This window comes from Phoenix dactylifera, chromosome 16 (genome assembly GCF_051530095.1).
Source record: "Phoenix dactylifera cultivar Ajwa chromosome 16, Ajwa_hap1_PhDact_Kaust_v1.1, whole genome shotgun sequence".
Classification (NCBI taxonomy): domain Eukaryota; kingdom Viridiplantae; phylum Streptophyta; class Magnoliopsida; order Arecales; family Arecaceae; genus Phoenix; species Phoenix dactylifera.
Window position 1 is genome coordinate 4374543 of NC_143205.1, and position 63358 is coordinate 4437900.

General features: G+C 39.2%; 2 long non-coding RNA genes across 2 annotated transcripts; one reads left to right on the plus strand and one right to left on the minus strand.

Annotated features, from left to right (window-relative positions):
* Positions 1-27116: 27116 nt before the first annotated feature.
* On the plus strand, positions 27117-28117 carry LOC103696225 (uncharacterized). The gene is made up of 2 exons (XR_602370.6): positions 27117-27462; positions 27603-28117. It is a non-coding gene; the product is annotated as an uncharacterized LOC103696225 (long non-coding RNA).
* A 28303-nt stretch (positions 28118-56420) lies between these two features.
* LOC120105790 (uncharacterized) lies at positions 56421-58640 on the minus strand. The gene is made up of 2 exons (XR_016398745.1): positions 58078-58640; positions 56421-56878 (listed from the first exon to the last, which is right to left on the minus strand). It is a non-coding gene; the product is annotated as an uncharacterized LOC120105790 (long non-coding RNA).
* Positions 58641-63358: the final 4718 nt, after the last annotated feature.

The window sequence follows — 63358 nt, forward strand, 5'->3', positions numbered from 1 at the left end:
TGTCAGCCAAATTGGCTTCTAGGGCATACATCTAACAATCTCCCACTTGCACTAAAGCCAATTGGTCATATATCTTAGGCCCATCTTCTTAAAGTGGGCTTCAGTCTTTTGCTGACTCAGCTGCTTAGTGAACGGGTCTGCCACGTTATCCGCGGAGTCTACTCTCTGCACCTCTACATCATAGTCGCGTATGAAATGGAAGCGCCGCTCTATGTGCTTGGACTTCTGATGAGACCATGGCTCCATAGCTAGTGCTATGGTGCCAATGTTATCGCAGTAAAGTGTTATGGCATCTAATGACATTACACCTAACTCTGCAATTAACTTTTAATCAGAAGGTTTCCACTGCACCCTTAGATACGGCTTAACATTCAGCTTCTAAGGTAGAATCTATAATGATCGGTTGTTTGGAACTCTTCCAATTTACTGAACCACAATTGCACATATTCTGATGTAGACTTTCTATCATCAATATGTGTGCATCCTTCTACCTTCAACTCTGATCTTCTCCCAAAGACCAAGAACATGTCCTTAGTTCTTCTCAAGTACTTAAGACTGTTCTTCACAGCTATCCAGTGCTTCTTGCCTGGATCCGACTGATATCTGCTTGTGACACTCACAGCAAGAGCTATATCAGGTTGTGCACACAGTATGGCATACATGAGGCTTCCTATTGCCGATGCATAGGGAATCTTGCTCATGTGTTGAATCTCTTCAGATGTGTTGGGGCACATCTTCTTGGAGAGATGAATTCCATGTCTTAGGGGTAAGAGACCCCTCTTGGAGTTTTCCATGCTGAACCTCTTCAGCACCTCCTCTATGTACATCTTCTGTGAAAGGCCAAGCATCCTTTTAGATCTATCTCTATAGACCTTTATTCCCAAAATATAGGATGCTTCCCCAAGGTCTTTCATGGAGAATTCTTTTTGACAACCAGACCTTGACCGAGGTTAGCATGGGAATATCATTCCCAATCAGGAGAATGTCATCTACGTACAGTACGAGAAAAACGACAGCACTCCCACTAACCTTTTTGAAAACACACGGTTCCTCTTCGTTTTTGATGAAATCAAACGTTTTGATTGCGTCATCGAAACGAGTGTTCCAACTCCGAGATGCTTGCTTTAGTCCATAGATGGACCTTTGCAGCTTGCAGACCTTGTGATTTCCATCACTGGAAGTGAAACCCAAAGGTTGTTCCATATAGATATCTTCATCAAGATATCCATTCAGGAAAGCAGTTTTCACATCCATCTGCCAGATTTCATAATCATGAAATGCTGCAATGGCAAGCAATGTTCGGATGGATTTTAGCATGGCTACAGGTGAAAAGGTCTCCTGATAGTCAATGCCTTCGCGCTGACTATACCCTTTCGCCACAAGCCTTGCCTTATAGGTCTCTACCTCTCCATCCGAACCTATCTTCCTCTTGTAGATCCATTTGCATCCAATAGGTACAATACCTTCTGGTGGATCTACTAAGGTCCAGACTTGGTTGGAATGCATGGAGTCTAACTCTGACTTCATAGCTTCCAGCCATTTCTCGGAATCGATATCAGATATCGTCTCGTCGTAGGTTTTGGGATCTTGTGTATGATCCCTATCTCCCACTAGGAACATTTCCTTGGTATCCTCTTCAAGTATACCTAAGTATCTATCGGGAGGATGGGAGACCCTACTAGATCTACGAGGTGGTTGAGGGACATCGTGTACTGGCTCTGTATGAATGGGTTCAATAGGATCCATGACTCGTTGCTTTTCAGAGACTTTCTCTTCAAGCTCAATTTTCCTCCCACTACCTCTATCAAGGATAAACTGATTTTCCAAGAAGATGGCATGACGGCTCACAAACACATTGTGATCCTCTGAGATGTAGAAATTGTATCCTAATGACTCTTTAGGATATCCTATAAAACAAGCACTTATGGTCCTAGCCTCTAACTTGTCTGCCTGTAGTCTTTTGACGTGGGCCGGACATCCCCAAATCTTGAGATGACCCAGACTTGGTTTCTTACCATGCCATATCTCATACGGTGTGGTAGGAACGGATTTAGAGGGAACTCTATTCAATAAATAAATCGCCGTGAGTAAGGCATCTCCCCAAAGGAACATAGGTAAATCAGTGAAGCTCATCATGGACCTGACCATATCCAATAGGGTCCGATTCCTCCTCTCTGACACCCCGTTGAGTTGAGGTGTACCCGGAGGTGTCCATTGTGAGACTATGCCGTTTTCTTTGAGATAGTCCCGGAATTCCCCACTAAGGTATTCTCCTCCTCGATCTGATCGAAGAGCCTTAAGAGGTTTTCCAGTTTGTTTTTCTACTTCATTCTTGAACTCTTTGAACTTTTCAAAAGATTCAGACTTGTGTCTCATAAGATACACATACCCATACCGTGAATAATCATCGGTAAAGGTAATGAAGTAAGAATAACGTCCCCTGGCTAGCACATCGAATGGGCCACATACATCTGTATGTACTAGGGTAAGTATTTCAGTGGTCCTCTCCCCATGTCCTACAAAGGGCAGTCTAGCCATTTTTTCTTGAAGACAGGACTCGCAAACTGGATATGACTCGGAAGTCAATGAGCCTAAAAGCCCATCTTTATCCATTTTGTTCATTCTGTCTTCTCCAATATGGCCAAGCCTGAGGTGCCACAAATATCTTTGGTTTATCTCATCTTTGGATCTTTTGGATCCTTTGGCACTCACATCTTGCTCGGTAACATTCACAGATACATCCATATGTAAATGATAGAGACTGTCAATCATGAAACCACGTGCGACTATTTTATTTCTCAAATAAATAGAACAGCAGTCTTTGTCAAATGTAAAAACATGACCTTCCTGTGCTAGACATGAAACAGAAATCAAATTTCTGCTAGCAACAGGTACATAATAGCAGTCTCTAAGTATTAAACTAAATCCAGACGGTAGTCGCAGATGGTAGGTGCCCACAGCCACAGCAGCAACTTTTGCCCCGTTGCCAACCCGAAGGGTTACCGCACCTTCCGCCAGCCTTCTACTTTCCTTTAGACCCTGCATGGTAGTGCACAGATGAGCACTAGAACCAGAATCTATAACCCAACTAGAAGTAGAAGAAACCGTTAGATTAGTTTCAATTATGAGCAAGTCTATACCTTCTGAAGGTGTGTCACCTTTCTTGTTCTTCAGGCTCTCGAGGTATGAAGGATAGTTTCTCTTCCAGTGGCCTTCGACATTGCAGTGGAAACATTTTCCTTTGTCGTTAGCCTTTTTCTTTTGAACTTCCTTCTTTGGCTTCTTGTCTTTCTTCTGCTTCTTAGCAGGCTTCTTTTTCTTCCAAGTAGACTTTCTCTTGGAACCAGAAGTCAACTCAGCAGCAAGGACATTGCCCCTTGAACCTTTCAAGGCTCCCTCAGCAGTTACCAACATGTTGATTAGTTCAGTCTTAGTGCATTCAATCTTATTCATGTGGTAGTTTACTATAAACTGACCAAATGAATCAGGAAGTGACTGTAGGATCAAATCCACTTGTAATTCCTTGTGCATGTCCATACCGAGCTTCTCAAGCTCCTCTAGGTCCTTGATCATGGTCAGACCGTGATCATGGACAGACTGCCCCTCGCGCATCTTCGCTTTGAAAAGCCTCTTGGACACTTCAAAACGAGCTGTGCGACTCTGCTCACCATACAACTCTTGCAGGTGTGCCAGTATGTCCCTAGCAGTCTTTATATTTTCATGCTGGCATTGGAGTTCATTAGACATGGATGCCATCATATAGCATTTTACTCTAATGTCATCATCCAACCACTTTTTATGCATTTCACGCTGAACATCAGTAGAACGTGCTGGTAGTGTGGGGATATCTGAATCGAGTATGTAGCCTATCTTCTCACAGTCCAAAACTATTTTGAGATTTCTAAGCCAGTCTTTGTAATTGGTTCCGGTCAGTCGGTTGGTCTCAAGAATACGGGTCAAAGGGTTTGAAGCTGACATTGTATCTGCAGAGAGTAAAGATTCTAGTTAGACTTTTGTACTTGATCCTAATCTGTTCTAAGGTCTTTTAGAACAAATGTAACTCCCACTATTTTCTCGAATCCCTCACACTCCCCTGGTAGGGAAACGAAAATCCCACACGACTAGGGTTTCTAGTGGGTACTGCGGTCCCACCAATTTACATGCCACCTCACCTAACAGTTATTGGTGACACATAGATGGATGAGTGTACAACTCTTGTACAATGCTTCTCAAGCATGTTGCAGTGTAACTTGGTCTCTAAGCCATGAAGACCTCACCTAACAGTTATTGGTCCCATTTCTTAGTTAAGTCAGACCCACCGTATAACCGTAGGAATAAAGTCGTCATTGGGTCCTCACCTAACAGTTATTGGTGCCCAACCCCACCTTTACCCTACAACATCTCATGTCTATAGAGAGGTCCAGCCCCCCGATGCAACTTGACCACTGTGTCCAGCCGAGACAAATCAACATCAGAAAGGCCTTAGCAGCTCTACTACAGTGGAAGACCTATTGACTTAATATTGGTTAATCAGGTCTTAGTGTTTGCAACTTGAGCCCTTCATAAGAGGTAATCGAACAATTGGCCAGGTAAGCAGGTGGGAGGCTCCCCTTACTCAGAGAGTAAGGTCCTAATTAAGTAACCACCTTTCATGCTTTCCTAGACACCAATTAGATCAATTAATCTAATATGACTTGCTCATGTCGGTTCACTCTCGACTTGATTGAGGAGGTTTTGATTTAGGTCTCAATTGGGTTTGCTACATCACATGTAAACCTATCTACCCGACTCGCATTTACATCACATGCAAACGGCACATCACAGGCAGTTATAATCGCAGCATCAAATTAAAGCTAAACTTTAACTAGGTGATGATCATGGATTCTAATTAGGTCGTATTACAAGCACATGCACATCAATCGATCAAGTGGTCTTCAACTCTTGAATTGGTTCCAAGCCTCCTTGATTCGATCCTTGATCAACTCTTGATCCCATCGCCATCAACCGCTTAGATCACCTTTCATCTCATGCCTTTGCTTCAACTTGATCGTTGATGTACATCACATCACAGAAATACAACCAGATATAAAATAAAAATAAAAATAATTTACATCTCCTTTTAGGAGGCACGCAGGCCTCTCAAAATATCAAACAAGATGCATGCAAGCATCTGAAAAATTACATGACATCGCAGATCACATCGCAGGTCATTACATTTGATACCAAAAGGGTTTGAATCCTATGATCATCACCGTATGCAACAATTATAATTTTCAGATCTGAAAACTAACTGATTGTATCATGACATAGGTCGCTGATCATGCTAATCATGATTCTAAACTTTGTAATCCCATTAACAATGCATTTAGAATCATCTTTTTATCACATAAAAATCAGCATGCAAAAAATCAGCACCCCTGAAAAATCTGCATGCAGAATTTTTCAGCATGCATGATCATTCAATTTTCAGATCTATTATGCCTTTAGATATTTAATTCTTACCTTAATCTACGAAGCCTAGGCTCTGATACCACTGTTGGGAACCCGCCCATGCCGCTGATATTTCAAAAATTAAATCAGATGGCAGCGGAATCGGCATGCACGGGTTCGACGTTCATCGCATGAACGTTGTTTCGAGACCTTTCGTAATTAGGTAAGAATTAAAACTTTTAAAACTAATAGGAAGATCAAATCTTCACCTTGCACGGGTAGATGATCACCGCAAATCTGAATTCGTAGTTTTTGGAAGAGGGTTCGCTTGAAGCCGTTCAAACGTCCGGCCTCTACGGGTATCCACACGAAGTAGAGGACCGATCAAATCTTTCTTGTCTTCCCGGGGTGCTAGCTCCCTTGCAAAGACTTCTTTTGATGGCTGATCTCCTCTCTTTCAATCAACCCTTGATTGTGCTTGAGAGGAGGAAGAAGAAGGATGAAGATGAGGAAGAAGAAAGAACCCCACGCAGCCTTCTTTTGTTCCTTGCGTTGGATGAAGGAAGGGAAGGGGAGGAGGCCGCCAACACTTGGAGATCCTTTTCCCTTGCTTGCGGCTGAACTAAGAGAGGAGAGGGGCTGGTGGCGGCAGCAAGAGGGGGAAGAGAGCACACACCTAGGGCGCCGGCCCTAGGTCCCTTTTTATAAGCATCAAGGGCTCCTACAAGTTAGGAGCCCTTGACAACCTTCTTTCTTTGGAGCGCCGGCCCCTTCTCTCTTCTTGTCGCCCTAACCAATTGGAGAGGGGCTGATGCCCCTCTTACTTGGTTAGCCTAATCCTCTTCCAAAGAGGATTAGGTGCCTCTCTCATGGTTTAATCCTAATCTAATTAGGATTAGCCAATTTTGGGTTCAATCTATGCTAGTCCTAATCCAATTAGGACTTGAATGAACCATGACTCAATTGAACTCTTCAATCCTAATCCAATTAGGAGTCATGTTGATTCATTAGATTAATAATTAATTTAGACTTAAGGAATCCTAATCCAATTAGGATGTATTTAATTTTAGTCCTAATCCAATTAGGACTCTATTTGAATCCGAAGTCCTAATCCAATTAGGATTTCTAGGAATCCTACTCCAAGTAGGAATCCAATTTTAATTCAAAATTCCTAATCTCATTAGGATTGTAGGAATCCTATTCCAAGTAGGAATCCCAGTCCTACTCCAACTAGGATTCCCAGTCCTAATCCAATTAGGACTCTAGGAATCCTACCCGAAGTAGGACTCTTGTTTCAAGTCCAATTAATTAATTTCCTTTCCTTCTTCAACTTCTTATCAATCAAATTGATTTCTTGTGATTCCTAATCACGATTTCAACCATCGGATCGGTCAATACTTCTAGTGTGTGTGACTCCATAGGTTCTATTCTGACTGGTAGTGAGATATATTGTGATCTCTATCTCAATATCATTGAAAACTCCTTTCAATGGGTTGGAACGATTCCAACTCAACTCATTAGGGTTTATCGATCATCAAGATAATCCCTATGAGTCCCACCATCCACCAGTGACACCTAGCAGCATGTAGTGGCTACCCAGCAGAATGGAATGATGAACCTCTAGGTGCAGTTAACATGTGATACAGTCCTACTATCGTGGATCCCTACAGGACGGAGGTCATGGACAACTCGTCAAACCCCATCGTCTGTCATATGTCAAGATTTATTCGACTCGAGTTCGATAGTGGAAAACTCTTTCTCCACTTTATATTACTGCCCTGGCCAAGGTCTTAGAACTCAGTCTAACAAATCACATAGGATCACTCCTCTTCTATCAAGGTCGATAGATTCCTTATAGGTGCATACCCTACTCCTACAGTGAACTTACTGCAGCCAATCTACACTGCATGGACCCATATGGCTAGAGACCATGTATGTGTGCAGTCAAACTACAATAACCTCACTGTGAGTAGCCGAAGCACCGCAGGTCAAAGGACCAGTCACACTACTGCAACATCAAGCAAGTCACTGACGAGTGGATAGACATCCAAGTGACTTCTTGTCTTGGTCACGCTCAGTACCCTTGTTCTCTAACAAGCACCTGCACTATCACTTCAGTGTCCCTACACTGTGGACTCAAGTCTCATCCATCCAGAAGGAAAGTGATCCGTGCACTGATCGGATCGATCACCGTCCTCGTGATGATCCATTGATCAGGAGCATTTAGAAATTAATCACCAATGATACATGGCTCAAATTCTCAACTCTTGAGAATATGTATCATCATCTTATTAATTCCTTGGACGATTCATAGACACATAAATAATATGAATGAAAAGATGCCTTTTATTTATTCAATAATAAATAGTCAAGTACAAAATTATGTCCCTAGAATCAACAATGTGTCAGCCAAATTGGCTTCTAGGGCATACATCTAACAGTGGTCACACACCTGTGGCACCACCACCATCTATAAGATTCTAACTTTTCAGTGGCATCAAAAGTCATCATTAAAAGGCCTGAATATTGCTATTAAAGCTATCACTGCAACCATAATGGTTGTGAGTAAAATGAACATTACTAATAGCTGTAGTGGCAACGTATGCCTCATTGCCAAGGTCATATACATGTGATGATCGAATGTGATCACTAATAATCAAACAAGTAGTGACAATAACTATCGCCACTATAAGTCCTACTTTTTATGATGACACAACATGCCACTAATGGACTAACTTATCAGTGATAATAGTTTTTATCACTAAATATGGTACTAATTGTGACAACCTATTGGTGCAACCATTAGTCAATCATAACTATTGACGATTTGTATCGAGGGATTAAAGGGTTTGTGGCAACTTTTTTGTGGCGACTACCTAAAATCATCACTAATGCTGCTCTTTTTGTGTCGACTATTCAAAATTGTCACTAATGCTAATATTTTTTTTATGGCGACAATTCTTTTCAGCATAAAATACATAGTATTAGGGGTGACCGCACATAGAGTCGCATAAAGGCTGCCACTAATGTCTCATACTTGTTGGCCGGTAAAAGAATTTTGGTGTCAAAATTACTTTTAGCGGTGAATAGCGAGATCACCACTAATAGTAACACTTTTAGTGATAGCTTAATTCATTGTCACTAATAGTTATCGTAATAGTGATACTAACGGATACTTCGTTGCTAATACTATACTTAATAGGTGACAATAATAGCATAGTAACTACTATTGTACTTATTAATGGTGGCAAAATTCTACCCTCACAAATACCGTGAGCATTTGTGGTGATACATATATCCATCATCACTAATTCAAGAATACTGGTGGTGGATTCATTTGTCGCCACTAAAATAATGCTTAGAAGGATTTTTTCCCTATTCTTAAATGCAGAATGAATTAATGTGAAAGCGTTAGTATTAAGGATTATTTCTTTAGGTGGTATGTAATTTCTTTTTGATTATGAAAATTTGATAGAAATAAACTTTTTTTTTCACAATGGTAATTACTATTTTATATTAACATAAAATATTTATAAATTATAAGTACCTTTTAAATTTTTGAATAGTTTTTTTAAGATAGATTATATTTTTTCTTGTATTAATAATGAGATAAAATTTGCGATAGAAAATGGATAGTGAATTCTAAATTCTAAGTCAGCAAAGTTTCAAGTAAAACGTACTCTTAAGGGCACAATAGTAATTTTTATTGTTAAGAGTATGTAGCATACCATGGTATACATTCAAAATTGCTTGAAGTATATTTCATTGATTGTATGGATGAATCTAACCTTAAGATGCAGCAAAGTGTGGAATGAATCGACCCCAAAAAAGGTGGAGTCGACCCCGGCACATCATAGAACCATCAGGCACACCTCTGCGAAAATGGTACGGATGAACAGTAGTGGAGTCGACCCCAAGCATGCTTAAGTCGACCCCATCTTCAAGCCTCAAGAAAACAAATCTCTGAAATTTACTGAGAGGGTCGACCCCAACCTTCCTTGAGCCGACCCCAGATGGAGCCGACCCCGGAAATGCTTGAGTCGACCCCAACTGAACATGAGTCGACCCCAAGGCTGTGTCGTTCAAAACTGTGTCTCTGGAATCCCTGAGAGGGTCGACCCCAATGGAACTTAAGTCGACCCCAATGGAACTTAAGTCGACCCTACTATATCTTGAGTCGACCCCAGTGAAAAACAGCTGAAATATAAGGTTCTGTGTTTCCTGAGAGGGCCGACCCCAATGTAGCAGAAGTCGACCCCAGTGAAAGTTGGGTCGACCCCAATAAAAGTTGAGTCGACCCCAAGTATGATGAACAGTGGTTTGAGTTGACCCCAAAAAAGTTTGGGTCGACCCCGGCACGGGCAGAAGTATTATGACTAGTTCTGCAGAAGTACTTTTTGACCTTCCAACAGCAAGTAACGGCTAGTTTTTGAAATCTAACCAATGGAAGGTGTCCAATGGATGAGGAAAACTATTTAAAAAGATACTATTCATCAAAGAGGACATCCTTTTGCAAAATATCAAAGCTTATACAAGAAAGACAAGAGCCCTAATTTTCTTCATCCAAGTGCTTCATTCAAAGAGCCAAAAGCAAGTGATCGAGTAGATTCTAAGAAACATTAAGAGCTTCATCAACTCTTGAAGAGTGAAGCAATCTTGACAAAGAAGAGAGAAGTCTCATCAAAGTGATAACTATATTCTAAACTCTTCTTTGTAGCTCATAGTTGTTATATTTGCTCATCTAGGAGTTTCAACTTTCTTCTTGTTTTTAATCACCTTGTAAAGGTTTGTTGGTGAGCCTGTAAAACCAACGGTGTAGGTTTGTTGGTGAACCCGTAAAACCAACTGTGAAGGTTTGTTGGTGAGCCCGTAAAATCAATTTAGATAAACCAATTCACCCCCCCTCTTGGCTTGTCACCTTGGGCAACATCCCCGTCCCGGACCAAGAAACCGTAGTATCTGTCCGGCTGACGTGGTACTCTACCCGATCGCCTTAATGGTGCATCTAATATGGGTTCTGGATCTGATCTAATCAAATCCGACTCAACTGGTTCAGTAGATAGTGTCGAATTTTCTATATGTTGAACTTCTCTAAGCTCAACATTAGAGCTTTTTGTTCCTTCACCAAGGAATTCCTTCTCTAAGAAAATTGCTCTATTGCTTACGAACAACTTTTATTCTTCAGCAAAGTAGAAGTAATATTCTTTAGTTTCTTTAGGGTAACCAACAAAGAAACATTTGTCAGACTTGGGTTCAAGTTTGTCTGTCTTCAAACGTTTGACGTACGCCGGACACCCCCAAACCCTAAGATGAGAGAGCATCGGCTTACATCCAGTCCACATCTCTGTTGGGAACCCGCCCATGCCGCTGATATTTCAAAAATTTTTCAGATGGCAGCGGAATCGGCATGCACGGGTTCGACGTTCATCGCATGAACGTTGTTTCGAGACCTTTCGTAATTAGGTAAGAATTAAAACTTTTAAAACTATTAGGAAGATCAAATCTTCACCTTGCGCGGGTAGATGATCACCGCAAATCTGAATTCGTGGTTTTGGAAGAGGGTTCGCTTGAAGCCGTTCAAACGTCCGGCCTCTACGGGTATCCACACGAAGCAGGATCCGATCCAAGCTCTCTATCTCACCGGGGTGCTAGCTCCCTTGCAAAGATAGCTTTGATGGCTGATGTCCTCTCTTTCAATCAACTCTTGATTGCACTAGAGAGGAGGAAGAAGAAGGATCTTGAAGAAGAAGAAGAAGATCAAATCCCTTCGCAGCCTTCTTCTCTTCACACGCGCTGAAGCCAAGGAAGAAGACCAAGAGGAGGGAGACGCCTCCTCTTCTTTTCCTTTGCTGATGGCGGCTGAACCAAGGGTGGAGAGGGAGAGGGTGGCCACGGCTTGGAGGAAGAGGGCTCTTCTACCTTGGGGCCGGCCCTAGTCCTCCTTTTATAAGGAGTGGAGCTCCTAACAATTAGGAGCTCCAAGACAATCTTCCAAAGAGGGAAGGGGGGCGCCGGCCCCTCTCTTCATGCCGCACACAAGGAGAGGAGGAGGGGCGTGATCCCTCCTTCTTGTGTTGCCCTAATCCTCTTCCAAAGAGGATTGGGTACCTCTCTTATGGTTAAGTCCTAATCTAATTAGGATTGACCATATTGGGTTCAATCTACGCTAGTCCTAATCCAATTAGGACTTGAATGAACCATGACTCAATTGAACTCTTCCTAATCCAATTAGGAGTCATGTTGATTCATTAGATTATTAATTAATTTAGACTTAAGGAATCCTAATCCAATTAGGATTTGTTTAATTTTAGTCCTAATCCAATTAGGACTCCATTTGAATCCGAAGTCCTAATCCAATTAGGATTTCTAGGAATCCTACTCCAAGTAGGAATCCAATTCAAAATTCCTAATCTCATTAGGATTGTAGGAATCCTATTCCAAATAGGAATCCCAGTCCTACTCCAACTAGGATTCCTAGTCCTAATCCAATTAGGACTCTAGGAATCCTACCCGAAGTAGGATTTGTGTTTAAGTCCAATTAATTAATTCCCTTTGTTCCTTCTTCAACTTCTTATCAATCAAATTGATTTCTTGTGATTCCTAATCACGATTTCAACCATCGGATCGGTTAATACTTCTAGTGTGTGTGACTCCATAGGTTCTATTCTGACTGGTAGTGAGATATATTGTGATCTCTATCACTATATCATTGAAAACTCCTTTCAATGGGTTGGAACGATTCCAACTCAACTCATTAGGGTTTATCGATCATCAAGATAATCCCTATGAGTCCCACCATCCACCAGTGACACCTAGCAGCATGTAGTGGCTACCCAGCAGAATGGAATGATGAACCTCTAGGTGCAGTTAACATGTGATACAGTCCTACTATCGTGGATCCCTACAGGACGGAGATCATGGACAACTCGTCAAACCCCATCGTCTGTCATATGTCAAGATTTGTTCGACTTGAGTTCGATAGTGGAAAACTCTTTTTCACTTTATATTACTGCCCTGGCCAAGGTCTTAGAACTCAGTCTAACAAATCACATAGGATCACTCCTTTTCTATCAAGGTCGATAGATTCCTTATAGGTGCATACCCTACTCCTACAGTGAACCTACTGCAGCCAATCTACACTGCATGGACCCATATGGCTAGAGACCATGTATGTGTGCAGTCAAACTACAATAACCTTACTGTGAGTAGCCGAAGCACCGCAGGTCAAAGGACCAGTCACACTACTGCAACATCAAGCAAGTCACTGACGAGTGGATAGACATCCAAGTGACTTCTTGTCTTGGTCACGCTCAGTACCCTTGTTTTCTAACAAGCACCTGCACTATCACTTCAGTGTCCCTACACTGTGGACTCAAGTCTCGTCCATCCAGAAGGAAAGTGATCTGTGCACTGATCGGATCGATCACCGTCCTCGTGATGATCCATTGATCAGGAGCATTTAGAAATTAATCACCAATGATACATGGCTCAAATTCTCAACTCTTGAGAATATGTATCATCATCTTATTAATTTCTTGGACGATTCATAGACACATAAACAATATGAATGAAAAGATGCCTTTTATTTATTCAATAATAAATAGTCAAGTACAAAATTATGTCCCTAGAATCAACAATGTGTCAGCCAAATTGGCTTCTAGGGCATACATCTAACAATCTCCCACTTGCACTAAAGCCAATTGGTCATATATCTTAGGCCCATCTTCTCAAGGTGGGCTTCAGTCTTTTGCTGACTCAGCTGCTTAGTGAACGGGTCTGCCACGTTATCCGCGGAGTCTACTTTCTGCACCTCTACATATTTCTTCTCCACATAGTCGCGTATGAGGTGAAAGCGCCGCTCTATATGCTTAGACTTCTGATGAGACCTTGGCTCCTTAGCAAGGGCTATGGCGCCATTATTATCGCAGTAGAGTGTTATGGCATCTGATGTCATCACATCCAACTCTGCAATGAATTTCTTGAACCAGAAGCCTTCCTTAGCAGCTTCAGAGGCGGCGATGTATTCAGCTTCCATAGTAGAATCAGCAATGATCGGTTGTTTAGAACTCTTCCAATTCACCGCACCACCATTGCACAAGAACACGTATCCAGATGTTGACTTCCTGTCATCGACATCAGTCATGAAGTCTGAATCTGTGTACCCTTCTACCTTTAACTCTGATGATCCTCCAAAAACCAAGAATAAATCTTTAGTTCTTCTCAAGTACTTAAGAATATTCTTCACAGCTATCCAGTGTTCTTCACCTGGATTCGACTGATATCTGCTTGTGACACTCACAGCAAGAGCTATATCAGGTCGTGTACATAGCATGGCATACATGAGGCTTCCTATTGCCGATGCATAAGGAATCTTGCTCATGCGTTGAATCTCTTCAGATGTGTTGGGGCACATCTTCTTGGAGAGATGAATTCCATGCCTTAGGGGTAAGAGACCCCTCTTGGAGTTTTCCATGCTGAACCTCTTCAGCACCTCCTTATGTACATTTTCTGTGACAGGCCAAGCATCCTTTTAGATCTATCTCTATAGACCTTTATTCCCAAAATATAGGATGCTTCCCCAAGGTCTTTCATGGAGAATTCTTTTGACAACCAGACCTTAACCGAGGTTAGCATGGGAATATCATTCCCTATTAGGAGAATGTCATCTACGTACAGTACGAGAAAAACGACAGCACTCCCACTAACCTTTTTGTAAACATACGGTTCCTCTTCGTTTTTGATGAAATCAAACGTTTTGATTGCGTCATCGAAACGAGTGTTCCAACTCCGAGATGCTTGCTTTAGTCCATAGATGGACCTTTGCAGCTTGCAGACCTTGTGATCTCCATCACTGGAAGTGAAACCCAAAGGCTGTTCCATATAGATATCTTCATCAAGATATCCATTCAAGAAAGCAGTTTTCACATCCATCTGCCAAATTTCATAATCATGAAATGCTGCAATGGCAAGCAATGTTCGGATGGATTTTAGCATGGCAACAGGTGAAAAGGTCTCCTGATAGTCAATGCCTTCGCGCTGACTATACCCTTTCGCCACAAGCCTTGCCTTATAGGTCTCTACCTCTCCATCCGAACCTATCTTCCTTTTGTAGATCCATTTGCATCCAATAGGTACAATACCTTCTGGTGGATCTACTAAGGTCCAGACTTGGTTGGAACGCATGGAGTCTAACTCTGACTTCATAGCTTCCAGCCATTTCTCGGAATCGACATCAGATATCGCCTCGTTGTAGGTTTTGGGATCCTGTATGTGATCCCTATCTCCCACCAGGAACATTTCCTCGGTATCCTCTTCTAGTATACCTAAGTATCTATCGGGAGGATGGGAGACCCTACTAGATCTACGAGGTGGTCGAGGGACATCGTGTACTGGCTCTGTATGAATGGGTTCAATAGGATCCATGACTCGTTGCTTTTCAGAGACTTTCTCTTCAAGCTCAATTTTCCTCCCACTGCCTCTATCAAGGATAAACTGATTTTCCAAGAAGATGGCATGACGGCTCACAAACACATTGTGATCCTCTGAGACGTAAAAATTGTATCCTAATGACTCTTTAGGATATCCTATAAAACGAGCACTTATGGTCCTAGCCTCTAACTTGTCCGCCTGTAGTCTCTTGACATGGGCTGGACATCCCCAAATCTTGAGATGACCCAGACTTGGTTTCTTACCATGCCATATCTCATACGGTGTGGTAGGAACGGATTTAGAGGGAACTCTATTCAATAAATAAATCGCTGTGAGTAAGGCATCTCCCCAAAGGAACATAGGTAAATCAGTGAAGCTCATCATGGACCTGACCATGTCCAACAGGGTCCGATTCCTCCTCTCTGACACCCCGTTGAGTTGAGGTGTACCCGGAGGTGTCCATTGTGAGACTATGCCGTTTTCTTTGAGATAGTCCCGGAATTCCCCACTAAGGTATTCTCCTCCTCGATCTGATCGAAGAGCCTTAAGAGGTTTTCCAGTTTGTTTTTCTACTTCATTCTTGAACTCTTTGAACTTTTCAAAGGATTCAGACTTGTGTCTCATAAGATACACATACCCATACCGTGAATAATCATCGGTAAAGGTAATGAAGTAAGAATAACGTCCCCTGGCTAGCACATCGAATGGGCCACATACATCTGTATGTATTAGGGTAAGTATTTCAGTGGTCCTCTCCCCATGTCCTACAAAGGGCAGTCTAGCCATTTTTCCTTGAAGACAGGACTCGCAAACTGGATATGACTCGGAAGTCAATGAGCCGAGAAGCCCATCTTTATCCATTTTGTTCATCCTATCCTCTCCAATATGGCCAAGTCTGAGGTGCCACAAATATCTTTGGTTTATCTCATCTCTGGATCTTTTGGATCCTTTGGCACTCATATCTTGCTCGGTAACATTCACAGATACATCCATATGTAAATGATAGAGACTGTCGATCATGAAACCACGTGCGACTATTTTATTTCTTAAATAAATAGAACAGCAGTCTTTGTCAAATGTAAAAACATGACCTTCCTGTGCTAGACATGAAACAGAAATCAAATTTCTGCTAGCAACAGGTACATAATAGCAGTCTCTAAGTATTAAACTAAATCCAGACGGTAGTCGCAGATGGTAGGTGCCCACAGCCACAGCAGCAACTTTTGCCCCGTTGCCAACCCTAAGGGTTACCGCACCTTCCGCCAGCCTTCTACTTTTCTTTAGACCCTGCATGGTAGTGCACAGATGAGCACTAGAACCAGAATCTATAACCCAACTAGAAGTAGAAGAAACCGTTAGATTAGTTTCAATTATGAGCAAGTCTATACCTTCTAAAGGTGTGTCACCTTTCTTGTTCTTCAGGCTCTCGAGGTATGAAGGACAGTTTCTCTTCCAGTGGCCTTCGACATTGCAGTGGAAACATTTTTCTTTGTCGTTAGCCTTTTTCTTTTGAACTTCCTTCTTTGGCTTCTTGTCTTTCTTCTGCTTCTTAGCAGGCTTCTTTTTCTTCCAAGTAGACTTTCTCTTGGAACCAGAAGTCAACTCAGCAGCAAGGACATTGCCCCTTGAACCTTTCAAGGCTCCCTCAGCAGTTACCAACATGTTGATTAGTTCAGTCTTAGTGCATTCAATCTTATTCATGTGGTAGTTTACTATAAACTGACCAAATGAATCAGGAAGTGACTGTAGGATCAAATCCACTTGTAATTTCTTGTGCATGTCCATACCGAGCTTCTCAAGCTCCTCTAGGTCCTTGATCATGGTCAGACCGTGATCATGGACAGACTGCCCCTCGCGTATCTTCGCTTTGAAAAGCCTCTTGGACACTTCAAAACGAGCTGTGCGACTCTGCTCACCATACAACTCTTGCAGGTGTGCCAGTATGTCCCTAGCAGTCTTTATATTTTCATGCTGGCATTGGAGTTCATTAGACATGGATGCCATCATATAGCATTTTACTCTAATATCATCATCCAACCACTTTTTATGCATTTCACGCTGAACATCAGTAGGACGTGCTGGTAGTGTGGGGATATCTGAATCGAGTATGTAGCCTATCTTCTCACAGTCCAAAACTATTTTGAGATTTCTAAGCCAGTCTTTGTAATTGGTTCCGGTCAGTCGGTTGGTCTCAAGAATACGGGTCAAAGGGTTTGAAGCTGACATTGTATCTGCAGAGAGTAAAGATTCTAGTTAGACTTTTGTACTTGATCCTAATCTGTTCTAAGGTCTTTTAGAACAAATGTAACTCCCACTATTTTCTCGAATTCCTCACACTCTTCTGGTAGGAAAACGGAAATCCCACACGACTAGGGTTTCTAGTGGGTACTGCGGTCCCACCGATTTACATGCCACCTCACCAACAGTTATTGGTGACACATAGATGGATGAGTGTACAACTCTTGTACAATGCTTCTCAAGCATGTTGCAGTGTAACTTGGTCTCTAAGCCATGAAGACCTCACCTAACAGTTATTGGTCCCATTTCTTAGTTAAGTCAGACCCACCGTATAACCGTAGGAATAAAGTCGTCATTGGGTCCTCACCTAACAGTTATTGGTGCCCAACCCCACCTTTATCCTACAACATCTCATGTCTATAGAGAGGTCCAGCCTCCCGATGCAACTTGACCACTGTGTCCAGCCGAGACAAATCAACATCAGAAAGGCCTTAGCAGCTCTACTACAGTGGAAGACCTATTGACTTAATATTGGTTAATCAGGTCTTAGTGTTTGCAACTTGAGCCCTTCATAAGAGATAATCGAACAATTGGCCAGGTAAGCAGGTGGGAGGCTCCCCTTACTCAGAGAGTAAGGTCCTAATTAAGTAACCACCTTTCATGCTTTCCTAGACACCAATTAGATCAATTAATCTAATATGACTTGCTCATGTCGGTTCACTCTCGACTTGATTGAGGAGGTTTTGATTTAGGTCTCAATTGGGTTTGCTACATCACATGTAAACCTATCTACCCGACTCGCATTTACATCACATGCAAACGGCACATCACAGGCAGTTATAATCGCAGCATCAAATTAAAGCTAAACTTTAACTAGGTGATGATCATGGATTCTAATTAGGTCGTATTACAAGCACATGCACATCAATCGATCAAGTGGTCTTCAACTCTTGAATTGGTTCCAAGCCTCCTTGATTCGATCCTTGATCAACTCTTGATCCCATCGCCATCAACCGCTTAGATCACCTTTCATCTCATGCCTTTGCTTCAACTTGATCGTTGATGTACATCACATCACAGAAATACAACCAGATGTAAAATAAAAATAAAAATAATTTACATCTCCTTTTAGGAGGCACGCAGGCCTCTCAAAACATCAAACAAGATGCATGCAAGCATCTGAAAAATTACATGACATCGCAGATCACATCGCAGGTCATTACATTTGATACCAAAAGGGTTTGAATCCTATGATCATCACCGCATGCAACAATTATAATTTTCAGATCTGAAAACTAACTGATTGTATCATGACATAGGTCGCTGATCATGCTAATCATGATTCTAAACTTTGTAATCCCATTAACAATGCATTTAGAATCATCTTTTTATCACATAAAAATCAGCATGCAAAAAATCAGCACCCCTGAAAAATCTGCATGCAGAATTTTTCAGCATGCATGATCATTCAATTTTCAGATCTAATATGCCTTTAGATATTTAATTCTTACCTTAATCTACGAAGCCTAGGCTCTGATACCACTGTTGGGAACCCGCCCATGCCGCTGATATTTCAAAAATTTTTCAGATGGCAGCGGAATCGGCATGCACGGGTTCGACGTTCATCGCATGAACGTTGTTTCGAGACCTTTCGTAATTAGGTAAGAATTAAAACTTTTAAAACTATTAGGAAGATCAAATCTTCACCTTGCGCGGGTAGATGATCACCGCAAATCTGAATTCGTGGTTTTGGAAGAGGGTTCGCTTGAAGCCGTTCAAACGTCCGGCCTCTACGGGTATCCACACGAAGCAGGATCCGATCCAAGCTCTCTATCTCACCGGGGTGCTAGCTCCCTTGCAAAGATAGCTTTGATGGCTGATGTCCTCTCTTTCAATCAACTCTTGATTGCACTAGAGAGGAGGAAGAAGAAGGATCTTGAAGAAGAAGAAGAAGATCAAATCCCTTCGCAGCCTTCTTCTCTTCACACGCGCTGAAGCCAAGGAAGAAGACCAAGAGGAGGGAGACGCCTCCTCTTCTTTTCCTTTGCTGATGGCGGCTGAACCAAGGGTGGAGAGGGAGAGGGTGGCCACGGCTTGGAGGAAGAGGGCTCTTCTACCTTGGGGCCGGCCCTAGTCCTCCTTTTATAAGGAGTGGAGCTCCTAACAATTAGGAGCTCCAAGACAATCTTCCAAAGAGGGAAGGGGGGCGCCGGCCCCTCTCTTCATGCCGCACACAAGGAGAGGAGGAGGGGCGTGATCCCTCCTTCTTGTGTTGCCCTAATCCTCTTCCAAAGAGGATTGGGTGCCTCTCTTATGGTTAAGTCCTAATCTAATTAGGATTGACCATATTGGGTTCAATCTACGCTAGTCCTAATCCAATTAGGACTTGAATGAACCATGACTCAATTGAACTCTTCAATCCTAATCCAATTAGGAGTCATGTTGATTCATTAGATTATTAATTAATTTAGACTTAAGGAATCCTAATCCAATTAGGATTTGTTTAATTTTAGTCCTAATCCAATTAGGACTCCATTTGAATCCGAAGTCCTAATCCAATTAGGATTTCTAGGAATCCTACTCCAAGTAGGAATCCAATTCAAAATTCCTAATCTCATTAGGATTGTAGGAATTCTATTCCAAATAGGAATCCCAGTCCTACTCCAACTAGGATTCCTAGTCCTAATCCAATTAGGACTCTAGGAATCCTACCCGAAGTAGGATTTGTGTTTAAGTCCAATTAATTAATTCCCTTTGTTCCTTCTTCAACTTCTTATCAATCAAATTGATTTCTTGTGATTCCTAATCACGATTTCAACCATCGGATCGGTCAATACTTCTAGTGTGTGTGACCCCATAGGTTCTATTCTGACTGGTAGTGAGATATATTGTGATCTCTATCACTATATCATTGAAAACTCCTTTCAATGGGTTGGAACGATTCCAACTCAACTCATTAGGGTTTATCGATCATCAAGATAATCCCTATGAGTCCCACCATCCACCAGTGACACCTAGCAGCATGTAGTGGCTACCCAGCAGAATGGAATGATGAACCTCTAGGTGCAGTTAACATGTGATACAGTCCTACTATCGTGGATCCCTACAGGACGGAGGTCATGGACAACTCGTCAAACCCCATCGTCTGTCATATGTCAAGATTTGTTCGACTTGAGTTCGATAGTGGAAAACTCTTTTTCACTTTATATTACTGCCCTGGCCAAGGTCTTAGAACTCAGTCTAACAAATCACATAGGATCACTCCTTTTCTATCAAGGTCGATAGATTCCTTATAGGTGCATACCCTACTCCTACAGTGAACCTACTGCAGCCAATCTACACTGCATGGACCCATATGGCTAGAGACCATGTATGTGTGCAGTCAAACTACAATAACCTCACTGTGAGTAGCCGAAGCACCGCAGGTCAAAGGACCAGTCACACTACTGCAACATCAAGCAAGTCACTGACGAGTGGATAGACATCCAAGTGACTTCTTGTCTTGGTCATGCTCAGTACCCTTGTTCTCTAACAAGCACCTGCACTATCACTTCAGTGTCCCTACACTGTGGACTCAAGTCTCGTCCATCCAGAAGGAAAGTGATCTGTGCACTGATCGAATCGATCACCGTCCTCGTGATGATCCATTAATCAGGAGCATTTAGAAATTAATCACCAATGATACATGGCTCAAATTCTCAACTCTTGAGAATATGTATCATCATCTTATTAATTTCTTGGACGATTCATAGACACATAAACAATATGAATGAAAAGATGCCTTTTATTTATTCAATAATAAATAGTCAAGTACAAAATTATGTCCCTAGAATCAACAATGTGTCAGCCAAATTGGCTTCTAGGGCATACATCTAACAATCTCATGTGGTGTTTTATTTACAGACTTGCTTGGAACCTTATTTAGAATGTAGCAGGCTGACTCAAGAGCATATCTCCAAAAGAATATGGGCAGATCAGCAAACCCCATTATGGATCGAACCATGTCTAACAGAGTCCGATTTCTCCTTTCTGATACACCGTTATACTGTGGTGTACTAGAAGAAGTCCATTGGGAGAGAATCTCATTCTCTCCTAGATATGTTAAAAACTCATTAGAAAGGTATTCACCCCCTCGATCTAATCGAAGAGTTTTAATACTCTTTTCAGTTTGTTTTTCTACTTCATTACGATACAATTTGAACATTTCAAATGCTTCAGATTTATGTCTCATTAAATAGACATAACTATACCTCGAAAGGTCGTCTGTAAACGTAATGAAATATGAATACCCATCCCTAGCATTTGTGCTCATTAGCTCACATACATCAGAATGTACAAGGGTCAATAAGTCACCTTTTACCTTTTCCGGTAAAAGGTGATTTTGTCATCTTACCAAGAAGACATGACTCACAGGTTGTCAATGATTCACAACATTTAACAATGAGGATTTCCTCTTTGCTTAACCTATTGATCCTATTCTTGTTAATATGACCTAGCCTATGATGCCAAAAGTAGACATCCATGACATTATCTATTCTAGGGTGCTTACTTGACGTGTACATTACATTAACAGGATGTGATAACAAGTAGATGCCATTGCTCAATCGTCCATTCATTGCAGTAACACCATTCATAATGATATCACAAGAATATTTCTTTATTGAAATTCATAATCGTTCATGGCCAAAAGGCCTACGAAAATTACATTCAATAAGAACGTAGGACAATAGTGACAATCACTCAAGACAACTACATGAGAATTGAAAATAAGTTTGAGATTTTCTAAAGCTAGAACTGGAACAGATCTTTCATCTTCAACATTCAGGAATCTTTCGCTGTTTTCAAATCTCTCATTGACATGAAGTCCTTGCAACGAATTGCATATATTAAACGGACTTCCAGTATCTAAAACCCAGGTCGAATTATCACATATAGAGAAATTACAAGGTGTTATTATATAAATACCTTGATCAGCAACTGATTGCCCTTTTCTTTTGCTTGGCCTGTTCGGGTCAAGTGAGGTAAGGTACTGAGGATAATTCCTCTTCCAATGCCCCTGCTTCTTACAATAGAAGCATTCTACCTGACTTGGTCATCCTTAATTTTTTTGGTTTGACTATTCTGAGTTTTCAGCTTTGTATACCAATTATTGAAGTTGGGACCAGTCAACTTATCATTATCCAATAATGAGCGAAGTGACAAACTTGTGGCCATTTCTCCATAAAAAAAATTTGGCTATTAGTATATGAATTGACTAAACACAGTAGACTTGGACTTTAGTCTAAAGATACTCCCACTATTTTATACAAATTGGTAGCCTCTACCTCCAATTCAAAAAATTACTCTTAATTCTTTAGTGGGCACTAGAACCCAATAGATCGTATATAGGCCCGAGTGTAGCTCGGCCAACCCGTATGCACCTATTGGTAGGTTCTAAACCAGTTGCTTCACCAAGCAACTTCTAGGGATAATTTTGTCCTAGGTTCTTCGGCAGGCGTGTGGTGCCTCCACCGAATATTCTAGTCAGGTCCAACCATTAAATGATAGGGTTAAGTCTAATCAACTAATAGACGACCAAGCCCGAGTATGGCTCGGCTCACCTGACCGCCTATTGAAGGTACACTTAACTCATCATATATTGAATGACAATTGCAATGCTTGATAAGTACCAGGCGTGTCGCGCCTCCAATAATTATTAAAATATTGGATCCATTATCATCCAACTTAATGGAAGGCTATGACCTAGTTATCCCCATAACCATTTCATTTTAAGGACCTAATAATTTTAGAGGATTTCATAATTAGGATAGATGAGAAGATCCGGTTAGTCTAATTTCTTCCATTGACTTCACCAAATCAAATTAGACTCAAACCGATTAAGGAGGCACCTAAATCAGTCAAACTGATTTTTCTTATAGGCATGGGCTAACTCGAATCATTAAGTGATCCAATCAAAATGTGATTGACCATGTCGGCCAGGTAAGTGAGATCGGTGGAAGGGATATGCCATTAACTCGACAAAGACGAATCAGTGCGAGTAGCTTCCAATTAAAAACCACCGGTCAAAACTGCCAAACTTACTTTAGACATCGACTGGTTAATCAATTTCGATTTGATTACTCAAATGACTCGGGCTACACCTCTGAGCCTAAATCAAGTTCCATCTTGGTCTAATCAAAGACATGGACTTGATCCATCTACAACTATTGTAAATTGACCTAGAATTTCTTTGACCTAATATAGTTACTACTTAATTAGATTTGATCAATTAATTCTATTTGTCCATGTATGATTCTAACCTTAAGTCTAACCCAATCCTAGGAACTTGATTTGAGCTAACCCAAATACCTCAAGAATTATGCAATGTCATTTAGTTGAGTCACAATTCTATTTCATAACACTTAATTCTCAATTAAGTATAGACTTATGAAAGTTTTGATCATTGCATATTTCTTTTTAATTACATATTAATTACAATCTTCCAGTTCTTAAATCTCATTTTCAGATCTGAGCATTTGTAATTAATCATATGTAATCAGATTTAATTCATGATTAAATCCTTATGATTCATGTTCATGTATCGCACATACATAACTTCATGAATTAATTCAAAATAACATACATCTTATGTATTTTTTTTATTTTTTATTTTCAGATCTGATTTGTTCTTTAAAATCAGAGATCAATTGAATCATTAATTTTATTTAGATCTAATCTAAATATTATTATGATTTCAGATTTGTTTATGTTACAAATCTTAACACAAACATGCATCATATGCATTCAAAATTTCAGATCTAGTTAATCATGCATAATCAGCAATTAAATCAATCATAAAAAACACTTTAGATCTAATCTAAGCATGTTCATGATTTCATATTTAATTGCAAGAATTAAAAAATAAAAGTTTAAATACGAACTTGGCTCTGATACCACTGAAAGTGATTCCTAGGTTCTTCGGTGTTTAGCATGCTGAATTTTTTTTTTTAAACCATGGCTGAACCTGATCGGTGTTGGAAACCCTGGTGGTCGCATGCATATATTTTTAAAAATTTTACAGCGGAAGCATGAATTAAACTATTTAATTCTTATACATGCTAGAGATCATATCTCTACAACAAAAATAGATCCAGGACTTTAAACATTTATCCTAAACAAGTAGGCATGATTCTATGTCTAATATGTAGTCATGCAGAATTTCAGCAACCTAGTTGATTTCTAATTTTAATTTTTAATGAGATCAGATCTCATACCTTTTTGCTTTGAGAACTTTGATGATGCCTTGATCACCTTGTATAACCGCACATGTGTCCGACCTCTACGGATAGTCCACGCGAAGCTCTAGGAAGATCCACAACTGCAGAAGTGCTAGCTCGTGCAGAGGTGCTGCAGTGGCTGAATTTTTTTTCCTCTAAGCACTCAACTTTTGATTCTTCTTCGAGAGAATGAAGGATGGAGATGAAGGATAAGAAGGAGGAGAGAAGGTGGCTGGCTCTCAAATTTTTTTCAGAATTTAGAACCCTTTCTAAAGACCATCTCTACAAATCCTAAGTGTGGGGGTCCTTTTATAGCCAAAAAGCCCTCCACGCCTCACACCTCTTTTGGCCAATAAATTTGGCTGATAAAATTCCCAAAAAATTCTGGCGAATCGGCAGCTAAGAGATGAACAAATTCTCTTTTAATCTTGTGCCAATAATCCCTAAAAATTAGGGGGTTATTGCACCCCAAACTTCAGCTGCATGCCACCCTGCTTGATGCGTCATGCAGTCCCTACAAATTAGGGATTTGATTCTTATCTTTTTAGGAAGATTTGAGGCATCATATTTTTCTAGAAAATAGCCCCACGCCTCCTCTTTCCTCATGCTAAAAATCGATCAAAAATAAAGAGGATAGGCACCACTACTTTTAGGGATAAGGATGAGGTGTCTTTCTTCTCCAAGAAAGAAATCTAGGGTCCTAAATTTTAGGAATTCTTCTCTATAATAAATTTTGATTATTTGAACTCTTAATCCTTATCAAATAAGGACTCTTAATTGACTTGAGTCAATCTTAATCCAATTGGGTCAAGTCCGATCAATTAGGTTATGCCCAATCGGCTCGGGTCGAACCCGATCGAATTAGGTCAAACCCTAATTTAGCCCAAATTGAATCTAATTCAATTTGGCTTAATTAAAGTCCAATAATTCAATCAAATTGAATTTATTAGTAATCCAATTACTAATTAATCCTCCAATAATTCAATAATTATTTTAATACAACTTTTGCTAAGGATAATTTGTCAATCGAATTGACCAAATTATCTCTAAATGATTCTTAATCATCAATCAGCCATTTGATCAACCTAGAAACTTCTATACGTGTGACCCCATAGGTTCGAACCTAAGCCGGTAGCACAAGAACAACTTCTTGTACTAATCGAAATGATCATCTACCAATGGTACCCGACGTCCGGATAGGCCAAATGATTGCAAAGCAACATTCAAGAACCCTTGGACTATGGTTACCGTATAATTTATCCCTATGACTCCTAAATGCCAGGATGACTTCAGTGTTCTGTCAACTCTGTAATAAGTGCATCCATGATGTGATTCAACTTTAAAAATCCTGTGACTCCTCATAAGGATTATCCTGGCCAAGGTTTTGCTAAATTAAACACAAGACATTATCTCCTATTTACAGGAGGGGTCAATTCCATCTTGACTCACAACTGACTATGCAAGTACTTGACTGCACCCAGTAACCTTCCGTCACTGAATTAAAAATTCAGGTAGTCCGGTACCAAAGTATAATGAGTTGCTTGCTAGTCACAGGTTGCGGTCTCAGGTCAGAGGGTCAAACTTATACCCATATCCACTCGGAACATCTCTTGACAGTAGAGCATTCCAGAATTGGTCACGTTCAGTGAAATGTACTCCTACACTTCACCTGTGTGGCATACCAGTATCTCCACACTTCTTGGTTAAGAGGACAACCAACGTATATGTCACACAATGACCTAATCTCGATAATGCCGTCATCCTTGTAACAACATATCATTTGGTCGCGAACTTGTTTAAGGACTCGAAGATAAATCCTCATTTATCATTAATAAGTCCTAAGGACTTCATCATATAAGAGTTCATTTGAAGATGTAAAATGATGAATAATGCCTAAAAATACTTTATTGATTTGTCAATTTATTTACAAAATTCAATCATCAACATGTTGACGATTGACATTTAGAATACAATTCCCAACACTTGTTGAAGCATTGGCTCAGGTTTGCTATGGAGTTTCAAACTTTAGGTTCTTCTTGGAATGCTTTGATTAGTTTTTCTAAACTAAATGCTTCTTAAGCCTTAATTAGACTTGGTTGGATTGGCTAGCTTGAAATGTTACTTATCAACTGCAAAGAACTATATGACATATTCTAGCCCATGCTATGAAGCAACTTGAAGGAAACTGCATCTATTTAGAATTAAATTAAAAAAATAATAAAAAATGTTGTGATTTAATAACACATCAAGCTTTCTTAGTAGCTTCGGCGGAGGATAAACTAGAAAGCAAAGAAAGGATCCAGACTGCCTAGTAGCTTCAAGGGTTGAAAAGAGATTTGTCAAGATGGAAGGATCCAGACTGCTTCACTTGATGCTATGCTTTATAATGTTTTTTACTGTGTTGGTAAGATTGTTGCTAGCAAATATGGTTTATCTTATTGCAGCTAGCAATTTCATCCTCTAGCAGTTATTTTTGAAGCTGGTATTTTGTAACCTCATTAGGCCTACTTCAAATCCCTTTATCTGCTTTTAGTGCCTTTGCTCTGCTGATTAACTTTCCTCTAAATCAGTTGGAGGTTTCATTTGACTATGTTTCATTATTTCGTAGAACCAGTATAACTAGTGATATACCTTTTTGTCCTCTGCATCCTTCTTTTCTCCAACATTTTTTCTCATTCTTAATAAATTCAGGTCGCCTAACCCTTTTCTTTTTTTTCGTCAAAAAGAAAAAAACAATTTGATTCCCCACGAGACTCTGGCTGAGGGAAGTCCTGTTGAGGCTGGCAACGAGCGAATCGTCCCTAATCGGCGATTCTACGATCCTCCGTAATAGTGATCTTTCTCTCGAATCCAACAAAAAAAAAAAAAAAACAATTGCACATGATGCCTCACGTGCACTTCTCCCCATTAGCGATCCTCCACCACCTCACGTGCACCTCCTTCTCTCCTACATGAGCAAGGATGTCTAGTTGCCGGCTGCCTCATCCCGATCCTCCACCGCTTGATGCCCGCGCGAACCATCTTATATCCCATCCATCAGCACCATTAAATGCCGAAGATTGCGAGGATCGAGCTAGATCAGCGCTTGTGGACGCCGAAGCAGCTTCTTGTGAGTTCCTTTTTCTCTCTCCATCGAAACTTTTTTGTGACTTCTTTGCTGGATCTCGTAGGATCGGCTAGAGAATAGCCGCCTGATTTCATTGGTGAACACTCCATAACTAGGCTTTTGATGTCACCTGACTCTTCCAGTTCTAGGGTTTCTACTCCCGTGATAGAGCGAGCTAGGGGGATCTTTGGACATTGCCGAGGGATTTTTGAAGAGTTGATCTAGAGGTTGCTAGATTTGTGCTGTACTTCGATCTTCTTGAAGTAAGTGACATGACTCTTTTTTGGATTCCATCATGTAAATTTTACCCACCATGTTAGTGTAATGCCGGGCATGAGGCTTCATGATTTCATCGACAATAAAGCTTGAGATCATGGGTGAAAGATCTGAATTTTCTTTTGTTTTTTGGTAATTGTTTTGATTCATGCAATTCTTAATATCACTGTAGCAAATTGTAGAAGTACATGGAAAATGATGCTCCTGGCCAAATTCCTTTTTCTTTCTTCTTAAATCGCTATGGATCTCTGATCTGATGATCTCTAAATAGAAATACAAGGATCAATACAGTGTTTTCTCTATATTTCTATTGTTTTTCTTCATACTGTGTTGAGGTCATTGGACATTGCAAGATATTTTTGTGCATCTAATTGGTGGAAGATCCCTTTGCCCTTCTCTCTCTCTCTGTCTACACAGTCTATTGTATGTTTTCTTGCTACTGTAAATGCATGATATCTTGATTTCCTAGAAAACTTAGCTAGTATGATTTTTTAGCAATTCTTGATTTCTTTCTTTCATATTCGCTCCCTTGTTAATGTCAGTTTGTTATAATTCTTATGTTAGAATGTATTTAAAATGGTAGTACATGTACATCCAAGCTATGGTACTTTGTTTGGATTTGTAGTTGGTAGAGTCTAAAGGTAGATGAAGGAGAAAGGGTTGGTTTCTGTTTCATTTTTTTAGAAAGTTCTTCTTTTATTTTAGTTGATTTGTGAGTTAATCTTTGAAAAGAATAATGCATAATAGATAGATAAGTTTATGATCTGTTGAGACTTAAAGCAATCACTCTGCCACTGTCTGATGCTTGTTGCGACATCTACTTGGATCAAGATAACTGATATTGTCCAAAGGCCGAGTTTCCTTGAACCACTGGAGTTGTTATATAATTATATTCAATTAAGTCCTTGATAGGGATGTTTTTTTAGTTTACTGTTCTTTCTTCATGGCCAGTGAACTCTCTTTAGTCAGAGATATTGTCATGCATTGGTTTGTAGTTTATGGAATTGTGAATACAATTGATAATACTCTGGTTGTTTGAGAAATTACCTGAGAAATTCTATTATGATAGTCAAAGCCCTTTCTTGGAAGCCAAAAAATTAAGATGGCCCTGAGTCAATGCTAATTGTGTGTGTGCGTTTGTGTGTGTGTATATATATATATATATATATATATATATATATATATATATATATATATATATATATATATATATATATGTAAAGAAACAAGAAATGATCCTAAAATGGTACTTGAAGACTAAAGTTTATAGAAGCATTGGTCAAATACTGGATGGCTGAAACTAGACTAGTATTGATCGGCTTCCACTGAAATTGACTGCAATCCGAACATAGTAGTTAGTTTTGGCTTGGGCTCAGCTGATGCTAGTCCATTTTAACCAAAAATATAAACCTAGCTTGAAGTATTAAAATAGTTTGATGTAAATACTATTGACACCAAAGGTTGTATTAGGTTATTATTCTTATTTGTCTCACTACAACAAAAATGATTACTAGCGGTATTTTTAAGTGCCGCAATAAGCAAAAAAGAATGCCGCAAACACCTTTATTGGCATTTTTGCGACATTTTCTTATATACCATCTTAAGATGGTGTCAGCAATTAATTGTCAGCAGTTTCGAAAAATACCGATAAGAATCTCTATTTTAGCGGCATATGTAAGTATGCTTGTAGTTTCGATCTCAACATTTTATTCAAATATTAAGTGCCGCTATAAGGAAAAAAGAATGCTGCAAATATCTTTATTGGCATTTTTGCAGCATTTTCTTATGTACCATCTTAAGATATTGTCAACAATTAATTGTCAACATTTTCAAAAAATACTGATAAAAATTTCTATTTTAGCAGTTTTCAATCTCAACATTTTATTCAAATATTTAGATGCAATTATATATACCACTAAAAAATTCTCAAAAATAAACTCTATAAGATAGAATTTGAACCAAAAGAGGATTCAAACTAGTGATCCCATGTCCTCTTAACAACCAACCCAAATTTGCACTATTGTTATGCAAAAATAGTTTATTTATCAATATATATTCATGCCATTAAATAATTATTTTTTAAAAACCTTTTCTTTTTCACAAAATGAAAAATGAACTTACTTTATTCTATTTTTATGATATTTTCAATTTTTACTATTGAAAATATTTAAAAAATAATTTTTGTGTGTCACCATGTTTATATATATATTTTTTTATAAACTCTATACGAATAGTTAATTCATGATTATTTTTATTTATGCTATACTAGAAAGTAATAACAATTTTTTATGCAAAAAATGTTAATATTATTATATTAAATTTTTATCTTAAATAATTTTTGATTTTTAATATTTTAATATGAGCTCGATCGAACCGGTGACCTATGTATAGTAATGCTAAGAAGATATATTAACTTGTAAATATTTTTACTGCAAAGGATTCCAATCATGAGAGATTCGATGACCACCATAATATGTTCGATAACATCTTTGATGATCTCGGTGTGACCAAACTCAAGCTTTGTATAAAAATTAACAATTTAAGGTTTAGCAACAATCTTCCAAAATCTCACAAATTATGATATTATTTACTAGCATCTTATATAAATGCCATAATAGTAGTTTTAGTTTCTAGTACTTCAAGTTATATGCCATAGAATACATATTTATAGTGGCGTTTACAATAAAGAATCATTAATAAGAAATAGTAATTGGAATATAGCAGTATTTATACTATAATGTAGCAGAAAAAGGGTTTTTAATTGTATATAATAAGAAAAATGCCACAACCAATTTGCCACCAAGTCATTTTTGTCGTAGTGGAGTAAGAGAAAAAGAGAGTGTAACCCAGATGTCGAATCTGAAGAACCCTTGAGCATCTTTGCAAAGCATAGCTCCTCCTCCACAACTTCTTAGCGATATAGTACAATACTCTTGAAACCTCCCATCACCTAAAGATTGGAGTGAAATACAATTGACTAAACCCTTCTCTTCTCTATTGTGCTGTGTGTTTAGAGGGGAGGAGCGGAGGGCTGTCTATAGAGGTCCCAAAGGGTAGATAAACTCACCTTATTTGCCAATCAAATTTGAAAATTAAGTGCAATTGAAGCACGTCGGATAAGGAGACTAGTGCTAAAACACTAGTGGGGTCCAAACACTAAAACCTAAATCCAACCTTTGGTGTCTAAAAGCTGAAATGTCGTTATACCATTCCATGAGATCATGGATGGCTCCAAGCATGCCAGAATTTCAAATATGAATCCAACATGAGATGCCAAAGGAATGGTGGATGAAGCTTCAAAAATCCAACTTCTAGTATCCAATCGCGTGCCATTTTTCTCTTCAAAGTGGTATTAGAGCAAGATCATGGCTACCAGAGTGCTTCCCATTCCTCGTCTTACCAATACCAATTATAAGAATTGGAGCATCCAAATGAAGGTGTTGCTTGGATCTCAAGATATTTGGGACATAGTCGAAAGAGGCTATGTAGAAGCCGGAGATAGAGATATTCTTACGGTGCAACAATGAGACTTTGAAGAAAGACAAGAAGGCTCTCTACTTCATCTACCAAGGCCTAGATGAGGCCGCTTTTGAGAAGGTTGCTAGTGCTACCAATTCTAAGCAAGCATGGGAGATTTTACAAAATTCTTACAAAGGTGTAGAAAAGGTAAAGAAGGTTTGCCTCCAAAGCTTAAGAGGCGAGTTTGAAGCTTTGCAAATGAAGGAGTTCGAAGTTGTGTCGGACTATTTCACATGGTTGTTGACCGTTGTGAACCAATTGAGGAGGAACGGCGAGACACTTGATGATAATCGGATCGTGAAAAAAATCTTACAATCCTTGGACCACAAATTTGATTATGTTGTGGTCAGCCATTGAAGAGTCCAAAGACTTGGACACTATGACGGTGGATGAGCTTATGGGTTCATTTCAAGCCCATGAGCAAAGAATACTAAAGAGAAGATAAGAGCCATTGGAGCAAGTTCTACAAAGCAAGCTCTCCGTTAATAACAAAAAGGAGTCAAGAGGCGAAAGTAGCCAAAGAGGCCGTGGTCGTGGCCGGGGACGTGGTTGTGGTAGAGGTCGAGGTGGATCTTATGGTCGTGGTAGAGGCCGTGGTGACCACAACAATATTGAGGAAGGCAACCAGAATCGTGGAGGAAGAGGACAAAGAGGTAGAGGCCGAAGGTATGACAAGAGTCAAGTTCAATGTTACAATTGCACCAAGTTTGGGCATTATTCTTTTGAGTGCTACTCTAATCAATCTAGTCAAGTTCATGAGAAAGCCAATTATGCCAAAAAGGAAGATGATGGAGATGACGTGCTTCTACTAGCACGAAAAGGAGGAGATGCTATCAATTAAAATATGTGGTACTTGTCTCCGGTGCAAGTAACCACATGTCGGGGCACAAAGAAATTTTCATAGAGCTTGATGAATCGGTGAATGGCCATGTCTCATTTGGAGATGCTTCCAAGGTAAAGATGAAGGGCATTGGTAAGATACTTATTCAACTCAAAGATAGAAGCCAACAGTTTATTTCCAATGTCTATTATATGCCTGATACAAAAACGAACATTCTTAATATTGGGCAACTCTTGGAGAGAGGATTTGATATGCAACTAAAGGAAGGAAGCTTCTATCTAAGGAAACAAAATAAATTGATTGCTCATGTTCCTATGTAAAATAACCGCATGTTTGTATTAAACATAAATCATATTGTTGCTAAATGTCTAAGTGCATGTATGAAGGATGTATCTTGGCTTTGGCATTTGCGGTTCGGACATGTAAACTTCGGTGCTCTAAAGCTTCTTTCAAGTAAGAGAATGGTGAAGGGGTTGCCTTATATTGATATCCCTAATAATATATGTGAGGGGTGTGTTCTTGGCAAACACCCAAGGAGGAGCTTTCCAAAGAAGTCTTACAACAAAGCAAAAACACCACTTCAACTTATCCACACCGATATTTGCGGACCAATCACTCCAAGCTCAATTGGAGGTCGTCGCTATTTTCTAATTTTTATTGATGATTTCAACAGAAAAATATGGGTGTATCTCTTGAAGGAGAAGTCAGAAGCATTTCAAGCTTTCAAGGAGTTTAAAACTTTGGTGGAGAATCAAAGTGGATATACCATCAAGACGTTGCGGTCAGATCATGGAGGAGAATTTACATCCAAGGAGTTTGAAGCTTTTTGCAAAACTTATGGCATTTGGAGACCTTTGACCGCTCCATACTCACCTCAACAAAATGGCGTCGCGGAAAGAAAAAATCGGACTATACTTGCCATGGTCCGAAGCATGCTTAAAATAAAAGAGATGCTGAAGGAGTTTTGGGGCGAGGCCGTCAATTGTGCGGTCTACTTGCTTAATAGATGCCCCACAAAGAACTTGGAAGAAGTAATACCTCAAGAAGTATGGAGTGGTTACAAGCCTGATATCTCTCATTTGAAGGTGTTTAGGTGCATAGCTTATGCATATATTTCGGATCAAAGGAGAAGCAAGTTAGTTGCTAAAAGCTTACCATGCATCTTCATCGGGTACAATGCAAGATCTAAAGCCTATAAACTCTATGAACCAAAGGAGAAGAAAGTCATTGTAAGCCGAGATGTGGAGTTCCAAGAAGACGGCATTTGGAATTAGAGCACTAACATGGTGATGATACAAGATGAAGAGCAGATCAAGGAGCAAACTAGAGAGCCAACACCACCTTCATCTCCTACTTCATCGGTTGAAGATGTTTCAACACCACTCAAGACAAGAAGCATTCAAGATTTATATGAGGTGACAACTCTCCTAAATCTTATTTGTTTTTTTGCTAATGAAGAAATAATTTCTTTTGAAGACGCTATCAAAGATAAGAAGTGAAGGAAAGCCATAAATGAAGAGATAGAAGCCATAGAAAAGAATGAGACATGAGAGCTCACTTCTCTACCAAGTGGGCTTGAACCAATTGGAGTAAAGTGGGTTTACAAAGTCAAAAGGAATTCGCAAGGTGAAGTGGAGAAATACAAAGCACGACTTGTGGCTAAAGGCTACAAGCAAAAGGCCGGGATTGACTACGAGGAGGTTTTTGCTCCCGTTGCTCGAATGAAGATCATTCGCTTGGTAATTTCTTTGGCAGCTCAAAACAAATGGAAGATTTTTCAACTTGATGTCAAATCAGCCTTTCTTAATGGCTACTTGAATGAAGAAGTGTACATTGAGCAACCCAAAGGTTATGTCAGAAGTGGACAAGAAGACAAAATGTTGAAATTAAAAAAGGCGCTCTACGGTTTGAAGCAAGCACCTAGAGCTTGGAATTCAATAATTGATGCTTATTTCAAGGCAAATGGGTTTGTTCAATGCCCCTATGAACAAGCTCTCTATATCAAAGAAAAGGATGGGAACAAATTACTTGTCTCATTGTATGTTGATGATCTTATCTTCACCGGCAATTCTATACAATTAATCAAAGAATTCAAACAAGCAATGGCAAAGGAGTTCGAAATGACTGACATGGGACTTATGTCCTATTTTCTTGGTTTAGAAGTAAATCAATTAGAAGATGGGATTTTTCTTTCCGAAGAGCACTATGCAAAGGAAGTGATTAAAAGGTTCAAGATGGAAGATTGCAATCCTATTAACACACCAGTAGATTGTGGTGTAAAATTGTCCAAGAATGATGAAGGCAAGGTGATTGATCCTACACTCTACAAAAGCTTGGTAGGGTGCTTGAGATACCTGACATGTACAAGACCAGACATACTATATGGCATTGGTTTGGTGAGTCGGTTCATGGAGGAACCAAAATCATCTCATTGGAAGGCGACAAAGAGGATCCTACGTTATGTTTAAGGTATTCTAAGCCTTGGCTTATTCTATTTTTATTCTAATAATTTTCAACTTGAAGGCTATTCTGATAGTGATTGGGGTGGAGACTTGGATGACCGAAAAAGTACTTCCGGATTTGTATTTTTCATGGGTAATACGGCATTCTCATGGATGTCTAAGAAGCAAGCGATTGTTACTCTCTCAACTTGTGAAGCAGAATATGTTGCGGCATCTTCATGTGTTAGTCATGCAATATGGCTAAGGAGTTTTAAGTTGTAAACAACTGCTTAATTCACAATTTAGCATAAGAATAGGCAACTAGTCATGTTTTAAATTCAATATCCACAGTTTTTTTAAAAGAAAAAATTCTCCGCTGCATATGTAGTTTATATTGATGCACCCTTACAAATGTTTCCCTTGATATTCAAGCTATCCATCTTTTATCAAACATAAAATGGCGGCTTCATGGATGCTGGATGCATTTAAACTGGTGAGCCTGAAGAGAGATAGAGAGTTGGCCATATTTGTGTTTCTTGATGCTTTAATAAAGTAAAAATGAAAACAGATTCTGACTTGAATCCGATCTGAATCCAATTTGGATTTGAATTATTTGGGCGAGGACTGACTTATATGTAGATCCGACCCAAACACCTGTTGGATGTAAAAATTTTGGTGGTGCATCCGACTTGACTTGACCCAATCTTCTATTAAGTGGGATCTGGGTCCAATATTCAGACTCAAATAAGAAATCAGATCAAGTCGAGATCACTCATGCCTTGGTCCGCCTCTACTCATTTGCACCGCTAGATATGATCATATTTGGAAATTGCATATTTATGTATGTTCATTTAGAAAATAATATAAATATAAAAGTTACAAGAAATTTACTCATAGTAGCAAGTACCATATACAGATTTTTGATTAGCATGCTCTAGAACATTATTGTGTAACCAACGATAGCATAAAATGAAGATAAACTTTATGACTTATAGGTAGGAAGGTAGCATAAAATGAAGTATCATATTTTCCAATGCATTTGGTTTATGACGGAAATTAGAATCGAAATGGCCGATTAGAATAGTTTTGGAAAATCAATTAAATAAGTGGTATTTCTAGAAAATCAACTTTAAAATTAACCTGACAAATGGGAGTTAAATAATGGGGAAGGGCCATAATAAATTATTTTCCAAAGTATGGCCTGGATGACACTTCTTCAGAAAAATGTAGATTTCTGAAAAGATTTCAAGCCCTCAAAGAATGTGCCTAAATTGTTTTTGAAGTTAAAAGCCCTTGTTGACAATCATGTTGGGATTTGTATCCTAAGTGTCAATCGTCAGTATATTGATGATTGAATTTTGTAAATGAATTGACAAATTAATAAAGTATTATTTGGCATTATTCATCATTTCATTGTACATCTTCAAATGAACTCTTATATGATGAAGTCCTTAGGATTTATTTTATGATAAAGGAGGATTTATCTTCAAGTCCTTAAACCTGTTTGCGATCAAATGATATGCTGTTACTAGGACGATAGCATTATCGAGATTAGGACGTTGTGTGACGTATACGTTGGTTTTCTTCTTAACCAAGGAGTATGGAGACACTGATATGTCACACAGGTGAAGTGTAGGAGTACATTTTACTGAACGTGACAAATTTGGAACGCTCTACTGTCAAGAGATGTTCCGAGTGGATATGGGTATAAGTATCCCTCAGATCTGAGATCACCACAGTGATTAGCAAGTAACTCACTGTACTTTGGTACCGGACTAGCAGAATTTCTAATTTTGGGATGGAAGGTTACTGGGTGCAGTCAAGTACTTGCGAAATCGGTGCGTGAGTCAAGATGGAATTGACCCCTCTTGGAAATAGAAGATAATATTTTGTGTTCAATTTAGCAAAACCTTGGCCAGGATAATCCTTGTGATGAGTCACAGGATTTCTAAAGTTGATCACATAGTAGATGTACTGATTAGAGAGTTGACAGAACTCTGAGGACATCCTAGCATTAGGAGTCAAAGGGATAAATTGTACAATAATCATAGTCCAGGATTTCAGAATATTTGCTTCGCATATATTCGGCCTATCTGGACGTCGGGTGCCATTGCTAGATGGTCACATCGATTAGTGCAGGAAGTCGTTCTTGTACTACCGGCTTAGGTTTGAACCTATGAGGTCACACGCATAGAAGTTTCCTGATTGATCACGATGGCAGATGGATAATTGAAAATCATTCAGGGATAATTTGGTCAATTCAATTGGCAAATTATCTTATAAAATAATTAAAGTAATTATTAGAGGATTAATTAGTAATTAGATTACTAATAAACTCAATTTGATTGAGTAAATGGACTAAGGATGAGCCAAATTGAATTGGATTCAATTTTGGGTTCAATCAGGGTTTTGATCCAAGTTGGGGTCGACTCAAGCTTGGCTGGGGTCGACTCTCTCTCAGAGAATCCAGAGATCAACCTCTTCTGTTTTCGTAGGTGGGGTCGACTCGAGTTTCTTTGGGGTCGACTCGAGCAAAGTCAGAGTCGACTCGAGCAAATTGGGGTCGACTCGCTGGGCGTATCAAGGAAAAAAGTTCTCTGTCATCTTAGCTTGGGTCGACCTGCGAAGCTATGGGGACGACTCGGGTCAACTTTGGAGTCGATTCGAAGGGGAAGGAGTCGACTCGAGGCGACTTGGAGTCGACTCGAGCTTGGAAAGGTCGACTCCTTCTGAAAATTCTAGAACTCGCGGACGGGCTGAATTCAAGTGATTCGATCCGGAAGTGGTTTTTCAATGAAAATTGATGGAATTTGGATCATGGGACATGTGGAAGAATGGCTAGATGATGATGGAATATTAGCACCATCCATTTCGATCCTATCTCACTCGCATGAACCAACTATTGTTTGAATTTTGAATTCAAACGAGATAAGATCTATCTTGTTACAACCATCCCCTTCATGCGCCAACAAGATACTAGATTTTCATTTGAATTTCGAATTCAAATGATCAGATGGCGTGCTTTTAAAAGGAAGAGTTCCAAGTGTCGCCAAGGCAATGAAAAATTTGAAAGAAATTCAGCCTTCCATCTTGCCCATTTCATCCTCCTCTTAGTCCATCTCGCCACAGCTGTTAGGGATCCCTGATAAGAGCCTTTAGATCAGATCTAAGTCCTCTTCAATTCCTACAAACCTTTCCTCCAAGTTCTTCTAAGAAGGCGAATCAAAAGTTGATAGCGTCGGAAAGATCAAAATTCAGCAAAGGACGATCCTGTGCAAGCTAGCACTTCCGCGGGATTGGATCACTCCAGGAGCTTCGTGTGGATTACTCGTAGAGGCCAGATGAGTGTGTGGCTACGCAGCTCGAGCATCGGATCCATTATTTTCAGATTTCATAAAGGTATGAATCTAGATCCAAAGTTGTATTTCTTATAGGTTCCAATCCCCGAGGGTTAAATCTCTTTTGGGGCTTTTCACAGAGTAATCTTCAGAACCTATTCGATGGCATTCAAAGATTAGTTGGGTGTTAGATTAATTGAGTTTAGAACTTAATTAATAATCTCATTTCAGATCTAAAATTAATCGTGTAATGATTTTAGCATAATTGTTTAAACGATCCCGGCATATTGATCATGAATACTTGTAGTGGTACTTTGAAATTTGATTTCTTATGCATGCTAGAATTAAAATGTTTAATTCGATTTTTCCGCTGCGAATTTCAAAATTAAAAGAACTACGTGTGGCTTGATCCCTCTTGTGAAGGGGTATGTAGGCAACCCGAACATGTACAGCCATTGATTTTGAAAAATCAGCATGCTATCACTACTAACATCATAGGATCGCTTTCAAATCACACTTGGATTATTACTTCATTACCTGGGGGAAAAGAACCAGTGAATTGCAAATGGGTCTACAAGCGAAAATTCAAGGCAGATGGAACTAAAAAGAGAAAAAAGGCAAGATTAGTTGCTAAAAGGTATACTCAATAGCCTGGTTTGGATTATCATGATATATTTTCTCTGGTTGCTAAGTTGGTTACAGTCAAGACACTCTTAGCAATTGTAGCCATTAAAAATTGGCACTTGTATCAGCTTGATGTCAACAATGCATTCTTTCATGGTGATTTATATGAATTGGCATACATGAATCTACCTCCTAGTTATGAGCAGGAGGGGGAGAAGGGCAAGAAGATGGTTTTCCATCTAAACAAATCTATATACGGATTGAAGCAAGCTTCAAGACAGTGGTTTGAAAAACTATCTTCATTCACCATCTCTCATGGTTTCACTCAGTCTAAGACTGATTACTCCCTATTTATAAAAAGGAATGGTTGTTCATATACTGCCATACTTGTATATATAGATGATATAATAGTTGTAGGCAATGATCTTTCATATATAAATCATCTTAAGCAAATCCTTAATGCACAGTTCAAACTCAAAGATCTAGGAGTTTTAAAGTTCTTCCTTAGACTTGAGATAGCCAAAAACTCAAAAGGGATATCTATTTGCCAACGGAAATATGCTCAAGAGGTTTTAGAGGATGCTGGATACCTCGGTTCAAAACCAGCAACATGCCCCATGAAAAATGCCGATAAGAATCTCTATTTTAGCAGCATATGTAAGTATTCTTAAAGTTTCAATCTCAACATTTTATTCAAATATTAAGTGCCGCTATAAGGAAAAAAAATGCCACAAATATCTTTATTGGCATTTTTGCAGCATTTTCTTATGTACCATCTTAAGATATTGTCAGTAATTACAATTTCAAAAAATACTGACAAAAATCTCTATTTTAGCCGTTTTCAATCAAATATTTAGATGCAATTATATATACCGCTAAAAAATTCTCAAAAATAAACTCTATAAGATAGAATTTGAACCAAACGAGGATTCAAACTAGTGATCCCATGTCCTCTTAACAACCAACCCACAATTTGCACTATTGTTATGCAAAAATGGTTTATTTATCAATCTATATTCTTGCCATTAATAATTAGTTTTAAAAAACCTTTTCTTTTTCACAAAATAAAAAATGAACTTACTTTATTCTATTTTTATGATATTTTCAATTTTTACTATTGAAAATATTTAAAAATTAATTTTTGTGTGTCACCATATTTATATATAATTTTTTTATAAACTCTATACGAATAGTTAATTCATGATTATTTTTATTTATGCTCTACTAGAAAGTAATAACAGTTTTTGATGCAAAAAATGTTAATATTATTATATTATATTTTGATCTTAAATAATTTTTAATTTTTAATATTTTAATATGAGCTCGATCGAACCGGTGACCTATGTATAGGAATACTAACAAGATATATTAACTTGTAAATATTTTTACTGCAAAGGATTCTAATCATGAGAGATTCGATGACCACCATAATATGTTCGATAATATATTTGATGATCTCGGTGTGACCAAACTCAACGTTTGTTTAAAAATTAACAATTTAAGATTTAGCAGCAATCTTCCAAAATCTCACAAATTATGATATTATTTACTAGCATCTTATATAAATGCCATAATAGTAGTTTTAGTTTCCAGTACTTCAAGTTATATGCCATAGAATACATATTTACAGCGGCATTTACAATAAAGTATCATTAATAAGAAATATTAATTGGAATATAGTGGTATTTATACTATAATGTAGCAAGAAAAGGATTTTTAATTGTATATAATAAGAAAAATGCCATAACCAATTTGCCGCCAAGTCATTTTTTGTCGTAATAAGAGAAAAAGAGGGTGTAACCCAGATGTCAAATCTGAAGAACCCTTGAGCATCTTTGCAAAGCATAGCTCGTTGAACTCCTCACAACTTCTTAGTGATATAGCACAATGCTCTTGAAACCTCCCATCACCTAGAGATTGGAGTGAAATACAATTGACTAAACCCTTCTCTTCTCTATTGTGTTGTGTGTTTAGAGGGGAGGAGTGGACGGCTATCTATAGAGGTCCCAAAGGGTAGATAAACTCACCTTATTTGCCAATCAAATTTGAAAATTGAGTGCAATTGAACGGACTAGTGCTAAAACACTGGTGGGGTCCAAACACTAAAACCTAAATCCAACCTTTGGTGTCTAAAAGCTGGAATGTCGTTATACCATTCCATGAGATCGTGGATGGCTCCAAGCATGCCAGAATTTCAAATATGAATCCAACATCAGATGCAAAAGGAATGGTGGATGAAGCTTCAAACATCCAACTTCTAGTATCCAATCGCGTGCCATTTTCTGCTCTTGTGAATTATCATATGAGCTATTTTTTCTTAAATTACGTGATTGATATATCTTACCGTACGATGGTATCCTAATCATGCAAAAGTTCTCATCCACCATGGATCAAAGAGTTCAGATGCCCTTAAACTCTCCCTATTCTTCCCCAACCACGATTCCTCTAAAACACAAACTTCCACGCGCGTCGAAAGAAAGAATTACGCTATTAGCTAATATTTCTAAAATTATGTATCTTAACTGCATGATGGTATCCTAGTCATGCAAAAGTTCTCATCCACCATGGATCAAAGAGTCCAGGCATCCTAAAACTCTTGCCGTTCTTCCCCAACCTCGATTCCTCTGAAAAATAAACTTTCGCGCACGTCCATAGAAAAAAAGATTTTTTTTACATGAATACCTTCTTAAATATCGAATTTTGAATGAATACTCTTTGAAAATTGATATTTACATGTCTACCCCGGTAAAACTCTTATTTTGCTATTCTATCTTTTTTTTATCCTTATTTTTTCATGGGTACCCATGAAATCTAATGCTGTTAAAATACTAACGGTTTTAAATTAAAATGACTAAAATACCTTTAATAGGTATATGTGCAAAAAAAAAAATATTTATAATGCAATCACGATCGGGGACAAAAAAGTAATTTTAAAATTTTATTTTATTTTTAATCAAAATAAATATGGTTTTTATTAATTGTGTTAGTAGAAGCATTATATTAGGCGCATTTGGTCAAAAATAGTTTATTACGAGGGTAGACAAATAAATATAAATTTTAAGAAGGTATTCACGTAAATTTAAATTTTTAGAAGGATATTCATGCAAAAAATCCAAAAAAAAAAATGTTGGTTCCTCTAAAATGTGGTGTTTGAACCTCTACTATGTGATGGATTTGATAAGAGCTATACCAAATGGATCCATCATGCTGAAGACATAACATCTGCTGAGGACGAGCCATTCATGCAAGATGCACACGATGACATGTACGAAATGCTATGTGGTGCTTTCAGGATGTTTGACCCACATGGGGATATTGGTGAAGCACAGGAACACAAAGAGGGGCTGAATTCAAAGGTAGGAAAGTACAACAAATTCATAAATGATGCTGAGAAATAATTATACCCAGATTGTAAGTTAACTAAGTTGTCATTTATTCTTCGACTATTTCAAATAAAGTGTTATGGTGGATGGAGCAATAAATCATTCATCTTGTTATTGATGTTATTGAAAGAGGCATTGCCGGAAACATTGCCAAAATCTTTCTACGAGACTAGAAAGATCATTGCTAATCTAGGATCGATTATAGAAGAATTGATGCTTGTCCCAATGACTGCATGTTGTATTGGAAGGAGTATGTAGAAGCATCTTCATGTGCCATATGTGGTGCCTCTAGATGGACAAAACATGAAAAAAATTACAAGGATAATATGAGAACTTCAAAAAAAGGTGAACAAAAAAATTCTGCTAAGGTTTTACGTCATTTTCCATTGAAACCTAGGCTTGAGAGACTATATTTCAGCCAAAACAATGTTTTTCATGACATGGCAAAAGGATGGATGTACAAATGATGGGACTATGAGACAGCCTACCAACTATTCAGCTTGAAAGACTTCTGATTATTTACATCCATCATTCTCTGCAGAGCCTTGTAATGTCTGGCTTGGGTTAGCAAGTGATGGCTTCAATCCGTTATGCACATTGAGTATTGCTCATAGCACATGGCCTATCATTTTGATACCATATAATCTTCCTCCTCGGTTGTGCATGAAGCAACCTTAGTTTATGATTTTGTTGCTTATTGATGGTCCATCTACTTCGAAAATGATAAAGATGTATACCTGCAACCTCTAATAGAGGAATAAAAAAAAACTTTGAGAACTTGGAATTGATACTCATGATGCCTTCACAAAACAGACATTTAGAATGCATGCAGACTTATTATGGACAATTAGTAACTTTTTTGGACATATAAATTTGTTCAAATGGAGCACTAAAGGTCATCTTGCGTGCCCTACTTGTAATAGTAACACTTACTCTTTTTACTTGAAGCATGGTTGAAAACATTGTTACATGGGCCATCATTGATTTTTGCCTCGTGATCATATTTTCAGAATGAAGGCACAATATTTTGATGGCACATGTGAAGAAAGAAATGCACCTACTCCATTATGAGGAGTAATTATACTTAATCAATTACAAGATATGAATGTCATATTTAGGAAGCATAACAGCGATTGTGGTGAAAGAAAAAGTAAGCAAGGGATGAATATGTTTCTGGAACATAATTAGAAGAAAAAGAGCATATTCTTCCAATTACCATATTGGCATAAACTATTACTGTGCCACAATCTCAATGTGATGCACATTGAAAAAAATATTTGTGATAATATTCTTTGGACATTGTTGAACGTTGAAGGAAAAATGAAAGACAATATGAAAGCTCGTCTTGATCTAGAGTTGGTGGGCATTAAAAATCTCTTCATCCATGGCCTCATGGTCCTACTAAAACACTATTACCCCCTTCATGCTATTCATTGGCTCTGAAGGAAAAGTTCATTTTAAGGTACTGAAGTGGCCTAAGGTTCCATATGGTTATGCTACAAATATTTCACGATGTGTGTAGCTAAAGGAGCGTAAGATCGCAAGACTAAACCACCATGACAGTCATATTCTTATGCAGCAACTTCTTCCTTGGCAACAAGAAGATCCTTGCCGAAAGGTGCAAGCTCTATCTTAGTTGAGTTAAGCCTATACTTGAGGGATCTATGTTCCAAAATTGTTCAACCAAGTGAGTTTGATCATTTAGAAACAAAAATTGCTCTTACCATTTGTCACTTGGAGAGGATCTTCTCACCAGCTTTCTTTGATATTATGGCATACTTGGTTGTTCACCTATTATCCAAAGTGAAGTGAGCAGGACCTGCACAGTGTCGATGGATGTACGCCATTAAGAGGTGTCTTTATTTTCTCAAACTTGTTTATTTTAATTTGAAGTTAGTAAATCTCATAAAGATATTCCAATACTTAACTTTGAACCCATTTGACATGTCTATAGGCATCTATTACTCAAAAATATGTGCATAATAGAAGCCAACTGGAGGGCTCAATTGCTGAAGGATATGTAGTGAAAGAATGTGTAACTTTTTGCTCACGGTATCTTGAGGGTGTTGAGACATGATTCAATCAACCTAGAAGGAACGATGACTATGATGCTATAGGTAAGGTACAATTATTCGCATTGAACAGTATCATGAACATACAAGCATATAGATATGTATTATCCAACCATGAGTCCTAATATTTAGAGTAAGTTCTTAAGACCCTATAACTCTTTATCGGTTTAGCTTAATATTATTGTATTTCACGTTTAGCTTAATATTATTGATTTTCATATTAATTCAATACTTTTTTTTGTGAGAAAAAAACATCTTGCTGCAGTCCGGACTCGTGCTAAAGCAAGGGAATAGGAATGTATTCAAAATGAGACATTTCATGACTGGTTCAAAGCCTATGTAAGTTGTGGTACATTATAAAATCTAACTTTTTGTCATTAATATTTATGGTAACCTTTACAAAATCTAACCTTGAGTTGAATGTAGCAAGTGGTGCATTTATGGGATGAAATTTACTGGTTGGCAGGGACCTAGTGATGTTGCAAGAAGACATCAAGGATTTATTGTCAATGGATATAGATTTCACACAAAGGATCGACAAACTAAAAGAAAAACACAAAATATTGGTGTTGTAGCGGCCGCAAAGATGTCCAGCTATGCAAGTGCTAAAGACAAAAACTTAATTGTTGGTGATGTTACCTGTTATGGTATTTTGATGGATATTATTGACACTACAGAAAAATACATCTTTCCCGGCGTTTTTTATGACCTTTACCGACGCTTATAAGCGTCGGCTAAAGTTTGACCGACGCTAAACGAAGCGTCGCAGAAGCGTCGGCGATACCTGAGTGGAAAAAGTTTTTTCCGACGCTTTCGGAAAGCGTCGTAAAAGATCAGTTTTTAGAGACGCTTTTTAGCGACGCTTAAAAGCGTCGCTAAAAGCATCAAAGCTGACGCTTATAAGCGTCGGCTAATGTATTTAATTTTTTAAAAAAAATTATTTTCTTCAGCATCCCTATTCCTTCTTACATCAGAGATCCAGTTTGGCTCATCTACGCTATCAATTCTGGACAATATCAACTCTTCGAATTTTTTTTTTCCGGACAACACCTAGGCATCAATAAACAAAAGTAAAAAGGAAATCAAGAACTCCAACAGTAAGAAGGAAATCAAGAACTCCAACAGTAAGAAGGAAATCAAGAACTCCAAAAGTAAGAAGGAAATCATGTAAGACAGGGACAACATCTTCTTGCATTACTCCCAGGCACCGATTTTCTTCAAGAAAATATGTGATAATTAAGGCAAAGGGACAATAACCATGCACATAAAACTTTATTTAAGAAAGAAAAGAAAAAAAAAATACCAAGAGGCGGCCATCGAGACCTTTCTTGAACCCTTCCTGCGAACAAAATGGAGAAGCCAGAGAACAAAATGGAGACGGTCAATTAAAAAACAAGAAAAGAGGGGCAGAGAAAAATGATATACCTCTATGATTCAAAATCTGATTCATGGGACTCGGCCTTTGTCCTTTCTTTTTAGAGTATATCTTGAAATATTTCGCCATTACCTGAGGAAAAAAAGAAGAACAAGTGAAAGCAAAAGGGGAAAAATAAGAAAAGGAGAAGGAGAAGCAGGATTTTGAATCAGGAGAGGTATATCTCCTGGTGAAGGAGAAGGAGAAGGCTTTTACCTGGTGAAGGAGAAGGGTTTCAGGAGAGGAAAGACAAGAAGAGGACTCCCGGTGGATTGATGTCGGCGCTAGAGGGAGGCGGAGAGGAGAAGAAAAAAATTAGGGCATCAATCGAGAGGGGGCTGATATTTAAATGGATTTGGCCTCCGACGACGCTTATAAGCGTCGTTGTAGGTCCAAACTTTAGACGACGCTTTTAAGCGTCATTGATTTCGAAGCTTTTCCGACGCTTTTTAAAAGCGTCGGTAAAGTTTGGCGCTGAACCAAAATTTCCCGACGCTTCTTCCTAGCGTCGGGAAAAAAGCGTCGGGAAATCTCCTTTTTCTTGTAGTGTGAATTGGATTATAAGGGTCATTTTAATATTGTGTTGTTTAAGTGTGACTGGGTAGATGTTCGAGCTCAAGGAAGTGGGGAAAAATACGAGTTTGGCTTCACACTTGTAAATTTTGAGGCGAAGGTAAACAATGGCCAACAATTATCAAATGAACCCTTTATTCTAGTATCAAAGCAGAGCAAGTGTTTTATGTGCAAGACCCAATTGATATAACTTGGCATGTTGCTATCAAAACAAAACCAAGGGACCTTTTTGATATGGAAGAGGAGGTGTCTATGAATGATGCGGAGGCATTGTTGCAAAGTGATCATTGCATGGGTCAAAACATAGAAGAAACTTTACAATCTCGAGAATATGTAGCACGGGCAAGAATAGGTGTTCGAGGAACAGCAGTTGACGCACCTTAGTTTGCCTTACATGCAATAAATATGGATTATGGTGATAATTCTGATTCAAAAGATAATGATGGAGGTCCAATTATGTTCTTCACTCGAGATTATCGATATTGCAGAAGAATCTCTAGCTTCATATCGTAGTTTTGTCTTTCTTGTAAATAAATTAGCTCTTTGTTTCTCTAATTGCATATCTAAATGTGTAATATTTGTTTCTCTGTACTTGTAAATATGATTCATAAGTTTCTTTATATACTAATTTATTGTATTTAATACTAATGATTTATTAAATATTTGATCTAATAGGATCTCCAGACTTGATGTAGACCACTTTGGCCACTATGAGTTGGGTTTGACAGGATCTGGGAGCGAGATCCACCATATTGAGAAGCTGAGTCAGAGACCCAACTTTCGGAGGCCATACCTTAGACATACGATGTCCAATTGAGATAATATTTTTTTTGGGACAGTTTTTCGATATCTACGACATGACATCACGTCCTTTAGGAGGTGGCACCCCGAGTAATCAAGCCCAAATTCTATTAGTTGAGATTTGAAATGGGACAACCAAATCGAAAGTTTTCTTTTTGGGTAGGACAGTGATCGGGTGTAGCTCTCTATCTGAAAAGAATTAGATAGAGCGACATAAGGCAAAATTGACGTAGAAGTCGAATCTATATCCTAAAATTTTTTAGTTTTTCTAGTTTATTTCTACTAGTAATGTTTATTTTGAAAAAAAGAGTCCTATTAGAATTAAGATGAAGAATCCAACCCAAATTGCACAAGAGTAGATCTCACCATTATAAATAGAGGTTGTATATCTTAGTTTTTTTTTATCATTAATTAAAGAAAAGGAGACTTATGTCCTACTTTTGCAATTTTTTTATTTTTTTATACTTTTTTTTTGGAGAGATTCGAGATGAGCGGGTTGAAAAAATCTTCTTTCTCCCCAATCGGATTAAGTTGCTATAAAAGCGGCAGTCCTTTATACTTGCGGGGGCCTTAGGTGCGAGCAATACAAGCAATCAAGAGAAGGGCTACCATGCTTCAAGTATATCGAAAGACAAAGGTGAGTATGGCTACTAGTTCTTTCTCGACTGATGATGAGACAAAGGGACGTCTCAAACAACTAGAGGAGAAGATTGCCCAACCTTCTGAAATAATCTTCAGATTGGCAGCACCTTCAGCACAAGCACTGGTAACTCCTATTGTGAAGCAGTCTCCTACGTCTGGAGATGAAGATCCACCATCCAGCGAGTAGGATAAGCAATCTATAGGTATGCAAAATCTCGCTTTTCTATCCTTCAGAGTTAAAGCTCGAATTGAGAACACTGTATACGACGAAACTATTGATGTCGAGAAGCTAGATCACTTGCTAGACTAGTTAGAGACATACCTTAATATTTATGGATACTTCAGTATCTAGAAGATACCTTTTGCCTATCTCAAGCTTTTTAGTCATGCTCTTATCTAGTGAAATTCATACATGAGGAACAACAATATTTCTAATCTGACATGGAGCAAATTTAAGAGCCTAATCAAGAAGTAGTTTTACCCAATCAGTCATGAGGAGGATCATTGAATCAAGTAGCAAGACTTATGGTAGAAGCATGATCAGTCTTTCAGAACTATAACACTAAGTTCCACAAGCAAGCAGTCTCACTCGAAATCTACATCATTGATCATGCGGTCTTCATGAAGTATGTCAGATGTCTCCATGAGAGCATCCAGAAGGAGCTGAAACTCTTTAAAGTTGGAGACATCAGCGAAAATAGCACGAAGGCCAAGGGGAATGAAGAGAAATTCGGCCTAGAGAAGGTAAGAAGGGTGACAAGTTTAGAAAACATGATAAAAATCTAGGTCAGGAGAGGAAGTAGGGTAAGAAGCAAGCCAATATGACTCAAAAATTACTCTGATTACTATATCCTCTATGGACACTAATAGGGACATCAGAGCCCTTCATCCAGATGATCCTAAGCCCCCGGATTGAGTCAGATCCGGATTGGGTCCATTTGAGTCCGAGTCATTTTTTTTATTACATTATTTGCTTTTATCTTAGTTATGTCAATTTGGTCAGTTGTTTTGTTATTAGACTAGTCAATTGGGTTTATGTAATTGGGTCAATTTAGTGGACCAATTTTGGTAAGAGATTAATTGATGTAAGGGTCCAAATTTAATCAGTGTCAATTGATTTATTTGATCAATTGGTTACTTGATTTGGTTAAGATGTAAGGTCTATATAAAGACCACCCCTCTCATATATGAGGCAATGGATGATTGAATGAAAAAACTCTAGCCTCCTTCTTCTTCTTCTAACTCCTTCCCTTCTCTTCTTCCTACGTCTCTATAACCTCTTGTTCCTTCTCCCTCCCTTATTCTTCCTCCTTCTCCTCTTCCCCTGCACTTGTGCTACATCAGCTCCGCGGCCGGGATCTCCTCTCCGCCCGCAAGCACCGCCGCGGAGAGCGGCACGCCCTCCCAAATCCGTCGGGAGGTTGAAGACCGGCGTTAACGGGTAAGAGCCAAACCCATTAGCTCGTTACCCGCTAGCCCGAGTCCGGCTCCAAAAAAAAAAGAAAAAAAAGAAAAGAAAAGAGTAGCACGTGCCTTGCACACAGAAAAAAATAGTAACCCTTACCTCTGTAATTGTTCATCTTCAACCTCCACCCGCGCCGTGAACCGCGCCGCAGCTGCCCAATTGCCGCCCACCCGATGAGCAGCGCCGCCGCACCGGCCAGCCATCCCCGCCACCCCTCCGTCGCCGCAGCGCCGCCAAGCCATGCGCCTCCTCCGCGGCCGCCCACAGCGCCGCTCCACCGCCTTAACGCCACCTCCGCCGGGCTCCACCTCCACCGAGCTTCGTCCACCGACGCCGCCGTTTCTGCCATCCTCGCCACCGCCGCTCCGCCCGACACAGCGCCGCTCCACTACCTTCATGTCGTCGCCACGTCGCACCGCTGCCGCGCCCCTCCGCCGTTCACCACCGACCCTCAGTCATAGCTCGCCACCTCCCTCTTTCCTTCTTGACTTCATAGCCCGCACCACAGAGCCCCCTCAAACCCCCTTCCTATCGGGGTGATCCCACGCGCCTCCCCCCCTCCTTCTAAAGCCCACACGGGCCGACCCCAGGCCCACACAGTAGGAGCCTGCCCCGACTCTCTCTCACGAGCCCAAATCAGCAGGCCGCGCCACTGCAGAGCCCCTTTCAATGGGCCTTTTCTTCTCCAGGGGGCACACCACCCCTCCCTTCTTCCTTTACAAGCCCATCAGCTACACCTCACGCCTGATCGTCACCCCAGCCCTCGAGCGCACCATTCTGGTCGACTACTTCATGACAGGTGATAGGTTTCTACTTTTTCTGGCTTGTTCATTTAATCATGTTCTAGTTCTCTTGTATGATAGTCATCTTCTTGAAACTTACTTTTGCTGTCAAAATTCAGAACATAGAAATCCTACTTTTAAACCCATCCTATTCGCCCTTTTAAAATGTAGATGTTAAATTAGTACACCCTAGCAACTGGACGTTTCTCAACATTCTTCGATCAGATTGATTTAGGATCAGAACAACTGTACTACTTGATTGCAATCTAATTTCTTAAATTGAATAATCTTAATCCTTAATTCTGAATAACCGAAGTAAAAATCAGCAACATTTAAACTTTAAGTTATTCTTGTGAAAACTTGCTAATCTCTGAAATCATAATAGATTGTATTAGTAGGTTGTCCTGCATTTCACATCATATTTATTAGGGTCTCAGTAGTGACACTGCATTTCACGTCATCACCTAGTGTCGTCATTGCATGCCAATCCGTAGTGATAGGGAGTACTATTTTAATCAACCTAAAACCTATGTAGCTACCATGAATTCCGACGTTTATAGATCTCTCATAGAACAGCTCGATGCCATGCGGGCTGGACACGAGGAATTCGAACAAGAGATCCGTGAGCTCATGCGAAATTCTAGGACCCTTAAACCACCAACCCCTTGTTAGGACCGTAGGCGCTGCCATCTCACTAAAACCCGCAGGTGATAGTGAAGGCTTAACCATAGTCTTTAAACCGATCATCCCAAGCATCTCTCCGGCGTTCGATTGCGACTTGGCCCACACCGGCCTTCGCCGCGAGCGAGCCTTGCTGACTTAACCCACACCGGCCTCTACCAACAATCCCCCCAGCAAGCGAACCCTGCTAACTTGGCCCACACCGGCCTCTGCCAACAATTCCCTTCCCCTCCAGCAAGGGAGTTTTTTTTTTTATTCGCTTATCCTGGGAATCGAACCCATGCCGCTGGCTCTGATACCACTGTTAGGACCGTAGGCGCTGCCATCTCACTAAAACCCGCAGGTGATAGTGAAGGCTTAACCATAGTCTTTAAATCGATCATTCCAAGTGCCTCTCCGACGTTCGATTGCGACTTAGCCCACACCGGGGCGAGCCTTGCTAACTTGGCCCACACCGGCCTCTGCCAACACCCCTATTGCAGCCCAACCTAAAATCGGTTTGGTCGTACCACCTGTAATCTTTTTTCATTTTCTTAGGCACCAAACCCAATGCTCTAGGTGTCAACAATTCGGCCACATAGCATCCCAATGTTCTATTACGACCTACCTGATTACTGAACCAGAAGTTAGGAGCCAAGAGGTCGAATATGTCGAAGAAGTCTATGAACCAAATATATAAGACTATGAAGAAGACTTTGAAGACGAACCCACAAGATTAGACTTTGTCCAAAATGATTTCCAAAGGAAGACTATTGACCTAAGTACAACCAAGCCACTTCACATCACTACTGTGGAAGAGGTAGTGAAAGATATTGAGAACCAGTCACCTGAGTTGGCACTTGTGGCTAAAGATACCAATGCGGAGTCCAACCTTGAATATTTTTCTGTAGTAGTTCCCCTTCTAGAGGAGTTTCATTCTATAGTCCTTGATGATCTTCCGGATGCATATGCTAAGACCTGGGATTTAATGTTACCGACAGTTGAGTTTGCATACAATAGTTCGGTTAACAAGTCCATAGGCATGAGTCCATTCGAAGTGGTGCATGATTACAAATCTAGGCAACCCATAGACCTGTTTTCCATGTCTCATCAGTATAGAGTTTTTGAGTTTGCACATTCATTTGCATTACATCCACATTCATTGCATTAAGAAATCAGCAATTGTATTCACTTTAATAACTTAAAATATAAATTTCTTGCTGATTTCCACAGATGTTATACAGAGTTAAGTGAAAGAGATTACGTCATGATAAGAATTAGGCTTGACCGACTTTCTTTGGAAACGTTCAAGAAATTGCAAGCTTATAGTGCGGAACCGTTCAAAGTCTTAAAGAAAATCAGTTCGAATGCATATGTTGTGGATCTTCTTTATGACTATGGAATTAGTACGATATTTAATATTAAAGATTTAGTCCCATACAAAAAGACAACATTCATGCCTTCTAACCTCTTTATTGATATACATGCCCATGTTGAACATCCTGAACTATTACTTGCTGTTGAGCCACCACCTTCCAAATTTCATGCACGCAGAGAACAAATAGAACATATATTGGATGAGCAGGTTATGCCAATCAGAAACGGTGGTTACCAATGTTACCTTGTTCGGTGGAAAGGTCGACCAAAGTCTGACGTGACGTGGATTTTCAGAGCCCAGTTGCAGCACCTTGACCCCGATCTTTTGGAGCAGTACGATAGCCAGCCAGACCTTTACTCGACGAGGTCGAGTATTTTTCACCTGGAAGAAGTTGATGGGGACATCAGAGCCCTTCATCCAGATGATCCTGAGCTTCCGGATTGAGTCAGACCCGGATTGGGTCCATTTGAGTCCAAGTCATTTTTTTTAATTACATTATTTGCTTTTATCTTAGTTAAGTCAATTTGGTCAGTTGGTTTGTTATTAGACTGGTCAATTGGGTTTATGTAATTGGATCAATTTAGTGGACCAATTTTGGTAAGAGATTATTGATGTAAGGGTCCAAATTTAATCAGTGTCAGTTGATTGATTTGATCAATTGGTTACTTGATTTGGTTAAGATGTAAGGTCTATATAAAGACCACCTCTCTCATGTATGAGGCAATGGATGATTGAATGAAAAAACCCTAGCCTCCTTCTTGTTCTTCTTCTTCCTCCTCCTCCTCTTCCTTCTTCCTGCATCTCTATAACCTCTTCTTCCTTTTTCCTACCTTATTCTTCCTCCTTCTCTTCTTTCCCTATAGTTGTGCTGCATCAGACACACCAAAGACAAGTGTTGAAAACTTCACCCCAAGTTGCAGCTGAAGAGGAAGTCATAGAGGATGATGATTCCAAAAAAAAAAAGAAAAGGTGATTCTCAATGATGTAGAGGTTGAGGAGCTGCCCGAGCTTAAGAAAACTCCAAATTGAGCTTGATAATGAGAAAATCTGAAACAACAACTGAGGTAGATCTTGAGGTGACTCTTTTGCTTGAAGATCTAGGTGAAGGAGAGCATCAACGAGGCTATTGTAGATCCCAAAAGCCAAAAGAACTTCAACACTGAAAATATGGTTCAGAAGCTGGGGTTGAAAACTAAGCCTCATTCACTTCCTTATCCTCTTAGTTAGATTTAGAAGCACGTCGAGTTGAGGATCACGCAATAATGTACCTTCAAATTTGCTATAACTGAGAGGTATTGATGAGGTAACTTGTGAAATAGTTTCTATAGATATTTGCTAGGTTATCCATGGGAGCCCGTACATTTGAAATCGAGATGTAGTCTTCTACAGGTGGTAGAGAAATTACCGTCTAAAAAAGGACAGGAAGGAGTTCATGATCAATACCTCTAGAATAGAAGGTAACATTGATCTTGCGGTTGATGCACAAACAATACAACTTGTTATTGCTTGCAATAAATTTGTGATGATGGTACGAGAATCCAATACTTCTTATGAGACACCAAGCTCTCATCCCTTGGTTCTACTGACCGATCTATGAAGATCGAGATTGAGGAGGATTCGCCATTGTCATCGTTGATGAGGATGGCAAGGAGTGTCCCTACGATGAAGTCTAGATACGGGAGCCGAGCAAGTGGTTCGTTAAGACCCGAGAACAAAGAAGAGCAAGAGTTAAACCTTACTTTCACAGTTCATCCATTTTTTTCTTTTTTTTGAAAGAGAGTTTTGAGTTAAGCGGGTTGAGAAAAATCTTCTTTTCTTTGATCAAATCAATATTTGCCTAGGGACATTAATTACTTGACTTATTTTATTTTACTATGAAAGAAAAGTCGAAGATGCTATGGGGTAGAAGTTAATCTAAATGATCAAAAGGATTTATGCCCAGTGGTGTAAGGCTGGTGTAAGGTATTAATAGAAACAATCTAATCTTACACAACCGTCGACACATGCCCATTATCTTACTCACATTAGATTCAGTCAACATGGCTTAGTCATAGCCAAGCCCAATTTTTCTCACCATGGCACGCCTCGACGCCAACAAACCAAAATCATCCCTTGTCATCATAGCCTAACCATTTTGGAGCCCTAGCTAAATGATTTCTAACCCCTTCAGGTTAGGCCTAGCTCTAGCAAAGCCCTGCTTCAATCAAACAATTCTCAACCACAGCCCCATTTAGAATCAGAACAGCCATGGTGCTCCCAACTAGAAGATGATCAAGATGATGGTAAGTGTTGCCACTGAGGACAGGCCTATCCCAACTATCGAGAGGGAGAAATGTTGGAGTGCTCGACGACAAGTTGCTTAGGTCTTGCAAGGCTGCGACTAAGAGTGGAAGGTTGCAACCAAGGTCCTGGTCTACGATCGAGCTCCAACCTGAACAACAAAGATGAAAAGTCCTCTTGCCAAGGTGTGTCTAGCGAGGGACCCTCCATTGAGGCTCTTAGTCGTCTGTCAAGGCACGCGAACACTTACTAGAAGGTCTTCTGGAGAGTGGATTGTATAGGCGAAGGTGAGCATATGTCGCTTAAGAATTTGGGCATGTGGTCGGCTAGGATTGGCAGGCCCCCGCATGTTTCAAAAGTCAGGCGCATTCGTTTCCCATGCAGATTGCATCCTGTCCGTTTAATTGGCATGATCTTAAAACCTATTGGAAATTACGGCCGAGGTGTCACAAGTTGTGCGGGTTTTTTGAAATTTGAAGTCGGCCATGCACTTTTAGGTTTGCTACATGGTGGCCTTTGGTTATCGATTCATGACAGGCTATGGTTGTCGATTCATCGCGGGCTATGCTTGGTCGGCCCTTTGTGTGAGTATGACAACCAAAAGGAAAACTTAAAAAACAAAAAAAGTTGAAGACCTGATATGGAACAAACACTTATTTCCATCCTCTATGCCACCACTTTTCTAGTTGCGACCAAAATATTTCTTTTTTTAGTCACTTAACAATTTTATCCCCTCCTAAATTGGCTCAATAACTTTTTAAGGGTCAAATTCTATTCGTTAATGTTGTTGTTAAAAATGAATTGATCGAACATCTAGTTCTTTTGGAAGATTTTGACAACCATGCATCAAGATCTATCTCAAAATACTTGGTAATTCAATTGAATTGTGATAATTAACAATCTCAATTTCCCACTATTCCTTAGGCTTGTTGGTTTCTCTAATCTTGTTGATTGAATTTTAGTAGAATATTTTTGCATGAATATCAACCTAAATATGTAAATTTGTGTGAATATCACCCCCCCCCCCCCCCCCCCCACACACACACACTATAGTTCTGCTGATTCTGCTAGTCAAAATTAAATTTATTTAAGTTAAAGAAATGCTTAGAACTATAAAATCAGAGTTTTGTCCCTATAGTGGGTAGCAGATCTCATGCAGCAAAATAACCCAATCAATTGTCTCTCTCTCTCTCCCTCCCTCCCTCCCTCCTCTCTCTTTGGAATGCTCTCTTTCGCTCACTCTTTCTCTATTTCTCTAAATCCCTAGTTCCCAAATCCACTCCCTTGTTTTCGGTGATTCTTAGATCCTATCCGGTGGCTGTCAGAAAGATAGGTATGCGTGTCTCCGATCTCTATGTGTCTGCATGCTTCCTCAACTGAGAAGATTGAGAAGAGCTGGAGAAGTCACCCTTGGCATCTGATTCTGCCGAAATCCATAGCCCCCAAATTTAAATATGATTACAAGTTGCATGATTTTATCTTTGTAAAGCCTTATATGTCAAAACGCACAATTATATTTTTGTGGGCTGTTAAAAATATAGCATATTCATGTTTGTTATTTCCTTTTTTCTCTCCCTGATTTCATAACTTAATAGAAGCTTGATTACGGCTAAGCCATGTTTGTTCCCAGATTATTTTCTTATTTTCTCCAAGTTACATTCCCTTTCTCTATTTTCCTAGAAAATATCTGTTATTATCCACTATTTTTAGTTATAATGAACAATAACAATCATTATAAAAGCCAATATCAATTCTCAAAATACACTCAAAACAAGGCATTTTTTTTCTTTTTTGCAATATTGCTACTTCTATTTACATGGCAAATGATGATCTGCGACCCACAAATCCTTCTCTATTTTTGTAGAATTGCAAGTAGGGGTGGCAATCGGATCGGGTCGTATCATAAACGTGGGTCGGGTCGGGTCATAAACAGGTCGGATCACATGCAAGTCGGATCAGAAAATCATAAACCTAAACCTGATATGTTTATTAAATAGATCAGAAATTACAACCTGAACCTGTCATGTTTAATAAACAGGTAACTCGACCCGACTCGTTTAACCTGTTTAATAAATAGGTAACCTGTTTGCCCAACCCGACCCGATCCGACCTGTTTAACCTGTTTGCCCAACCCGACCCAACCTGTTTAATCTGTTTGCCCAACCCGACCCGTTTAACCTATTTAGACCTATTTAACCTGCCCAACCCAACCTGTTTAACTTGCCCAACCCGACCTGTTTAATCTGTTTGGACCTATTTAACCTGCCCAACCAAATCTGTTTAACCTGTTTAATAAATAGGTAACCTCTTCTTAACCTTAGTCCTTAGCCCAACCTAACCCAACCTACACTTGCTTTTCAGAAGCTGTCTTTGCAAGCAAACTTCAGTCACCTGCCAATATCACAATAATCGCATACAACTTTAGTCTGTAGCCCATTAAAATTTCATATGATCCAAATAAGATGTAAAATATGAAGTGCATGGCAACACATAGCCATCTTACAGGCTGTTATTTCTTAAACAGCAGAGAATACGAACAAATTTTAAGAAGCCTATGTTCTTCGTAAATGTTTGTATAGGTGCAAAATTTCTGTACTTAAAATGGATTGCTCCATACGTATCAGTAAAAAACTGGCACAACATTCCAACATTGTTTCCGAAAAACATGCAATGCAAGACCTTTATGATCCCATTTAAAAATAAAGTAAGGCAACAAATCTCTTTCTGCTTCTGATAGACAGCTTTGTCATTTTCAGCATGCAGCTGCAGTTCTCTCACAATAGCCTTGTCTTCTGGGGCAAATTTTCTGGCCTTTTGAAAGTCCTCCCTGGCAGAATCTATTTGACTGAGTTGTGCTCTAGCTTTTTCTTGTCTGTATAACACGTTCACATTGTTTTCATCTTCAGATAATACCTGAGAGGCCATTGCACCTGACAAACATAATGTGAAAAGCAACCGATTCAAATGACACAGCAGTTCTCAAATAATTGTCAAAGAAAATTAAGCATGATACTTAAATAAATAAAGAGGCCATTGATTCAGGAATACTTGAAACATGCCAAGAATATTGCATTCGTAACGACTTAGCGCACATGAGATATATACCACTTATTATTTAGAAAGAGTGCTTTGTGAAAGCAAATAATTTAAACAGTACATACAATGAAATCTATAATGAACTACACAGTTCATTTCAAGTTTAAACATATAAAAAAATGATAGTTAAATGAAGATAGTCTCAATATTATTATGAATACAGATGTTAAAAGTTCAAGAATGTGGGAGTGAGTTTATATATTACACTTCATTGCATAGAGGGAAGGACACAGAAAGATCAACAGCAGCATAGTTCACAATGTTTGAGAACTGACCAATATGAGTATAAAGGTGGATATGTGCTATAACAAGGTAAAATCTTGCGAAAATAAATGATAGAGAAATAGAGAATAGGTTCAAATAAATGACCAAAACGACAATCTTGGCAAGGCCAGGGACCCAATCTATGACTTTAAAGAGACGAGTGGAAGACCCAAAAAACCATCAAATGAATATACAGGAAGTGAATCATGAAAGCTCAAATTCGACAGAGCTAATGGCCCTTCATAAGAAAGAAAGAGGTGGATTCACAAATCAAGACCCAACAACTATGGAAAAGCACCTGTAGGTTAACATGTAGCATAGTTTTGCAAAGAGGATGCATTGAACTTCAGACTTTATTCCTTCATAATCTATCTTACAGCATAAACATGACTGTAGATATGCAATAAAAAAAAAACACCTCATAAAGATTCATCCATTTCCAGCTGAGCATGAATAATGATAAGAAGGCACTGGCCTGGCACATTTACTGGTTCTGATTCTATTATACAACTAACAACAAAGCATCAATACACTGCTGCTTAATCCAGTGACGGAAAAACAAAAGGCTTTCTCATACCATTAACTTGATAAGCATGTTTCTATAAACAAAGTAGATGCAGTACTCTGCTGATGATAAGTGATCTCTATCACCAAGTAATTCCAGAACTATGTATTCTCTACTACAAGGATTCTAGGAGAAAACATGCACTCACTTACGTAACACCACCAAAAAAAAAATTGCACAACCAGACTAATACTCATCTATTACCTTCTTTGGATGTGCCCTGAAACTCGGTCACAAGCTCTTGCAACAAAAGAGGAATGCATTGCTAACTGGCTAAGCTCGAAACATAAAGACCCATTAAGGACTCCACTAACATTTAGAAGAGAAGTTAAAAAAAAAGAGAGATAAAACTCATAACTTAAAAAAAAAATAACGGAGATAAAACTCACAAATCAACACAAACTCCGGTACTAATAAAGTCCTAAAACACTCAAAGAACTCCTAGAAAGAGGAGATCCAAATGAAACCAGCCTAAGATCCAAACTTTTTTATATCTCAATCACAAAGAAACAGCCAGAACTCAAAAAACGCATTGGTAGACACAAGAAATCACTCAAATCAAACCCTGAAACACCAGATCCCACCAACAAACAATAGAGCTAACCCAAAAACACAGATTTAAAAAGAAAAAAAATCGAAGAAGACTACCAGAAATGATCAAAACAAGCTCATCATAAACATTCCAACATTCAACAATCGAAAACGAAATCTAAGAAGAAACAACGAATATAAACATTTAATTTAAATCAGAGAGAGAAAAGGGTTGGGGAACAATATACCCGAACGCGTTCAAGTGATCGAAAGGAGAGCTGTGGAGGGATCTAAAATTCTCGAAGAGAGAAGAAATCGGAAGACAGTTCTATGAGAGCGGAGGAATCCACGAGGAATGGCCGATGGTAGAGAGCACTGGAAGTCTAGAACACTTAGGGACCTTCGGGTTTGTGCGCCGCCCTCCCTCAATGTCTCTCCCCTCTCCTCTCCTCTGGCCGGGGCTCCGGATTCTTCACCTCCCTATTCCCTAAGGACCCTAACCCTAACAGTAACTAAGGAGAAGTGGGAAGTGGGAACTGAGAAGTCGCGATCGTGGACGGTGGGGTGGACATGGACTTCGCGCTGATATTGGGCCGAGGCGGGGAGTTGGACCGAGGCAAAGAAAATGGGCTGAGGCGGGGAGTTGGGCCGGCTCTGGGCTTTGTGGGCTATGGCCCTTATCTATCAGCCCAATAGTTAAACGGGTTAAACATGTTAAATGGGTCAGACATCTAAAACCTGTATCCGACCCAATTAATAAACTGGTTAAACGGGTCGACCTATTTACGATCCGAACCTGTTTAGGCCAAACCCAAACATATTTATGGCGGGTCGAACACGGATCGGATTGGCGGATCGAGTCATATTTTGCAACCCCTAATTGCAAGTCAAGTCAGAATCTCTTTTGTTTTTGTCACCTCCAGTAGCGATCAAGTTGTGCCCGAAGTCTTTAGCTGAGAATTTTCCAGCATTATTGTGTGTTGCAATGGTAACTATAAATAATTTAACAGAAATATTTTTCTTGACCTGGTGCAATTTGTGCTCTTTGATCAATTGCCACCTCCTCAGCAAAGCCATCAGAACCTGTTCTATAGGCATCAAGCTGTAGAACTATTAGCTCTTGGTCATGTTGGTCTCAACCAAATGGATGATGTCGCATAACAATCCATTAGTAACCTCACTTATCAACAAAGAAATCACTTGAATAAAGAAATTTTAGATTGAGAAAGTAAGCAGAAGAATTTATAGGGCTATGAGGTTGCCGCATATTCAATCTATTGTAGGCCAAAAGGGCAAACACTTTGCCTCTTCAACTCATAGATTCATTCTTTTTCCTTCCTTGGCCTGATCCATGGCATCTTACTAAAATTCCATCGGAGCTTCGTCACCTCCACTGATTTGATGAAGACAGCTAGTAGAGGACTTGTAAACTTTAATATATCAATAGCAGCCCAAAACTATTCAGCAATATATTTGCCTTTCTAGTGTCTAGCTATGCAAGTGCTAGAGACACAGACCCAATTGCCGGTGATGTTACGTACTATGGTATTTTGATGGACATTATTGAATTGGATTATAAGGGTCATTTTAATATAGTGTTGTTTAAGTGTGACTGCATGGGTAGATGTTCGAGCTCAAGGAAGGGGGAAAAAACACGAGTTTGGCTTCACACTTGTAAATTTTGAGGGGAAGGAAAACAATGACCAGCAATTGTCAAATGAACCCTTTGTCCTAGCTTCAAAGTAGAACAAGTTTTTTATGTGCGAGACCTAATTGATACAACTTGGCATGTTGCTATCAAAACAAAACCAAGGGACCGTTTTGATATAGAAGAGGTGTCTATGAATGATGTGGAGGCATATTTGCAAAGTGATCATTGCATAGGTCAAAACATAAGGAAACTTTACAATCTTGTGAATATGTAGCATGAACAAGAATAGATGTTCGAGGAACAATAGTTGACACACCTTAGTTTGCCTTACAAGCGTTAAATGTGGGTTATGGTGATAATTCCGATTCAAAAGATGATGATGATGGAGGTCCCACTATGTTCTTCACTTGAGATTATCGATATTGCAGAAGAACCTCTAGCTTCATATCATATTTTTGTTTCTCCGGTACATAAATTAATTCATTGTTTCTCTAACTGCATATCTAAATGTGTAATATTTGTTTCTTTGTACTTGTAAATATGATTCATAAGTTTCTTTATATACTAATTCGTTGTAGCTAATACTAACGATTCATTAAATATTTAATCCAAGAGGATCTTCAGGCTTGATGTAGACCACTTTGGCCACTACGAGTTGGGTTTGACAGGGTCTAGGAGTGAGATCCAGCACATCGGAAAACCGAATCACAGACCAAAATTTTGGAAGCCATACCTTAGTTATAGGATATCCAATTGAGATGATCTTTTTTTTTGGACAGTTTTTTGAGATCTACGACATGATGTCGAGAAGCTAGATAACTTGCTAGACTAATTAGAGACTTACCTTACTATTTACAAATACTCTAGTATCTAGAAGATAGCTTTTGCCTGTCTCAAGCTTTTTAGTCATGCTCTGAACTAGTAAAATTTGTAGATGAGAAACAATGATGTTTCTAATCTAACATGGAGCAAATTTAAGAGCCTAATCAAGAAATAGTTTTACACAATCGGCCATGAGGAGGATCCATAGATCAAGTGGCAATACCAATGGAAGAAGAAGGATCAGTCAGTTTAGAACTATAACACTGAGTTCCACAAGCAAGCAATCTCACTTGAAATCTCTATCGTCGATCATGCGATCTTCATGAAATATGTCAAATGTCTCCATGAAAGCATCTAGAAGGAATTGAAACTCTTTAAAGTTGAAGACATCAATGAAGCCAGCATGAAGGCCATGGGGATTGAAGAGAAAAATCAGCCTAGAGAAGGTAAGAAGGGCGACAAGTTTAGAAAACATGGTGGAAATCTAGGCCAGAAGAGAGAGCATGGCAAGAAGCAAGCCAATATGACTCAAAAAAAATTACTTTAATTGCTATAATCTCCATAGACACACCAGAGAAGTGTTGAAAACTTCACCCCAAGTTGCAGTCGAAGAGGAAGTCATAGAGGATGATGATTTCAAAAAAAAAAAAAAGGTGATTCTCAATGCTGTAGACGTAGAGGAGCTGCCTAAGCTTAAGAAAGAACACTCCAAATTGAGATTGATATTGAGAAAATTTGAAACAACAATTGAGATAGATCTAGAGGTGACTCTTTGGCTTGAAGATCTAGGTGAAGGAGAGCATCATCGAGACTATTGTACATCTCAAAAGCCAAAAGAACCTCATCTCTAAAAATATGGTTTAGAAGTTGGGGGTTGCAGACCATGCCTCATCCACATCCTTACCCTCTTGGTTGGATTTAGAAGGACGCCGAGTTAAAGATCACGCAGCAATGTACCTTCAAATTTGCTATAATTGAGAGGCATTGATGAGGTAACTTGTGAAATAGTTTTTTTGAATATTTGCTAGGTTATCTATAGGAGCCCATACATTTGGGATCGAGATGTAGTCTTCTACAGGTGGTAGAGAAAGTATCATCTCGTAAAGGACCGGAAGGAGTTCATGATCAATACCTCCAGAATAGAAGGTAACATTAATCTTGTTGTTGCTGCCCAAACGACGCAACTTGTTAATGTCTGCAACAAATTTGTGCTAATGGTACGAGAATCCAATACTTCTTATGAGATACCAAGCTCTCGTCCCTTGGTTCCACTGATCGATCTATGGAGATCGAGATTGAGGAGTTGCCATAGTCATCGTCGATGAGGGAGGATGGCAAGTAGCATCCCTACCATGAAGTCTAGATGCGGGAGTCGAGCAAGTGGTCCACTGAGACCCGAGAACAAAGAAGAGCAAGAGTTAAACCTTACTTTCATAGTTTCTCCATCTTTTTGCTATTTTCTTTTGAGAGATTTGAGTTGAGCGGGTTGAGAAAATTTTTTTCTCTCTGATTAGATCAATATTTGCCTAAAAATATTAATTACTTGACTTATTTTATTTCACTATGAAAGAAAAGTCAAAGATGCTATGAGGTAGAAGTTAATCTAAATGACCAAGAGGATTTATGCCTAGTGGTGTAATGCTGGTGTAAGGCAATAATAAAAACAATTTGATCTTGCATAACTGTCGACACATGCCCATTATCTCTCTCATTAGATTCAATCAACATGGCTTAGTCATAGCCAAGCCCAATTTTTCTCACCATGGCACGCCCCAACACCAGCAAACAAACTCATCCCTTGCCATCGCAACCCAACCATTTTGGAGCCCTTGCCAAACGATTCCTGACCCCTTCAAGTTAGGCCTAGCTCTACAAAGACCTGCTTCAATCAAACAATTCTCAACCACAGCCCCATACAAAATCAGAATAGCCACGACCCTTCTAACTAGAAGATGATCAAGATGATGGCAAGTGTTGCCACTGAGGACCGGCCCATCCCAAGCATCGAGTAGGAGAGATGCTGGAGTGCTTGGCGACGAGTTGCTTGGGTCTTGCAAGGCTGCGACTAAGAATAGAAGGTTGCAGCCGGGGTTCTATTTTACGATCGAGCTCCAACGTAAAACAACAAAGATGAAAAGTCTTCTTGTCGGAGTGTGTCGAGTGAGAGACCCTCCGATGAGCCTCTCAGTGGTCTAACAAGGCACGTGAGCACTTACCTAGAAGGTCCCTCGGAGAGTGGATTGTATAGGCAAAGGTGAGCACCTGTCGCCTAAGAATTTGGGCATGTGGTCGATGATGAGAGCACAAAAGTGTGATCTACATACCACTTAAATTAGTCTTATTGTTAACAAATGATGATAATATCGCCGAGTTAATATTATATTTTTGTTTCGTATAGTTCATCGTAAATCAGAGATAAAATGCACATTTGATACAGATTTGGTTCAGAAAGATGCATAGCCCAAGCTGTGCGCACCCGAT